Genomic DNA, 70,668 nt, shown 5'->3' on the forward strand with positions numbered 1-70,668 from the left:
ACTAGTCTTTGCTCCTGTTCCTCATTATTGCCTGCTAATGACTTGGTGCGTTGTCAGGGAGCAGCCAGTCTTCCTAGCTTCCCGTAGTTCTCGGGGTTCTCTTCTGAAAATGGGGCTTCCTCTGTATTCAGACCAGCGAGCTGGGCTTAGACGTCATCTGTGAACTAGTATAGATCTGAAACGCACAGAACATACACGCATACTAGTTCTTAAATGCAGCGAAACCTCGAAAAAGAATGATCACAGTGAGTCATTGTTGGCAGCACTTAAACGGTTGTAGAACTCAGATCTTATAGGGGTGCCTGGGCAGCTCCGTCGGTTGAGCATCTGACTTGATTTCGGCGCGTGTCATGATCTCATGGTTCATGGGGTCGAGCCCTGCGTCGGGCTTTGTGCTGAAAGTGTGGAGCCTGCTTGGGATTGTCTTTTTCTCTCTCTCTGCCTCTCTTGTGCTTGTGTGCTCGCTCGCTCTCTCTCTCAAGATGATGTAAATAAACTTAAAAAAAAGAATTCATGTTTTATTTACCCACATGAAAACTCTCAGGATCATATATATATTCCAAGACATGAAATGTTACACAGGAGTAATACAAGAATTTGTAATATCCACAAGGTTTTTTTTTTAATGTTTACTTATTTTTGAGAGAGAGAGAGAGTCCAACCACAAATGGGGGAAGGGCAGAGAGCGGGAGACACAGAATCCAAAGCAGGCTCCAGGTCTAGGCTTCAAGCCATCAGCACAGAGCCCAATGTCGGGCTCGAACTCATGAACTGTGAAATCATGACCTGAGCCAAAGGTGGATGCTCAACCGACAGAGTCACCCAGCTGCCTGTGTAATATCCACAAGGTTGTAAATTTACTTTTCAATACTAAGAAAATGATAGCTGGGAACACACAGGTTTTGTCGTCAAGGTGATTTTGATGAGGATGGTACAAAACGAAATTTCTAGGTTTGATTAATTAACTCTTATTACTCTTAGTTTTAGAGTGTGGATAAGATCGCCCGACTCCTGTCAAATTTGAAATGTGTGATTTATTAGGAAGACATCAATGATTGGTTTTTCGGCACATCACTACCAGGTCTGGTTTTACTCGTCAGTCTTGTTTGTGAATCTGATTCCTAGCATCTGCCTGGGTGTAATCAATCATCTGCGTTTTCATGTGGCCAGGTGAAGGGAAGTAACAGCCCCCCCCAGGTTTCTTAGAGACGAAAGAGCACCCATGGGCACACACATGTAAATCAAAAGTCCAAACGCTTCTGTATCACTGAGCCATCGTAGTGGATTTAGACATTTGAATGAACACGATTTTGTTTTTTAACAGTTTCTAAGAAATAGCCTGTAAATAACTGTAGTTTCAAATAATTTAAAAAAATTTTTATATTTATTATTTGAGAGAAAGAGTGAGACAGAGCATAAGCATGGAGGGTCAGAGAGAGAAGGAGACACAGAATCCGAAGCAGGTTCCAGGCTCCGAGCTGTCAGCACAGAGCCTGATGTGGGGCTCAAACCCATGGAATTGTGAGATCATGACCTGAGCCGAAGTCGGATGCTTAACCGACTGAGCCACCCAGGTGCCCCTGTAGTTTCAAATACTTAAAATGACAAATTCCTCAACAGGTAGCTTCTGGAAGCTAAGGAGCCTTTATAAATTCCTTGTGGATGATTCTACACCTCCGGATACCAGGCTCAATTCAAAATTTCAAATTCTAGGCCCTTTCCTTCTAGGCCACAAGAAACTCTGCCTGGTTTTTTTTTTTAATATCTATTTATTTATTTTTGAGAGAGGGAGCAGGATTCCAAGCAGGCTCCACAACACAGCATGGAGCCCGACTTGGGGCTCGAACTCACAAACCATGAGATTGTGACTTGAGCTGAAACCAAGAGTTAGATGCTTAACCGACTGAGCCCCCCAGGTGCCCCGAGAAGCTCTGCCTCTTGTACGGAAGGAGTTGGGAAGGGATCCTGCAGTGTAGTAAGCACACGTGACCACACTAAGGAAAGAAACCAAGCAGCCACACTACTCGCAGGTGAAAGTTTATACCGGCATCTACAGATAAAGCGATGTGCATTTGCTAGACCCCCCCCCCTTTTTAGCTAGAGCCTCTTTTTTCATATCCAAACTTTCTCTATTTTATTAAGGAATCGTTAACAAATCTAACTATGAACGTTTAAAGAGTGAAATGTGATAATGTGATGTACATGTGCATTGCAGAATGATCACGATGATTTAAAATCCACTTAATGATGATACTTATGTACGATAAATTGCATCCACTTAAGGCATACGGCGTGAGGAGTTTGGGCAGATGCACGAGCCCCTGGGCCCACTGCCACCATCAGGGTGTAGGACACAGCTATCACTCCCCCCTGAGCTTCCTAGTGCCCCATTTGCCACACACCCCTCCGTGTGCTCCGTTGCTCAGGCAACCACTGGTCTGCTTTTGTGTGAGAGCCCCTTGGCAAGCTTACGTCTGCGAGGTGGTGGATCCTTCTCTACCCAGAGACCAGATGTACATCTGAAACACAATTTTCTTCTCATTTAATATAAAATAATATTACAGAGCGATTCCAGGTCTGAGTTCCTAGAATGTTTTCCCGATTGTGTACAAATGAGCACTTGAGAATTTTGCCTGCAAGTCAACGACAGCATGCTTACCAAACAGACTCCTTACGTACTGGGGTCAAAGGGAGATTCCAGCTAAGAGAAAAAGGATTCTGGTGAAACAGAGAAGTGCGTGTTCTCCGGAAGTAGTTACAGCCAGATGTCAAATCCCCCAAGAAGAGGACATATCAAATCATTTGAGATTTCCATCACACTTAACTCATAAAGTAAAAATGAAAAAAAAGTATTTTGCATTCCTACATATTTATGCCTCTAGTATGTGTGTGTGTGTATAATCATTATACAGGAGCAAAACCCTAGTCCTTCTACCTTCCAAAAGATTTGAAACAGGTTTCAGAGGGAATTTCCCACAGGTAGAAGGTGTAGCATCTTTACACACAAGTGCGAAACAAGCTTTTCATATGCAAAATGGTTCTTTCCCATTGATGTGTTGAGTTGGAAGAATAATTCGGAAACTTAAGGGCCATTGTCCTGAGACAGAATGTGTCCCTTCCTCACTTACCCCCCCCCCCATAAAAAGTCCATGTTACGTTTCTCTTACTTGTAGCTGGCTGTCCATTGCAGTCTCTCTGTCTGTCTCCATGTGCCACTTGTGATTGCGACGCTGCCAGCGCTGCCCCGTCTTCCTTTCCCGATTTTCTTCTTCCTTGTCCTTTCTGTCTCCTGATGCTACTGCTCGTAACGCTGCTCTGCCTTCTCACAACGACGCTGCTTTTACCGACCTCTCCAGACTGGGTTGTCCGCAGACCGACCACTTCCAACATATCAGGTGTCATTCTGGAGGCCATTTTTCTTATTTTTTGCTCTGTGGTCCAGTAATTTCTTTAGACTCCTTTCAAAGTTGGAGGCATGCTGGAGGTTTGAGAGTCGTGAACAGGTGGTTTGCAGGTCAGCAAAGTTGGGCTGTGATACAGAAGGTCTGTGAGACCATGAATCATTAAAAACAATGTACATTATAATCCTGTGAAACTCCCTTTTACAAAGCTAAAGCAGTTAGAATTGTCTTGAGGTCAGGTAACTTCCCCCTAGCACGTACTGTAAAGGGGGGAAACCTTGGGCATTTGTTAAAATCTATAAAGTGTACAACACAGAGTGAACCCTGGTGTCAACTGTGGACTTTAGAATAACTTAGGAATATTGGCTCATCTGGAGTAACGAACGTACTACCGTGATCCAAGATGTTAATACAGGAAATCTGGAGGGGGACGTTGACGAGGGACATGGAAAATGTACTCTCTGCTCAGTTTCTCTGCAAACCCAAAACCGCCAAGAAATCTATTTAAAGACCCGTTAGGATTCAGAAACATAAAGAATACATCGGGCACTTTTTACTACCGACTTGCAGATAAAAGTGCAGCGTTGGTGTTTAAGCACTAGCAAAACAGAGAAGGGCTCCTCCTTGAGTGATGTAACTGGTACTGTGGGCCCCTGAAAAGCGAGAGTGCGACCTTCCGAGAGAGTGAGCTTCCGAGAGAGCGGCCCCGCTCTGCTAACCACTGTCTGCTTGCACCATGGTGACTGGACAGGTCTGTGTGAGCATCGGGCTGGGGCTTTCTGTATCTGCCACCATTGGGAGTGGGTGTGCCATCTTTGCGGTGGAGCAGGGCCACAGACTTAGTACGTCGCCTGCCATGTAAGCCAGTGACCCCTTTTTTTTCTGACTCTTGTATTTATGGCGTCCCTAGCAACAGTGGCAATTGGTGAGCTCATGCCAAGTCTTTGTGCCAATATCCAGGTCAGAGTTTGATTGCATGGCTTGTAGTGGCCGTGACCTGTGACCTGTCGCCGACCTCCATGCAGTGGTTCACTGCAGCCAGCTCTTCTGTAAACCTGCGCGAGAGGATTAGGCTTTTTAAGGTCTTAACTGTAATTTGTTTCTGTACATTGAAACTGGGTGATTATTACGAGCCTCTGGAAGTATGTGAGGCTTTCTTGAGCTGGCTGTAAAAATAGAACATTCTAGGGGTGCGTGGCTAGCTCACAGTGGAGCATGCAACACTAGATCTCAGGGTCATGAGTTTGAGCCCCACATTGTGGGTAGAATTTCCTTTAAAAAAAAAAACACCTCAGAACATTTTATGGTAGGTAGTAGTGAGCACAGGTCAGGGCGTGGGTTCTGAGAGGAGCATTGTGACTGAGGGAGACAACAAGAGAAAGACCAAAAGAGGAAAAAACCGATGAGACATCAAGGATGAGAACGTAAGTGAAGGTGATCATCCAAGGAACGGATGCCTTGGGGATCTGGTGGCTCACAGCATGTGTCCCATCAGGTTTGTGATTAGGGCCAGGGTGAAAAACTCCAGAGTTACCTGAAAAAAATACGGATAAAGGGGGAGAGTTGTCCATGGAGCTCACCTATTTCAAATGTAGTTACTTTATGTGTCAAGTAATTTTTATGTATGGGTCTTGTTAGGTGTATTCATCATTACACCGGCTACTGGATAAACTCACACATTTTTTTCTTGATTTCACTACTTAGTTTCACTGATTGACTATACCTGTGGTCCTACCACTGTTAGAAGTGGCAGGTTTTAATGGGGTGGGGGGGGGACAGAAATAACCTCTCCTTTGAGTCGCAATCCACATGGAGGTTTGGGGATTCCGGTTCAGTCGCTAAGATCACAGGGTACCCTCTGCCCGTGGTGAACCGGATGGAGACACAGCCAGGGCAATGCTTGTGGTCACCGTCACCTGATACCGAGTTCTACTGCCGACTCGATTGTACGGCAGTCCCTGCCCGTTGTACAGATGGCAGAAGTAACCATCTGACTGCCTCGTAATGTGTTTGCATCATAGGTATAGACAGGCTTGGTCAGTTTCGAGGCCTTGCAGAGTCTTACCCCTCCCCTTCAAGCTTCTGGAAATAGCTGGAAGGCCTGGGAAGGTGTAGGGGCGATGGCATGCGGTGTAGGTGTGCGCCCACATCCTCTTGGCCCCACCTGCTTACCCAGGTGCTTCTCACAGCCCTTTGGTGCCTCATCCTCTGCTTCCCCTCTGTCTCCTCTCTACCCTGAATTCAGTTACTTGGGAATTTTCCCTTAAGGAACAAAGGAGGATGTCAGCACAACCAAAGCTGGAGGGCTGCTGGTCTAAGCATTCAAACTACGAGAGCAATGTACTTTAGACGTCCCTCTCTGCCAGGTTTTTACTGCTGCACTGGTTTGTTAGGTATAATAATGGCACTCCGGGGACTTTGTAAACATTTACCTTTAAGGCCCCTATAATTTTTCTTTCTGTGTTTGTTCTTGTCCCTATAGCAGATTCCAGCAGAGTGTGGGCTGATGTGAAGGATTTACTTTGGGGCTAATTGATTGGAGTGGAGCTTCCCGGTTGCCCGCACGTAAGGAGACTGTTCTCAGAGTGCTAGACACGGCTTAGAAAGTAGGAGTCAGAGTGCTTCACACATTGCAATCAACAAACGTTTACTGAGTGCTTACTCTATGTGCACAGCACTTTGCTCGGCTTGCTAGATGCCATGGGGAGTTGTTAAAAACAAAAGCGATCTCTTCAAGCCATGAACTTCCATTCTAGTTGGAGAAGCTATTAGAGACGCAGGAAGGGTGCGGTGGAGAGGCTTGAACTGAGGGGGAGGAGGAGAGAGTCGGGCGTCTCAAATCCCAGCCCAAGTTTGCCTATAACCATCTGATCCCTTGGCTAAATCACCTTCTCTCTTGGGGCCTCAGTTTCTAAACAAGGAATCAGACTAGATAATCTCTAAGGCAGTCTGTGGATTGGCTCATAAACAAATATGTGAAAAAGTTGGACAGTAGAGAGCAAGAGTAGAAGAGATCCTAGAAGATGGTACATTGTCTTTGGCTAAATGAAGTGTGCATATGATCGTTACTATTGCACGTAGACGGTACCTATCTCTACCATGTAACTATACTGATTTTAATTCTTGACCGGCGTTTCTCAAAGTGGGGTCCTTGGACCCGCAGCATCAGCATCACTTGGGAGCTTTTTAGAAATGCAGATTCAGGGGTCTGCCTCAGACCTACCAAATCAGAAACCCTGAAGGTGGGGGCTCAATGCTTTGTGTCTCAACAACTCCCACTCGCCCAGGAGACTCTGATGCCCCCTAAACCTTCACAGCTTTGGGCCGTAGGAATTTGGGGCAGTAGTTCCCGAATTCAGTTGTACGCTACATTCATCAGAGGGAATTTGGTGAGAGGGGGGCACCCAGACATCACTAGTGGTTCTGGCTCTGCAGGTGCGCCCAGAATTTGAGAATCACCAGTCTAGGGGAGGGTGGCATGAGCCAAAGCACCTGTTCTTCTCTGGTGGTGACAAAGCCCAGAGGCCAGGAGTCAGCCAAAGCCAGAGTTGGGTATGGGGGAAGGTGAAATGTGGCTCTGATGGGGAAGGCCTTGGATTCCTTGCTAGAAATGTGGTCTGTAGATTGCAGTGGAGGAAGGTTTAGGGGAAAGGGAGCAAGGCATTCAAGGTGGCACATTTGAAACATTCTGAGGGGAGCATGTGTGATGATGTCGTCTAGGTGTGAAGTGATGATGGACCAGAATGGAATCGCAAAAATGAGATCGTAAGGGAGAGAAGGTCTGGAGGCTCTTCCGCAGGACACACGGACAGGGCTTGGTGACGGTTTGTGGGAGTGAGGGCAGTGTTCAGATGTCCTTGGCCCAGTACTTCCTCTCAGACTTCTGAGACAGCCAGCGTGCTGTAGACGCTTCTATCGGACTTGTCACATTCTCCGGATCTGTGCTCATCTTCTGTCCCTCGTTGGCTTTGACTTCGGGAGCGGGTATTCCCCAATGAGTTATGTAAAAACACAGAACTGTAGTCACCCAGAAGGCTACCCACGGTCACCCTGGCAGGGGAAACAAATCCTGTTTCTTAACGAAAGAATGCTTGGAGTTGTGGGAAAGTTGTAAACTTGGCAAGGACTAACTCGAGCCTATCAGTCAATTAAGTGATTTTTTTATTTTAACATTTGTTTTATTTGGGAGCTGTTGTACTAGTCATTGAAAGAACATCAATCTTCATATTTTTAAAAACAAAACAAAAATACCATTGAACATTAGGGCAAAGGACAAGAATTTTAAGGTCTTACCTTTTGACTTTAGCAAATACTTGCCACTCCATTTTTCTTGCTGGATTTTGCCATTTGTTTTGTGTTGTTTCCATTTGTCCCTAGTGCCTGATAATTTTAGTTTCCTCTACTGTGTTATTAATGGCTTTTTTTTAATTCTTAAGTGTTCTTAAAGTTTTATTACATTGTTTTTGTTTTCTATATCATTCTCATAAAGCTCTTTTACCAGCAATTATGCAATGATATGCATGAAAAAATAGCTCTAGTCTTTGTTGTTTTGTTTTTTAACCTCTCATCCCCCTTTCTTCCATCCCTGACCCCCTGCCTCTTCCAACCACCAATCTGTTCTCTGTATCTGTGAGCTTTTTTTTTTTTTTTTTTTTTTAAGATTCTGCATATAAGTGAGACCCTTTGGTATTTGTCTTTCTCTGTCTGACTTATTTCAGTCAGCACAATGCCCTCGAGGGCCATCCATGTCATTGCAAATAGCAAGATCCCATTCTTTTCCATGGCTGAGTACTATTTCACAGCATCTTTATACCATCGCTTCTTTATCCATTCATCAGTCGACAGACACTTAGGTGGTGTCCATGTCTTGGCTGTTGTAAATAATGCAGTGAACATGGGTGTGTGTTGGGGAGGGTGTGCATTTTTATGTGTGCGTGTGTATGTATTTTTTAAGTTACTGTTTTTATTTTCTTTGGATACTTAGAAGTGGGATTATTGGGTCAGATGATAGTTCCACTTTTAATTTTTTGAGGAACCTCCACGCCGTTTTCCATAGCGGTTCCGCCAGTTTACATCCCCACCCATAGTGTGCAAGGGCACCTTTTTTTCCCACATCCTCACCAACCCTGTGTTCGCTTGTCTTTTTCATGATGGCCGTTCTGACTGCTGTGAGGGGAAAGCTCACCGTGGTTTTGATTTGCATTTCCCTGCTGGTTAATGATGTTGAGCATCTTTTCATGTACCTGTTGGCCACCTGTATGTTGTCTTTGGGAAAATGTCTGTTGAGATCTTCTGCCCATCTTTTAATTGGATTGTTTGCTTTTGCCCGTGGAGTGGTAAGAGCCTAAACTTGGTTTGAACTCACGAACTAAGAGATCATGACCTGAGCCAAAACCAAGAGTCAGACACTTAACTGACTGAGCCACCTAGGCGCCCCGCCCCACTCACTTATTTTTGTTTTTGTTGCAAAAATATTCTTAATGTCTTACTACTCCAGTGAAGAAATAAAAATAATATTTTTATTTAATATCCTCCCTTTTATGACCAAAAAAGTCTCTGCATTTGCATCCAGCGATAGCCCATGGACAGAGCTTCTTCGTGTTGATTTGGGGCATGGAGGGGCCACTACTCACCTTTCCCCCTTTTGTTAGTTTACAGGTCATGCTGCATCCAGAGGAAAGCCACCTTTTCTTACCTAGTTTGGAAGCCTACAAGAGCAAATTCAATATTTTGTTGTTGTTGTTGTTATATTTTTATGGTTTTTTTATTATAGTTTATTGTCAAGTTGGCTTCCATCAAATTCAATATTTTAAAGTGTTAACTTGTTTTTCAGCACAAGGTTTAAAAACAGCTCACCACTTGAACTTTGGTAAAACTACCTTTTTAGTGTTCTGGAGGAACTTTAGAAACCTGGGGGGGGCGGATCTAGAGTGATCACAACTTTCAGTGCGTCGTATATGTATCGGATATCTTTTAAAACTATCTTAATCTTCTCTGAAAGTGAATAAGGATAAAACCTTCCTCTTTCCAAATTGTGGAGAACAGTGGTGAGCGCAGCATAATGTGTAAACTGGTTAAATCACTACATTGTGTACCTGAACTAATGTAACAAGTGTGTGTCAACTCAAAAAAATACTAAAAAAAATAAAAATTGAAGATGGAGTTATAGTTGAACTCCCATACAGTGTACTACTACATAGCCATTTAAAAATCAGGCAGTTCTGGGGCATCTGGGGGGCTCAGTCAGTTGAGTGTCTGACTTGATTTTAGCTCAGGTCATGATCTTGCAGTTTGTGGGATCGAGACCCATGTAGGGCTCTGCACCATGTATGGAGCCTGCTTGGTCTTCTCTCTTCCTCAAAACAAATGTTCCTCAGACATTTTAAAAAATGAGGCTGCTCTGTATGTACCAATATTGAATGGTCCCCCAAGTAAATTGATAAGTAGAAGAAAATGTGAAGAATATTATGATTGTACCATACAAAGTAAATATCAGAAACTTCTGTGGAATAAATGATCTTCTAAAGTATGCTTGGTGGTATGCTCTATATTAAATCCTAATACACAGACACATAATTAGACATTATTGTATTTCTGTAATGTAATATCCTTTTGGTTTTTGCTTATTAAGTTAATATATTGTTAAAGATTTGATTATGTTACAGATCTTGATTATGTTGAAATTATTACAAATGAGGCATCTTTGATCTGGGTTTTTTTATGTTTGTTTATTTTTGAGAGAGAGAGAGAATGAAAGAGAGACAGTAGCTGTGTTTGCATGCGAGCCTGGGAGGGACAGAGAGAGAAAGGGGGACAGAGGCTCCGAAGCATATATTGGGTATTATTTCCATCGGATATGTGATCTGCAGATATTTTCTCCCCATTCAGTAGGCTGCCTTTTCATTTTGTTAATGGTTTCCTTTGCCATGCTCCAGAATTTTAGTAGGATGTAGTCTCACTTATTTATTTTTTGTTTTTGTTGCAAATATATTCTTGATGTCTTACTACTCCAGTGAAAACATTTGTCTGAGTAGTGTGACTACTCCATGCTGTCTGTCGGCACAGAGCCTGATGCGGGGCTCAAACTCCCCAACTGTGAGATCATGACCTGAGCCCAAAGTCAGATGCCTAACCGACTGAGCCACCCAGGCGCCCCTCATTTGTGTTTAGTTTCCCCAATAAATTATCTTGCTGAATGAGAGCCAGTTTATCAGTTCTGCTAAAGGTAAGGAGCTGGCGGCTAGCTCATCTGTATTTATTGCATTTATGGTAACATTTAAAATGTGTTTTGAACAATACATATGCCAGTGTTTCTGACTACTGCAGTAGTGTGAGCACTTGAATGAAAATAGGAAAAACGAGACCGTGAATCTGTGGGGCTCATCCATTTTGATTGAGTCAACTGGTCTTTAAGTTTCATTCAAATGGATGCCATCTCTGGATTTTATTTTCCCGCATAATTCCCCCCAATTAATCAGTGACTTGGGATCGTGTAAGCTTGGCTGTCAGTATTGACAGGGTCACCGGTGTCTATGGCCACGATACTATTGACAAACCCGCAGGAGGATGATCGTGTACGTTAAATGTCACTAGAATGTGGCTCCTGGCTGCTTCTGCAGACACACAAAGGTTTGTCTAATTTCACTTATTCTGTCGGTGCGATGAGATTAACATGATTTATTTTAAAGCCCGACTGACCCTACGGTGTTTGGGTTGTAATTTGCTACCATCACATTTTACCCAGTGTGTTTGGCCACTGTTTGGTTTTTCTCCTTTGACGTGTGCACAATCGTCACCATGATTTGTATTATGTCTGGTCCAAGGCCAGGTCCTGTGTGCACAACTCTACCTCCCAACCCCAATTTCGCGTTAAGGGTGACACACCAGCACAGACAGGAAAGTGAAGTGGAGCCACGGGTGCTGTTGTGAAATCTCCCTGTACGTTTATATCGCCCTTGGTGGTCTGGTTCTTGATGGGGGAAGGGTGAACTGTGGAGCCGAACTTGGCAGAGCCCTGAGTCTGACCCTGGGTGTGTGAGCTCGGCCTGCTCAGCCTCTGGGCCTTTCTCTCTTCTGCCCTCTGGAGGCTGTCTGGGGACATGACATGCAAGGATTGCCGATGAAAAGGAGAGCCCCAGGGTCTTGGGGTTGGTTTCCCAAGCCTGTGTGCCCCAGGCCTTCGAAGCCCTGACCTTGTAGAGGTGGGGAGCACACAGGGAAGGCACAAGAGGTACCGACGGGGTCGGGCTGTTGAGGAGGATGCGATTCTGGGTATTTAAGTACAGAACCAACTCCTTCAAGTAGAGTCCAGTGTGGATTGAACCCTATCTCCGGGAAGAAGCAGTTCCAGAAGGGGGAGCAAAGTAAAATCGTATGTTAAGGCTCTCATGTAGCGGACTCAGGTTCAAAGGTTAAGCTGGATTCAATCTAAACAGGTGCATTTGGTGCCAGGGTTTCGTGGCAGCACGTGACCTCCTTATCCAAGTGTGAGAACACTTCTCACCCACACCTGCCACAGTCAGAGTGCTCCCCGAGTCTGTGCCATCTGGCGAGTGCCCGTTGCATGTGGGGTGCTGCGAAGAGCCTTGCCCACCTCACAGCCTCTCTGTGAGGCAGCTCGTCGCATTGTGAGGCGCAGCTGACATAAGGCAGGGCCGGTGTTCGAACCCAGGCAGTGTGAGTCTGGCACCCTTGTTGTGAACAGCTGTGCCATGCTGCATTCTCGCCACGGCTGCGTGTCAGGGTGCGGCACCTTCTAGAAACCATGAGTTCCATGTCAAGGGGTTATGGGGGAAGAGACCAAGTGAAGCCATTTTTTTAGGGCAGGAAGCCCTGCCACCCAGGCAATGACGCTTTAGGTTCTGTAGAACAAATGAGACATAACATGAAGCAAATAATATGTATTCATGTGGCAGAACGTGAAAATTCTCTCATTAAAGACCGCTGGGAAGAGGACTAGAAGGGATTTCTTTGAAGTCCGTCACTTTCACACATCTGCCTTTGAAAGCTAGCTCTTTGCTGCCAGGACAGACTCCCCTTCTCTGGGCTTTTGATCTGCCCGACAAGAACCTGTCCCTGTAGTCACCAGACTGGCCCATTTGGAGTTCAGAAGGGTTGTCTTCAATAGGACCGTTGTCATTAAGATCTCTAAACATATGAACCCATTAGCCTCTTGAGCTAAACTGCTCGGCGATTTTATTTTCCAGGATGTCAACATTTAAAAAAGAAATCTCTAATTCCTGCTTGTTCAACCATCAGCCTGGAAATGGTTGCCTCGAGGCATGAGGAGGACAGTTAGCCTGGTTAGAATCCACGGTTGAGGGGTGCCTGGGTGGCTCAGTCGGTTAAGCGTCCGACTTTGGCTCAGGTTGTGATCTCACCGCTCATGACTTCGAGCCCTGTGTCTGGTTCTGTGCTGACAGCTCAGAGCCTGGAGCCTGCTTCCAACTCTGTGTCTCTCTCTTTTTCTACCTGTCCCCTGCTCATGTTCTGTCTCTTTCTCTCCAAAATAAATGAGCATTAAAAATTTTTTTATAAAATCCATGGCTTAGGTTAGATAGTTCTCAAGAGGGTCCTAATGTGGCAGTCAAGCACTGTTCTGGGCATGGGGCTAGAGTGGTGAACAGAGCAGAAGGGGGGCGCTCCTCACAGGGCGCAGTCTTTTCCTCAGATTTCATTTGCTTGTGTACATTTCACGGCTGATATAAAACCGCTCTTGGTAGGAGTTTCCGGATTTCACACGCCTCCTTTCTCCTTAGCCCCAGCCAGCCCTTTGAATAAGGGGGGGTGGGTAAGGCAGTGAGATACCCCTGGGGAGGTCACAGGGGCACGAGGAGGGCACCATCTGGGAACTGCCCCTGCTTGGGTGATGGGAACAGCACAGGGTACACCTGTTTCCCGGTGATGCTGAGCCCTGCGCGCCACAGGCAGGCAGGGATGGGCCCGCCCGCCAGCCCGCATCCCGACGCTGTGTTGATTGGCGATAACTTCAGTGGTCACACGGCACTTCGTCTCCATGGAAACACCTCTAAATATTCCTCTGGTGACTTGTGCTCTACATTCTGCCTGGATCTGAGCCCTCCTGTGGCAAAATATTCTAAAGATGTTAAAAGAGTGGGGGGGAGAAAGGCCCAACTAATAAATCTATTCTAAACGACTGAGTCATTTGTTTTGATTACCCGGGTGATTGCCAAATGTTCATTTAAAACTGAAATAGGCCATGAGCTCACTGTGCTAACAGTGCTGTGTTTGAGCTAACATAGCCTGAGAGGCCAGGCCCAGCGCCGGTGCAAATGTTATACGATAAACAGGCATCGGGGAAGGATGGGGAAGGTCTTATCTTGACGCTTTAACTTTTAAGGCTTGTAAATATAAAGTAGACTGTTTTCCCGCGAGGCATTTCAAAGGACCTAGGCTTTGGGTTGTTTTTTTCATTTGTTTCATTTGTTTTTTTGTTATAATTTTTTTTCCTGAAAAGGTAATTTTGCGTCTCGCTTCTCATTTTTTCCTACCTTAGGCACACCGAAAGTCGTCTGCTGTGTCCAGCCCAAACTGAATACCTCGCAGCTTTCACACATCCCACGTGAGGTAAGTCTGACTGATGGCCACAAATTCGTACACCGATCTCCAGCATTCCAATTAGAGGTGTTGGGGTTGACATTGTCAAAAAAAAAAAAAAAACCCGGGTATTTGTACAGCAGATTCAACAGAATTCATTTTAGTTGACCCAACAAATCTCCCTGCTTATCCTAAATATCAGCTTTCAGGGGGAATGTCTTTTCAAGGGGAAAAACAACTCTTACGTGCTTTTAATTGGGGGGCATGAGAAGTGAATGTGCCAAGCACAACAGAACTGTTAGAAGGTCTGCCTGAAACTAAAGATGTGCTCATGCCCCAGTGTGAACAGTAGGGAGCAGGAAAGCCACGCCGAGCAGCAGTCCTGGCATCGAGCAAGGGGAGGAGGCGGGGGGGGGGGGGGGGGGGGGGGGGGGGGGGGGGGGGGAGGCTGACCCAATCAGCTGTCAGGGATCTTTGTGCAAGATCTGGGGTCAGAGCTCCAGGGAGGGCTTCCGTTGGGTTATGCCAATGAGGGCCAACACGTCGGTTTCGAATCAGAATCGAGGTTTAGGGCACCGCGCACTGGTGCAGACAGCCAAATCGAACCGCCCTTCTGTTGAACCGACAGGCAGCCTCGGGCTTCATTTAGCCACAGGGCTTATGTACGCTCTGTGACGGTGATTCAGGGTTACTCAGTGCTCTCCCTGAGAGACGGGACATTTCACCTTTGCAGATCTCAAAGTTGGTTCACCCAGGCACAGTGTAAGGGGCCCCGGTCTTGCTGCTGTCTGTGCCCCGCCTGTCACACATTTGCGGGAGGGGAGGTGATGTTTGCCCACTGAAGACCACTCCGGATGGGTGCTTCTAGCCATCAAAAGTTTGCCACGTGTTTGTTTATGCCACACACACACACACACACACACACACACACACACTCCCACACCCACACCCCTGCCTCCTCGATCAGTCTCACATTTTTGATGAGGGTGGTTTATTTCCATGAGGGCAGATGCTCACAGAGGTGGCCAAAGTTGTCTCTCGTATACCTGCTTGCCACCAAAATCTTCACATTTAAAAATATATATATTTATACCTTAAAAAAAACAAAATAAGACAGACTTGGTAAAGCGTTTGATCTGAATTTTGTCAGTTCCCTCAAGGGTGTGGAAGCTGGAAGGTCTTCCCAGAGCCCGGGCTTCAAACTGGCCCAGAGACCAAAGCCTCCGCAGGCTCTCAGGGGCCAGAGATCCACTCGGCCAGCTCGGGGTAAGCCCTGCATGGCTGTCCTCCATCACCTTTACCTAAAGGGGTTGTTTTCAGACCTTTAAAATTTTTTTATATTTATTTATTTATGAGAGAATGAGACACAGAGTGAGTGGGGAAGGGGCAGAGAGAGAAGGAGACACAGAATCTGAAGCAGGCTCCAGGCTCTGAGCCATTAGCACAGAGCCCAATGTGGGTCTTAAACCCACAGACTGCGAGATCATGACCTGAGCCAAAGTCAGATGCTTAACCGACTGAGCCACCCAGGTGCCACAAAGATTTTATTTTTTTAATGATAGAAACCTGTCTTCAAATAAAATCTTAGGGCTTCCCCCCCCTGCACCGGAGCAGAGAGAGAGAGAAGGAGGGGAGGTGCAGAAAGAGAGGGAGACACAGAATCCAAATCAGGCTCCAGGCTCTGAGCTAGCTGTCAGCACAGAGCCTTACGCTGAGCTTGAACCCACGAACCCTGAGATCATGACCTGAGCTGAAACCAGACGCTTAACCGACCAAGTCACCCAGGTACCTGCCCCAAACTTTGTTTTCAAGAACTTGAAATTAATTCCACTAGGCCACGTTTTCGTCACGGAATCGTATGGAACAAAAATGGGTTTTTTTTAAATGTTTATTTATATTTGAGAGAAGGAGAGAGAGAGTGTGATTGGAAGAGGGGCAGAGAGAGAGGGAGACACACACACACACAGAATCAGAAGCAGGCTCCAGGCTGTGAGCTGTCAGCACAGAGCCCAACGCGGGGCTCAAACCCATTAACTGTGAGATCATGACCTGAGTTGAAGTCAGACTCTTAACTGACTGAGCTACCCAGGCGCCCCGGAAGAAAAACTTGAACCCAACACAATTCTTTTTTTACTCTTTTTAAAGTTTTCATTCATTCATTCAAGTAATCTCTACACCTAGCATAGGACTCGAACTTGACCCTGACATCAAGGGTGGCACACTTCTCTGACTGAGCCCGCCAAGAGCCCTGAACCCAACATAATTCTTAGTATACACACGAGCTAAGTACTCTAGGTATTTCTTTCTGTAGGAGTGACAGTGTTGTTAATAATTAAATAGGAATGACAATGTTGTTAAGAATTGAACATGTATTTCACATTGAGGAAATATTTGTATCACTGACATATGGTCACTTTAATTATTGATTTGGCAGTTTTTAATATTCACAAAACAAATTTAAAATGTGGTAGCCATAGTGATTTGGTTTGTGCCATTTATATCGACATGACCTCTCTTCTTGGTGAGCCAGCAAGCGAGCGTGAAAATGAGCACAGATGGCTTACACAAGCTTAAAGAATTTGGAAACTATCGGTCCAGAGCCAAGGTCTCAAACTGGTGGGCTGAATCTGGCACACAGAGGTGTTCTTTTAAAATTTTAAGTGAGTTGCCAGCATTTAAAATTTGAGAGATTTCACATGTTTTTTTTTTTAATCCAGATTTTCAGCTTTTCTTGAAATATCAGAAGATCTGGCAACACTGAGTCTGCATTCCTTTTGGGCAATGCTAGACTGAATAGCCAGATAGCTGCCGTGTCTTCGGCAGGAGTGTGAACTCTGAAATTTGCCAGAGTCTCTACCACTCTCTTCACCTCCTTGATACAGAGGACAAGGGGGCCATTATCTGAATGTTTTCCTCATTTTTTAAGACCTGCTTGGCTCTTGCAGGCAAGTGAGTTTTCAGCCTCAGGTCTAGATGAAATTGAGGCTACACACTTAGAGCGATCCTTTCTCTCAAAATACTAGCTTGTAATTCTCAGGTCTGTGATGTTGGGTGATAACTCATTTTAATATAAGGGCATGCGTTAAAAGGGTTGAGAGCGCCTGGCTGGCTCAGTCAGTAGAGCATCCAACTCTTGATCTTAGGACCATGAGTTCGAGCCCCATATTGGGTGTAGAGATTAAAAAAAAAAAAAAAGAGTTGAGGGTTGAGGAGAGAGATACTTTCCGATGGTGTCTGATTAGGAGAAGGAGCATCAGCAGAGTTTGGGGGATTCCTGTGGTTCCCCCCCTCCATGTTTCCTCAAACTTTCACGTGTGGATTCTAACACAGGAGGTCTGGGCTAGGGCCTGAGATTACACAACTCCAGTAAGCCCCAGATTTTTACCACTGCTGGTCCGAGGACCTCTGTCCCTTGGAGTAGCAAGGGCACTTGACCCTAAAGCAATCCTTCTAAGAAAAATCAGTCACACAGTGATGTTTTGACATACCTTTTTCTTTGGCCTAAGAAAGAAAAGGAGATCGTAGGCTATTTGTGGTTGAATCTTCATAGATAAACCTGAGTTCACTTCTCATTGCAATAGCATGAGTTTAAAAAGTCAATTAAGGGGCGCCTGGGTGGCTCAGTCAGTTGGGCCTCTGACTTCGGCTCAGGTCAGATCTCACGTTCCTGGGTTCGAGCCCCGCGTCAGGCTCTGTGCTGACAGCTAGCTCAGAGCCTGGAGCCTGCTTCTGGTTCTGTGTCTCCTTCTCTCTCTGCCCCTCCCCCTCTCATGCTCTGTCTTTCTCTGTATCAAAGAGAAATAAAAAAACATTTAAAAAAATAAAATAAAAAGTCAATTAAAATTTTTTTACTGTTTATTTTAGAAAGAGCTACAGAGAGCGTGAGTGGAGGAGGTCAGAGAGGGAGGGAGACATAGAATCTGAATCAGGCTCCAGGCTCTGAGCTGTCCACATAGAGCCTGATGTGGGGCTTGAACTCACGAACCGTGAGGTCATGACCTGAGCTGGAATTGGATGCTTAACCGATTGAGCCATCCAGGTGCCCCTAAAAAGTCAGTGATTTTTGAAACAACATAGCCCATGTCAAAGATAAATTTAGTTTTTATTTGAAAGCTTGCTTTAAATTAAGTACTTGTAGTAAAAGACGCTACCTTTGTTAAAGCTCAGGAATCATGAAGTAGGGATGAGAGCTGTTAATTTTGTAATCATGGGAGAATATATTTGTGAGACGCTCGGAAAACTTACGAATGAGGCCGTAGGAAATAGGACACTTATCCCATCCCTGGATGAATGATAACCTGTAAGCTATAAAATGATAGAGGTCATCAGGAAGAGATCAGACTCAAACCCAGACAAATTTCCTGACAGAGCACACCTTCAGTGCTCTCCCCAACCACACAGATATGGGAAGTCTGAGGTGTTGGGTGTGGCATCTAAACTTGATCGTGGTAATGAACTCACAGTGTACACGTATGTAACATCATCACGTTTACCTTCAATGTGTATGATTTTCGTCAGTTAAACCTCAGTAAAGCTGGGGAAAAAAATAATGACAGCATATTGGGAGAGTTGGTGGCAGGTGTGATAACATAATTAATGTCCCTATTCCTTCCAGAGCTCACCTAGATTGTAAGGCCCGGCAAATGGCTGGCCTGTGGCAGGTATCCCATGGCCATTGGCTGAAGGAATTCTCCAGTAGGTGGAAAGGGTAAAAGGCACACATGGTAGATCCCAGGGTGAATAAATGCAGGGCAAAACGTCCAGCCTCCGTGGTATGCAAGGATGAACCACGTCCAGCGGCAAGACGGTATATTTTTCACCAATTAAGTCCACACAACAAAAAACACCTAGTGCTACTGTGGCTCGTTAGGTTGAAACTGCGAAACGCTTCCTACTGGGAGCTCTGTAAATTGGTCTGTAAGCCCTCTGGAGCATTTTGTGGCAATTTGTGGCCAGAGTCACAGATTGATACCCCTACATCCAGTAACCCTGTTCTGGGGACGTGTGCTTGAAGAAACAAATTGTTCTAAGAGAGGGACATAAACGCTGTATGATGAACACTATTCATCACAGTGGTCTTTGTACGGACGAAAAAGAATTTAAATGTTCGTGACCTCAGGAAAGATTCTTGGGTAAGTAATTTAGGATACATCCATGTGGTGGCGTTCCATGAGTTGGTTCAAAATCATAATCTTGATGCTCGCAGACCAGTATGGAAGACTTTGTATCATCCAGCCGTTGTTTACACGCGGTGACGATCGCCTCGTGGTGTGCCCGTGTGCGTGTGGACGCGGGCTAGAGTAACACTTCATTTGAGGTTGTGTTCGTATTAATGTCCTGTTGTTTGCACGTTTTACCAGAAGTCTGTGGCTCGCTTAGAGCTTGAGACTCCTCAGCTTTTGCCTTCGCGACTGCATACCACAAGTTGTTGCTGTCGTCAGTGACCGTGGGTCACGATGAGCACTCCCGCCCGGAGCCTAGACACGGGGCTGTCAAGCGGAAGCTCCCGCCTGCTGGGATGTCACATCACCCTGACCTCCCAGTTTTCTTCCTTTTTTCCTCTCTTTGCCCGTATTTCATCTGTTTTCTGTGGTTGGTGCGGAGGCACCTTGGTATCCCAGGAGATAAAGTCTAACTATTTGTCTCTGAGCTGCTCCCTGCTGTGCGGCCAGGGAGTGACTCTTGATGTCTCAAGGCTCCATGTCCACTTAAGCAGAAGCTTAGTGGAGCCGTAGCACAGAGGCAGTGCCTGTATCCTCTCGTGGTGGCATTTAGCTAAGTGACAAAAGTCCCCTCTAGTGTCCCGAGCCTTTGACTAGCACCCCCTCCCCTCCGGCTGTGCTCCCCGCATCAGATACCCCTATTTCCCTGCTGAAAGTGTACTTTTCTCCTTTAATTAGGTCAGTTACTTCATGTCTGTTTTTCTTTTTTGACATGGTTTCCTCTGGCTTTAGCGCCACATATTTTCCCCATATGTCATTGCCTCTGGAGCTCCGTGTTGCAATCGCTTTTCAAGGGGGAACAGAGAGCGCATTACTGAGGGGGGTAGCGCTTGACTCCTTGCCTGCATGAGCGTTCCTATTTCTTTTGGGCCTCGTTCTGTTTGGTTTTGTAGTCTTCATCGTGAGTTATGTTTGGACTGAAAGATACTTAAACAAAAATAATGGTAAGTCAGAGATATGTCTGGCAAAGGTGTAGAACATTTGTTAAGGTTACTGGTTTATTTATCTCCCCTGTCTCTATGGTGACTAAATCCGGAGCTGGGATTTAATGGACTTAATGTTGACCTCTTGTACATCTAACTTTCCCAGCCTCTGATAGGGAAGGAATTCATTTTCACTGGAGGGAGAGAAACTGCCTGACTTAGAGGAAGGGTCCTAACTGGATTCTTGGGTTGTTTTGGCCGTCTTCTCTGAGAGCTCACAGCACACTTTGGGAAGACAGCAGGGAGGTCTCAGAGACACACACTCGTGCACGACATGACCGACGGCCCAGGAAATAGTTTTCAGTGACATGAAGTATTGTTTAGTTCATGTTCATGAACTGTCTATAAGAACTTTTTATGAGAGCACCATTTGTAAGACTATTAAGTCAGTGGGAACATTGATTGGCATTCCACATTGCTTTTATTTTTAAAAAGTATCTTCTTTGTCCATGATGGGATTATCGTTTGGCATGTACATACATGTTTGAGCCATATTTCATATTTAAGCATGTTCAACTGTGCCGTGGAAGTCCTAATAAAGGTTGGGTTTGACAAGGGTTCTCATGGGAAAAGCCAGACTGTGACACTGTAGTGGAAGGCTAGCATGTCACCTGTACCCAATGGATGTGAAATGAAGACACAGGCTATCTGGCCTCTAACGTACCTCGAGTCACGCCATCTTGGACTTCAGTTGGTTCAAATGACCCTTCAAAGCCTTTTATCCTCTTCCATATGATGCTTCAAGACTTGGAAGGGTACTCCAGTTTCAGGAAGTTTAATGATGTTTCCAAACTTGGAGTCTGAGCTTTACTTTATTTAAGGCTTGTGTATACTGTGTTTGTTTTTCATGGAGAATTTACCTGTTCGCAAGTTCTTTCATCTTCTCTAGGAGCAAACTCATATATGTGAATTCTCTTTAAAACCAAATCAAAGGAGGGGTTCCTGGGTGGCTCAGTTGGTTAAGAGTCCTACTCTTGATTTTGGCTCAGGTCATGATCTTGCAGTTGTGGGATCAAACCCCCGCATTGGGTTCTACACTGGCAGTGCAGAGACTGCTTGGGATTCTCTCTCTCCCTCTCTCTCTGCCCCTCCCTCCTATATTCATTCATTCATGTTCTCTCTCTCTCTCTCTCTCTCAATAAACTCTGAAACCAAAGCAAAGGAGCCCATCAGTGATTGACAAGCATTGCACAAAGGCTGAGGCAAGGGGGGACCAAGGTGCAGTAGCATCTTATTCTCCAATGAAACAATAGGGGTTGTATCTGTTATCAACTTTGGTTCAAGTCAGGTGGGAACTTGTGAATACCTAATGTTTTTATGAAGATTTTGTAATGTCCTAAAACGTGGAAGTCATTTTATGACTTTGTCCATCAACAGCTTCTCTATTAATAGGACAAAGACTTGAGAAGGCAACACAGATGCTCGCCTGTAAAGAGATCCATACTTGGGAGGTGAATGTAGGATAGTCACTAAGTCCTGGGTTTGAAACTTACTAGATTCAGGTCACAGCTTCATACTGAAATGGTGTCCATTTTATCGCGGTCTGTACACTAGGCATAGTTGAGGTCCCAGCTTCTGCAGACATCCATCCATGAAGGCCGCAGCCCTTGACAATGCTTTTGAGAAAGAGTAGCACTCATCCTCCTTATGATCATTGTCACCATCATCCTATCTCTATGTGCTGAAAGCCAAGGGTGGAGAGCTGTGCTAATACTAGTCATGATTTATTTGCTCTTTTTCTTTAATTGTTAATATTTACATTTTGTTTAAACGGCTCTAGGTATCAAATCAATTTAACTAAAAAGGATGAAATCTGCAAAGTGTATTTAGAACAGCAGCCTCATTCTCCTCTCCCATCAGCCAGATCAGCCTCACACTTGGTGCGGCGTCTCTCACAGGGCAGTATCCCTGGAGTGGATGACCAGTCAGTTTCTGTGCCACCTCTCCACCTAAGTAGTTAAGCAGCGGTCCTTAAGTGGTTTGATGAGAATTTATGGTCTTTGCGAGTCTGTCAATGCCTCTTAAACCATGTGATACGTGTCCGTGGTACAACCATCTTTATATGTTCTTCAGGACTATGAATTAGTGATTTACTTAAGACATCCCAAGTGTTTCTTTTCCACAACCATTGGAGATCTTTCTGTGAGTTCCGGTGATGGGTTTGTGCACATGGTGGTCGGTGTGTGTGTAGCACATTCATAATCACTAGTGTCTTTTGCACAGTGCAGTGGTTCAGATGCTTACTAGTTGGAGAAGGTGAGTTCCACTCTTGGCTTGGTGCTCACAGGACACGCTTGAACCTGGAAAGACTACAACGTATCCCATTAGTTTTAGCCCCTCCTTCACATTCCCACCTATACCCTCTGTATCCTGAGTCCTTAGAGACGTGACACACAATCTTGACCCAACTCCTTTGGTCCTCTCCAGGATGTTTTCCGTTTTTATTACTGGGACAGTCGAAGGCACAGAGAGAGTCAAGGATGCAGTTGGGGCTACTGTCTTAAATGGTACAGTAGTTCCCATTATCTCTGCTTTCATGTTCCTGGGTTTTTGTCACCTGCAATCAGCCATGGTCTGGGAGCAGGTGATCCTCCTGGACTAGTGCCCGAAGATCAGAAGCCCCCTAACACTATGTCAGAGCACCTCCGTCATTCACCTCGCATATCTCATCATGTAGGCATTTTACCTGACATCATCGATGCGAGAAGGAAAAGTGCAATACGATAAGATACTGCGAGAGAGAGACCAAGTTCACATAACCTTACAATAGTACATTGTTATACTTGGTCTGTGTTGTTACTAGTTATTGTTGCTCATCTCCACCTGCGCCTAATTTACACATTAAACGTTATCATAGGTATGTGTGTTTAGGAGAAAACATAGTCTCTTGTAGGGTTTGGAACTATCTGTGGCTTCTGGTACCCGCTGGGGGTCTTGGACCAGATGCCCTGTGGACGAGGGGGCACTGCCGCACTCTGCTTTCCCTGGGAGACTGGACCCTGTTTGCGAGCGGGAATACCGATGTTTTCTCTGGTGTCCTCCATATCATTTATTATTTAGTGCTGGAGGCTTTGCAAGCATTTCCTAGAGAAACAGTTAATTGAATGAAAGGCATTTTATGAATTAGAAACCGTATATTGCATTGCTGTGGTGTTACCCAGAACTGTCTCAGGATCTTTCTCCAACTCACTGTTCCTCTAATACCACGATTCCTGATATCACTGGGGCATATTCTTGAACACAACAGTCCCTCCTGCCTCATTGTGACATGGCACCGTTGTTTTGTGGTGTCGTTTTATGCAGTTTTCAAATAGGGAGAAAATGTTGACATTCTACAGTAAATAGTCATATTCCCACCACCCAGGTTCTACAATGAAACATTTCACTGTGCTAGCCAAATCATGCATCATCTAGGCATTAGTCTAGCTTCATTTTTGGATGCATCTCAAAGGAAACCGCCAGCATCCATACACGTCACTCCCAAACACGTGAGCGTACATATCATTACGTGGTTTCGATTCTGACCTTCACAGCGCTGCTTTCAGATTTTTAAGGTTCTGGCGTTTGTTTTGAGGATGCCTAAGAAGAGATGGTTGTTGAATGTGAAATGAGCTCCCTTTTCAGATTCTGGGGTGTTTGGTTTTCTGATTACAGCCAGCATACCAACACATACGCATCACCGTCCCCTGTCCCCAACATTACACGGTCACCCTATTTGTATTGCTGAGACTTGGAAGGCCAGCCAGGAGGACAGAGTTGAGGGTCTTATTTATATGAGGAGAACTGGGGTTGAAGCTAGGAGGGTGAAAGGTCAGAGCTCGGTGTGATAAGGGGCGGGGACAGAGGCTCGGAACCAGGAAGTTACCGGGATGCTTCCCCTCACCCCAAGTCTAGGGAAGGTTTAGTGGCTGTTTATATTACGGGAGGGGTGGGGGTCATAGATCTGACACAACACTAACAGTACAAGTGCAGGGTCTTTCCATTCTTTTTTCCAAGATTTTAATTTTAAGTAATCTCTGCACTCAATGTGGGGCTCAAACTCATGACCCTGAGTTCAAGAGTCACACACTCCACCCACTGAGCCAGCCAGGTGGCCCATGGGTCCTTCCCGTCTAACCCTAGAATTCACAGACATGTTGCAGAGAGGCTTCAGCATTGAATTAGATCCTCCAGAGCGCACTGAACTATTTGAGAAACTGACAAAAACCAACGGACACACTCCACCGTGGTTTGGGGTAAATTTTAACATCCTGGAGAACGAACTCTTACCAACTGACTTGAAAATAAGTAAAGGTTATTCACGTCAACTTAAAATAAAATTTTGGATGACACCTATCTGTCATCCATCAAAGCTGGGGGAAGACTCCTGTTATGGGAATAAAGACACAAGGTCTTCAGTGAGACCATTCCACTAAAGCCACAGTGTTAAGGCCTCGGCCCGAGAAAGCTGACATTACAGTTGGGTTTCCAGTTACCACGCGCACTTAGCCATCTGTTATATTTAGAGTTTTTTTTTTTTTCTGGTACCTTTAGGAATCTGGATACAGATGAGTCTATGCTTTTCCACTCGCAACGGCCGTAAAAGGGGAAAGGTGGTTAAGAGGTTGGAAACTGGCTCTTGTGTTTTCTCTCAGTTCAGGCCATGGGAATGGATTAGGGAACCTTCTAAAAGGTCTCTCTCTTGGCCCACAGCTCAGACTGCTCAACCGATGTCTGAAGATGTATGTGTGCAGTATTGTAGTTCATGATGAGATTTTCGGGGCTGCTTGGATTATGCCCGAGAAGCTTCACAATGGCCTTGGCAGTACTCGCTTTCATTCTGGATCGTACCACATTCTGTGCTCAGTCTTCAAATGCCTTTTGGAAGCCAGCACCTGCTTGTGTGTGGCTTCGGTCATGTTTTAAAATGTTTGCCTATCTATATTTTATTTTCCCCCAACATCTTATGATGAACATTTTTAAGTGGAAATTATTTCATGGGGACACCTGTATACCCATCACCTAGAGTCTGTCATGAAGATATTACTATGTCTGTTTGATCACCAGATCTCCCCGTCACTCTGTCTATCCATAATTCCATGTTATTTTTGGATTCGTTTCAAACTAAATGCAGTAGATTTCACACGTTAAGTAGCTTTATATATTTTACACACTTGGAGTCTGGCTTTTTGAGCACTACACAAATGTGCCCAGATTGGCATAGAGTCCTGTGCAAGATGCAAAATAAATGCTCAGTTTTGCTGGGGAAAAAATTTAGAAGCCTTATTTTAAAAGCAACAGATTTTCCGGAATTCTGGCATAGAGTTGGAAAAGAATACTGGTGTATTTTTAATTCCGAACGTCCTTGTGACTCAGACAATGCTGACCCCCAGTAAAGGGGGGTGGTATCCTTGTAGATTTTGTTTTCATTGTTGAGCCAAATAACTTCCACTTCTCAGAGAGAGGCAGGCTCATCTTTAAAAGTGTTACACACAGCAAGTGGGGGTCAGCATCATCTGACATAGTCATAGGGGAGCCGTTCACTGAGGCCTAAATCCGTCTCAGCTGGATCCAATCCCAAACCCTGGTGTCAAGGTGTTAAGCGCAAGTTGTTTAAAAAAACACCCTCGTTACAATTGGAGCAGCGGGAGTGGGACGGAGATGAAAAGATTGTAGCGTATGGCCTTTGCCCGTGCAGAAGGCACTCTCTGCGTTCCCGCGAAGCTGTGTTGTTGTTCCTTTTATTCTGAATCCCCAACATCATGTCCAAACACTCTCCCTCGGCTCAGGGAGCATATTTCCTTCTGGAAGTCTCCACTGCCACTCTTGAGTTAGCCGGCAGATCCCTTAAAAGCATTGCCAAGCAGCTTCTCCCTCCCCTACCCCAGAGAGGCCCCTCTGTAGCTCCCACCTCAACGCCAGCCACTGTCGCTTGGGTAGAAGTGCATCTCCACCGCGTTCCCCTTCTCCATCCTTCCAGAATGTAACACCGAACACCAAACAGTTAGGGCAGATGACCTTTGGGAAAGGGAGTAGGTGTGGCATGTGGATGAGCTGGGCGGTTAGAATCATTTAAAATGTGTCCACAGAACACGAATAAGACCAAATCAGAGACTACAACAACGTTAGGCATAGGGATGTTGTAGGAACTTTACCAGCCTCCGCAGATAGACATGCTACCCTTTTCAGACTCAGAAAACGTCCTGGGCCCCTTAGAACTATGTGTACTTGGGTTCCAGAAGAGACTGTTGGGCCACAGAGGTCTTGATTCCTCTCTGCCACCGACTTGCTCTTCAATCTTAGCATGTGACTGGCGTGTTATGGACGGTGGTGTGAGTGCCGATAAAATGGCTGATTAACCGCCTGTGGTCTCTCAGAGCCGGTGAAAACTATCTGGTTTTTGTTACAACTCAAGTGCTTGAATTATGCCATCAACATTTAGATTATTACTGCTGATCAGATTTAATTTCTGAAAAGAGTTGTTTTGCGTACAAACGCTTTCCATTCCACAGGCTGTATGTATGGCACCGCCCATAACTAACTAGTTCCATAGGTCCGTTTAGAAGATTCATTGTTTCCCTGCAACACGTGTGTTTAAAACACAGAAATTGATTAGACTGTGTACTTCCCGCTGGCAGGAAGGTGGAGAGTTGTCTAGATTTATGGTTAGGACAGGTGAAAGGACTTGCATTTCTATTCTTAGTTTGACCTCGCCCCCTCTCTTAAGGCAAGACACTTAATCTTTTTAATGTCTCAGTTTATCCCCCCGTAACACCTGTAACCTTCTTTCATGCAAATGGTACCTGGTTTCTATCCGATGGCATTTGAGGGTGTGCTGCAGAACGTGGCGTGGAGGTTCGAATGACCGCGTAGAAACTATCTGAATGTCGAACGAGGATCTTGACAAATTACTAATTACTACATTTAGAAAGTTACAGCTCTGGAGGGAATTGATATTTGATATTGTTGTCCTGTGTGTTCTAAGTTACCATCATAACAGTAGGAAAATAAACCCTGTCTTGGCTATGTTACAAAGGGATTAACTCACTTCTTCAAGTTGTTACTAAATCTCCAGCCCTTCCCACAACAGAAATAAAAAGTGCTCCTTGTTTTCTTGAGTTTTTCCAGGCTAGAAAGTCTTCAAACTACCCTTGGCTTCAGGTTTTCTTCTGTTGGGCATTTTCCAAATTCTTTTTGTGGAGACTGAAGGGTAAACTGTGTGAGTTACTCAAGGCAACTAAAATTGCCCTCTACCAGTGTGCAGAGGAGTAGGCTTTTGATTTGTAGATCAAAGCAAAGAACCAAGATCATGTGGGGCTGGCCTGTCATACACTTGTCCCCAGCTCCTTGCATCCCTGCAGAGAATGAAATAGTAACGAAATACAAGAGGATAAAATAGCTAGACCCCATATGACTCCTCCTAAAGTCTCTATCCTGAAATGTGTGAGCTGACGAGACAGAGAACCCCATCACGGAAGTCGTCCATCTTTTCCCAATGATCTGCTCCTAGATTTTATGGTGCGTGATAAACGGGCACATGTTTTTTGTGACAGTCGTGGGGTGTAAGTCATGCAAAGGCTTGAAAAATGAGGACACGCTACCTGCTTTGGTACAAAGCCTGACATGTATATATTTGTCTCTTCTTTTAGGAATCTTTATTTCGATATTACTGTTCAGTTCGTACAGTACCTGGGCACATGTGCTGTAATGTCATTCCTAAAACAATCCAACATGGAAAGCAGGACAGGTATTAATGTCCCCACTGTATAGATGGGGAAGGAAAATGAACCAGCAGAGCCTGGGATTCTGGCTGGCATTTCCGATCCCATGTCTATTGCTCGTTCCTTGAGTTGCAAAACAACAAAGGCAACCAAACGCTCCTGGTCTTTTTGTTAAATGAAAGCTTAACGTCAATTTAACTTTTATAGTGTTCTCTCTGTTTTTACAAAGTCAAGTCGTAATTGGCTTTGAACTTGCTAAGCTCCTGAATTAATCTCGTCTCTGCTCACTCCCTTGCCATTGTGATCATTTATATAGGCTTCTGCATGGATTTGTGACATTTACACGAGTGGACAGTTTGAAGTGAGTTAAAATTAATTTGGTTTTCTGCTGTTTTGTAACGCCCCTGCTTGGCCACACTGAATTGCCACCACCCTGTGAGTGGAGGAATCTCTGTTCTAACGTCTAACAAAAATAGCTAGTAGGCATACTTCAGTTGATTTGCATATATTACACCAAATTATAGACATCAGCCCCCTTTCCTGAAATCCAGCGTGTAACTTTTGAAGCATCTGCAGTGAAATTGGAGCATGGTGTTGGTGACATTTCTTTTTCTCATTTGTCCTTAGAAGCAGGGAGGTACAATCTAAGTTGGCAAGTCAGTGACAGAACGCAAGCCACCTGGCCTCCGTTAGTTACCTGACCTTGGAAACACCAGTGCCCATTTCAGAAAAGACCAACTTTTGAGACTACAGATAGCCATCTACTCTTCTGCTCAAAAAAAGAAAGACACGGGGCTCCTGGGTGGCTGAGTTGATTGAGTTGACTGTGGCCCAAGTCACGTTCCTGCGCTTCATGGTTTCAAGCCCCACGTTGGGCTCTGTGCTGACAGCTCAGAGACTGGAGTCTGCTTTGGATTCTGTGTCTCCCTCTCCTTCTGCCCCTCCCCTGCTTATACTGTCTCTCTGTCTCCCAAAAAATAAAGACATGTTTTAAAAAATAAATAAAATGAAACAGCAACACTCGCAGGATGAACTGACAACCCTGATACACACAGAGTCGAAAACTCCCTAGCAGGTTTCTGTAACGAAGGAGGATGGTGTTTTGTTTGCCCAGCATGCAGTTTGAAGGTCAGACCTGTGACTCAGGGCCGGGCACTTTGATGGTGGCATGCATCAGGGACCTGCTGCCAGGCTAAAATCATCCAGGAGGGCTTGTGCCAGAGCAGGTCGCTCCATTATAACCCCCAGCGGAGAAGCCATGTTTCACTTTTAAAAATAGATGAAGAGGAGGACAGGGACATAGGAAAATCAAATACCCTAGGTACCTTGTAGCTTTTCAGCCTACGGACTCAGTGAGCACGAAGTGCCTCCTTACTTGGGACGGAGATCGTCCATTGCCGCTAATCTGTCACAGGGCAGTGCTGCGTGGGCCCATGACGACGTCCTTCACATAGGCGTTTTAGTTACTCTCGTGTTTTGGAATTCATCGCGAGACACTGTAGTTTGGTGCAAAGAGCACTAGACTTGGAATCAAAAGCAACTTCCTCTCTGGGTGGCTTATTAACTGAGGGTGGCCTTAGCATAGTTGGCTTGGGATTTCCACACGGCATCTTCTGAGCCCAGACACAACTAATCTGCCCGTTCAGTGAGCTGTGGTGGGTGCACCTGATCCGCCCAAGATCCTTTCATCCCTCTCCCTTTCCTCTCTCCCTTGTCTTGGGGGTCACAACTCTTTCATGGATCTGACTGACCCCTGCTGCGTGCCAGAGGAAGGCAGTCTGATTAAACTAACTTACTGCTTTTACATGGTTTTGAACTTGGCATATTTCTCACAGCCTTTTTGTAATAACAGGCTGGAAACAGATATATGTAAAAATAAGTGACTGATAAAGAAAATTGTGGTATATCAGGGCGCCTGGGTGGCTCAGTTGTTTAAGTGTCAGACTTTGGCTCAGGTCACGATCTCACAGTTTGTGGGTTCAAGCCCTGCGTCGGGCTCTGTACTGACAGCTCGGAGCCTGGAGCCTGCTTCAGATTCTGTGTCTCCCTCTCTCTCTCTGCCCCTGCTTGCTTGTGCTCTGTCTCTCAAAAATAAACATTTAAAAAATTACATTTAAAAAAAGAAAATTGTGGTATATCTATGCAGGTGAATACTATGTACGTTGTAAAAGTGGAGGCTCTTTTGTTGCTAACAGGCAGAGTTCTCTAAAATACACAGGATAGAAAAGGCAAGGTGTAGGAGAGTATGGGTAGTGCATCACCACCGTGTTTTTAAAAAGGGAGAAAGAAAAACTATATACAGCCATGTATTTTTCATAGACCCAGTGTCTCTGGAACCATAAGAAAGAAGACAGTGGGATCACTGGTAACTAATGGAGAAGGGAAGTGGATGTTTTCGGACAGTCAGGAGAGGAAGACTGTTTCCTATATATTCTTTTGTACCTTTAGAAAAATCTTTTTAATATTCGTGTAATGTTTGTTTATTTTTGAGAGTGACAGAAAGAGAGCGAGCGAGTGTGGGGGAGGGGAAGAGAGAGAGAGAGGGAGACACAGAATTGGAAGCAGGCTCCAGGCTCCAGGTTGTCAGCACAGAGCCCGACACAGGGCTCGAACTCATAAACCGTGAGATGTGACCTTAGCCAAAGTTGGCCGCTTAACCGACGGAGCCGCCCAGGTGCCGCAAATTGTGTCTTAATATATAAAATGAAAAAACAACTTGGAGTCATGAACACGGAAATGTTTTCAGCATTACTGTGAACACTGAACACCAGGAATCACCTTCTTACGTCTCTACCGCCTGAGATGTTTCCGTTGGAGAAGACTTTACACAGGCTCACTGACGGTCCCCGAGGCCTTCCTAGCCTCTTAGCACCTCCTTCCACCGACGCGCTAGGGACCTTCTCATTTGATGGGGGGATGTTGTTAACCCGAAAGAAGGAAGCCCAACTGATGGAAAGGATGTTCGGTGTGTACAACCGAAACGCTGTGGTGGAGGCCTTCCCCAGCCGTGGCCCCGGGGGACAAGGCTGTGGCACGTTTGGCCAGAGCATCCGAGAACCGTTTGGACCTGTGTGCCCTTTCTGTCCTTGTAACTGGCCCAGAGAGCCCCCTGCCCCAGCACTACCTCCATCCCTGTTCCCTTTCTTTTCTTTCCCCAGGCTGAGCTGAGTCCCTGGGTTTCAGGAGCCCTTCCTAAAAGGGAGACCAGTGGGATCTAGCTCCTCTTTCAGGACCTCGTCGCTAGCACATCATAGGTGCCGCGACCCTCTGAGCTGTCATCTGGCACGACAGTCAGTGCCGTCGCATCCAGCCTGTCTGTGGGTCAGTCAGGTAACTGTTTGGTCAGTTTTCCCAATTCTGGTGCTTAAACCAGAATTCATCTGGGGGTGGGTGCAAGGCCATGACCGCAGTGTAGCTTTGGTCGTTGGCAGTGGGGTACATGATGCCTCTTTCAGTTGGGCCACTGTGAGACCTGAAGCCTTCCTGTGCTCACTTAAGTGTCCCCACAAGCAGCCTTCCCTCATGTCAGCTGCTGAGCCCTTCCTCTGAGTGGCCTAGAAAGATAGGTCTTTGAGATCCGTGTCCTCAGCTTTCATTCAGAGTTCACTCACGTCAGGGGCACCTGGGTGGCTCAGTCATTTGATCATCTGACTTTGGCTCAGGTCACGATCTTGAGGTTCTCGAGTTCAAGCCCCGCATCTGGCTTGGTGCTGATGCCTCAGAGCCTGGAGCCTGCTTTGGATTCTATGTCTCCCTCTCTTTCTACCCCTCCCCTGCTTGCTCTTGTGCTCCCTTTCTCTCTCTCTCTCTCAAAAATAAACATTAGAAATAGTCACCAAATTATTTGTGTAGTCTCATGCTTAAACCACGTATAAAAACAAATGAACTCCCATGAAACATACAGAAATAACCTACGCTCTGGCCACAGTTAGTGTTTCTGATGCTAGAGGTAGTGTCTTTTTGTTCATAGCCTTCTTGGGCCGACTTGAGGTCAGAGAGGCGATCCGTAGGTGGCCTGCCTCATTGAGAACTTCCATCAAAGCAAGCCTCTATTTGCTGTGTTGGAAAGTCTGATCATCCACTGGGCTCTCTAGGACCTTCCTTGGTAGGAGGGATGTAGGGAAGACTCCTTCCTCACCCCAAGTCTGAGCAGGTGACCTACACCTAGTGGGCCTTTTAGTTTCACTAGAGGATCAAGGGAGCAGCCTCGTCTTTCCATGGTGTCCGTCACCTGTCCCTAAACTGTCTGGGTCCGTGCGAGATGTACAGCTGGGTCTTCTGGGCTGTGGTGCTGCCAGAGGCTGATTCCTCCGAGTCCCTCGGAACTTTCTGATTGTCATCCTAGAGACCCGTCAGGCCCATAACCCTCTCGGTTGGGCTGTTACCTGTTTTTCACATGTGCCCTATGGACTGGTAAATTCGAAAAGAAGATTTTCTTTTGCAGGCATCTGCTGCTTGGGAATCCTCATTTTTAGAGCATAATTGAATAAGTAGCAATATTTCGTGCCCACCAGGCACTAGCCACTGTTCTGCAAGGGCTTAGCACTTTATTTCTCCCAACAAACCTGTCAACCTAGGCACTCCCGTTATCCACATTCTCCAGATGGGCAAACTGAGTCACAGAGATGTTACGTAGGATTCTCTTGCGCACAACCATTAAGTGGTGGAGACCGGATTCAGTGCCACACACTCCGGCTTTGGGCCTGGTGTCCTTCACCACTACACAATTCCCTTGAAACTTTATAAACTGGATCCACCCGTATCAAACTGCGAGCACACTCCTTGTTGCTTGTCTTCGAACAGCGTTAGTAGTTTCGCCAGTAACCTATAAGGTTAAGACTTGACTTTCTCCTACCGGTGCCCCCCAAAACGGTGATGGCCCGCCGCCGGACACCATTTTACCCGAATTCCACCAAATTCAGCAGTGGACTCTCCGTACCTGGGACGGGCTGGTCCCACTTACACGTGGTCCGTGGCTCCGCATGTGATTTCTTCGACCATCACTCTGCTTGCAGACGAACACGAAAGGCTGGGATTTGAGATAAATGCAATGTCCTCTTTCCAAGCGCGTGACCTTTGGTGGCCTCAGCTTCTCGTGTTCTATTTGCCGGACTCCGTGTTCCCGTCACTCTATTCATGTACCCGCCGCCTGGCACAGGGCACGCTGCCTGACTTCCAGAGCTTTGGAACTGCTCGCTCGCGCACTCCTGGAGCGTCAGCTGTTGTAGGGGGGACCCTTTCCCCCCTCTGTCGACCTGGACCTTCCCTCTTGCGCTCTGCGGCAGCTGCTGCTTCCCCACGGCCTCAGCCGAAGGTGATGGTCTCCAGCCTCTCGCTGTAGCAGGGAAGAATCTAGAGTGTTTTACCGTCCCTTAGTCTTGAGGTCTATGACCCAGATACGTGTGCCTGTGACTCATGGTCCCAAGGTTTACACTGCCGTGAGGAAAGAGCCCTTGCTGGAAGCAACTTGATGGGCTTCGAGGGGCCCCAGGGTCCCAGACATTCTGGTTCTAGATCCGGGGCCACTGACAATGGAGTGAAGCACGTCCTGTCCCATTTCTGGGCTTTAGTTTTCCCGTCTGTCAAGTGGAGTGGCTGGGCCACCTGGTGTCTCAGGGCATTTGCAACTCCACGTAACAACAGATGGGAACGCTACAGCAGTCCTTGTGAAGGTGGCACCGCGCACGGCCACCGCCTGTTCTCTGTCCTCAGTGTGCACGGACGGACGAAGCGAGCTCCCCATTGCAGCAGTCACGTCATGGTAGGCCATCGACAAGGTCACACTGGCCTTTCCTCTGGTCTTCCTGTGGCCTCTGCACGGTGTAATGGCCGGCCTCACAGACGGCATATCTGTTCCCTTGGAGAGCCATTCACATTTGCTCTCTCAGACGTGCCTCACTGGGGACCACCACACTCCTGGTGTGCGTGTCACAATCCACGATTGGAATTGTGACACTGCCCAGGCAGACAAATGATGGCCCTCGGAGCAACTTGGCAGGTGAGGACCAAGGGACACTTTTGCCTTAATGTCCCAGCAATCCTCCAGAACCCCAGATCGCTGCCTCTCGGTCAGTCCGCCCTCTCGCCTAACAAGATGGAGACTTCCTGAGTGACCCCCCCAGAACACTGCTTGGTCTCCTTCCTCCTGTGCCCCCACTGCCACTCTGCACCCCGCTCAACACGGGTTTCCGACCTTTGCCCCCCATTCCAGGGCCGAGCCAGGGCACAATAAGGCAGATGACCTGTTAGTAGGTCAGATCCCCGCATCAGGAAGCAGGGCTCACAAGGCGTGAGGAGGATGCCCCTGGTCAAGGCAGGTGACCCCAGTTCACAGCATTAAGAATAAAGAGATGGGAGCTTATTTGATGTCCTGTCCTTTCCTGTTACGGGTATTAATCGGCTGGGTAAATTATAGACCGGGGTCACGGAACGTTTAGCCCTTGAGCATCTATCAGACGCTTGAAATGTCCATAACAGGTGGGCTTGGCAAATGCCAGGACTTAGCATGACTGAAAGGGTGTTGTGAGTCATGGCACATGGCAACATGGAAATAAAACAGATAGATAACAAGTGGATGGTAGAAATAGACTGGAAGAGAATTTTAACACCTAAAATATGACAAAGATTTATCCATACTATCTTCTAGGTTTCCTGTAACATTTATTTGCCTCTGATCGCACAGTCTACATTTTTATTCTAAAACTCTTCCTTTTTATTTATTTTCTCTTTTTTTTTTAAGTTAAGTGCCGCTTCATTTTTTTTTTTTTTAATCTGAGATTACCATGGTGACTTACTTAGAAAATCATTTGTTCAGCATTTTCCACAGTGGTGATTTCTGGTAAGAGGCCCATGAAAATATCTATAGGATTGGCTGGGATCATTCCTACATCTAGGAGGGGGCAGACTTGGGGGACAGGAGGCATTGATGACTATTCCTGTGGTGCCTGACTACCTCAGCCAGTGGAGCATGTGACTCTTGATTTCAGAGTTGGGAGTTCGAGGCCCACGTTGGGTGTTGAGATTACTGAAAAATGAAATCTTTAGTGGCACCTAAGTGGCTCAGTCACTTAAACATCGGGCTTTGGCTCATGTCATGATCTCACAGTTCGTGGGATCAAGCCCCTCATCGGGTTCTGTGCTGACAGCTCAGGCACATGCATGGGCTTCTCTCTCCCTTTCTCTCTGCTTCTCCCCCCCCACTCTCTCCCTCTCTCTCTCAAAATAAATAAACTTTAAAAAAAAAGTTTAAAAAAGTTAAAAAAAATAAAGCTACTCCTAATAATACAGGGACATTTTCAAAAAATCGAATGGCAGAGGCCAAGGCAACATGTTTAAATTCTTAATCTAAGAGTATTACAAGGAACCAGCTAAAGTGAATTGTGAAATGCTGGTTTTCTCTGTAATGAATTAGCATTTTCCAGGTACTTGACTGTTTGCAGGGTCTTCCATTCCGGCGTCTTCCCTCCCCAGAGGCAGGCATTCCCCTTTCTCGGGGCCCCTTTCCTTTGTTCTGCAATTCAGAGGCTCTTTGGGGGGCACCATTTTGAGGGCTCACTCTCCTTTGAGTCTTGCCCGATGAAACGGCCCCCACGTGGTCCTAACTGGGGGGGCTCAGTTAACTCTCCCAACGGGTGTGCCCCAAATTGTGCCATTTAAGCAGTGACTTTGCAAAATGTCATGGGTCAGGAAGAGTACTCTTCCCACCCTACAGATTAACGGGAACATGAGATGGGCCGCCGCACTGGCTGAGAAGTGGCCCGGAGAGCCCAGTGTGGACACCCAGTGCATCATGCCCCATGACTGGGTGCTGTCATCTCATAGCCAGAGTCACTCAGTAAGATTGTTGGCGGGGGGACAAGGAGCCAGGCAGAGTTCTGTTAAGGGGAAAAAACCCGCTGAGTGTATGACTTAGTGGTAGGCATGAGGGGGAGGAGGAGGAAGGTGTAGTGTGATTAAGATGAACTGCTCGTGGGTCCACAGAGACTTCATGGCAGGTGCCATCAGGCTCTTGCCTCTGGCCGTGGCCAGTGGCAGTCATTCTCGGAATGAGTTCGCAACCATTTGGAAATTTATTTGGTGGAAGAAAGCTATGGGAAAGGGAGGAGGGTGACCACAAGTCAGGCAGGGCAGGATGAGGAACCCCCCCAGGCGTGGGCCAACTGGGTCACTGAATCTGCCGTGTTTCACTCGTGGGTGAAGTTTGATCCTCCCGGGGGGCTCCTGAGGTAGAGCGTCCAGGATTGGGTTGCGGCCCCCCAGTGCCCATGGACAGTCCGCGACTCCCCAGGCCCTTGAGGTTTGCCTAATTCTCTCCTGATGTGACAACAATGTCTGGATGTGACAGCAGAAGCTTGTAGCGGGCCAAGTAAAGTGCCGCCTTCCTTGTGTTCCGCATCATCGCCCCGATCATGCAGAAGCCTGATGTCCGAGGGCCTGCTGGCTCCGTCCCCTCCGGTCCTGCCGCACAGTGTCCCTCATGGCACCAGCTACTGCCTGCGCTCATTGTTCGGCCTCATCTGGAGCGGGCAGAACCCAGAACCCTTCCGGGCTCTCTCCCGACCCCAGGCTCCCTTCCGCTGAGAGGCATCCCCCTTACCACCCGGTGGCCCTCCGCACTGTGGCATGCCTTTCCCTCCTGGCATCACGTGCCCCGCTTCCAGATCCCAGGCTCCCGTCCCCCCCACCCCCACCATATGCCACTTTGCTCGTGCTGCGCCTTTGCTCAGAAGGCCCCTCTTACTCACCCTTCAGGGGCCAGATAGGCCACGTGTTGTCAGCTCCGGCAGGTCTTATCTGCGTCCCCTGCCTGGACACCCCCCTGCCTGCAACAAGGCTGGATGCCGCCTTGTATCTGCCGCGGTGACTGTCCTTTGTATATGATGCTGATCCACTTGGAATAAGGGAACTGTATGGTACTCTTTGTGACCAGAAAAATCGCTGGCACCACGTGGTAGGACACGTGCTGTTTGCCTCATAAGTAAAGCATAGCAGGGGCTGGTATCACGCACACGGGGGTCGGGCTGCACAGTAGCGGAAAGGCAGGCATGTAGAGCCTCGGAGGGCCATGCCAGAGGCAGCGAAGGGGTTTTGATGCCTGACACTCGCTGAAAAGTCACCCCGATGCAGTGTAAGAATAGTAGGCCTGCAATGTGGCCTTTGGACAGCAGCAGAGGAATGCTCTAGAAACACCCCAGCAATTATTGAGGACATTATTAAACATCACACTGTTAATGTGTTATGAACTTGGCTCAGACGCTCGTGAATGCCGCAACTGCTGTGGTGTTTGCTCAGCGATCACCAGTGGTTCTGAGCCACCGACCCCAGGCAGGGCAGGGTCACCAGCTCCCCTGGTGAGAGACCATGTCACCCCGTCACCTGGGGCCCTTCCCACTCTCGTTTTCTATAAGTTGCAGTTCTGGGACTTAAGGCTGTGGGCGGTGGGGACACGTGTCAGAGCGGGCAGCAGGCGGGCTTCCTGAGTTTGGGGAGGAACACGGGGCCATACTCTGCCAGGACTTCTCCAGATGCTAACTACTACACTTGCTGGAAGAACACGCCCCCTCGTTCGGGGTTGGAAGCTAGGCTGGCTTCCTGGAGGAAGACTCTACCTCAAGATGCACCTCGCTAAGATCTACTTTTCGGTTCATGACAGCCCATCATCTCCTACAAAACACATTTCTGCCAGGTGACACATTGACCTTTGCTTCAGGGGTGCAGCCGTTTCCCAACCGGCCAGGCTCCCCGCACTGTTAAGTCAGGCCACTGAGACGGGGGCCGGAGCAGGCTGGGGGGGCACATTTCCACCCCCCTTCTTGTCCCAGACCGACTCTTGGACCCAACACATGATAGATTTGCCTGTAACATCCTGGCTTTTGTCGTTCTGTCATTTTCCAGCTAGCTAGAAGTTACAAGTTCAGCTATTGGAAAAACTTCTTCATTAAACATTTGAAGAGCATCAGAATTGTAAAGCTTGGGGGTGGTGGGGTGCCTCGGGGTGGGTTCAACATCTGACTCTGGCTCAGCTCAGGATCTGGCGGTTTGTGAATGTGAGTCCTGCATGGACTCTGATCCTCTGTCCCCCTCTCTCTCTGCCCCTCCCCCTCCCCCCTTCCTCTCTCAAAAATAAACATTTAAAAAGAATTGCAGAACTCATCCGTTCAGAAGCCTTCTGAGTTCCAGGTGGGACTATGTTTTGGGTTTTATACTAGACTTGATGGCCACTTTTTGCTTCGTTTCATTCATTTCTCAACAGACAGTTACCGTGGGGAATAGATCCGGGAAGGGGAGAGATAGGGAGTGTGGTTGCAACTTGAAACGGGGCCAATGAGATGCCAGTTAAAGTGACTTGGAGCGAAGCCTGGAAGGAGGTAGACGGGCAACTGTGAGAGGCTCTGGGGGGTGGGGTGGCGAGTGTGGGGGGCCCAGGCTGGGCGCCTCTGGAGGGCGGGGAGGCCAGCGTGAGGCTGGAGCTCAGGGCGCAAGGGGGGCCAGGGAGAAGGCCAGACGGGGGGCAGGTGTGGGGTCACCGTGTTCCAGCCGTCACAGCCCATTAGGTTGCCCTGTCCGTGTTCATGGTATTTTTACTTTTGTTGTCCCTGACGCCAAAGAGCAGATTTCAGTTGGGGGACAAAACATCCCCCTTGTGTACTTGGGGGGCTGGTGTGTGTGTGTGTCTCATCTGACACAAAGGACGTGTGCGGCCAGAATCGCCCCTTCAGACTTCTGTGGGTCTGTGGTACATACCAGGGAAGACACGGGCGATGCCCCAATGTCTCCATTCCTACTGCCTAACGCCTTTTAATCACTCCGGTTAACCCAAGTCTGTCTCTTACAGTTATCTCTGTCATTAGTGGCACAAAACTGAGTTCCCTGCAGGGCCCAACACAAACTGTTTAGGCATATAAAGTGGATTAATAAGGCTCAGCGTTCAGCTACGCTGGGGCTGAGTCCAAATTTTATTCCGGTACAGGAATGACTTTCTATGTGGCCTCTCTGGCTCTGGAGCTAATTTGGATGCTGAGTAGCTCCACAGGTATTTCTATGTAGTGTTTGGTATTTTTACTGGGTCCTATTCTTCTCCCTTGGATCACCTAAAATGGTTAAGAATTTTCTAGTGGGATTAAGGTTGTGATCTCTGGGGAGGGGTGGGCCATCTGCTCTCGGTTATTTTTGTGTGAGCCACTTCCCCTTAAATGTATGTTCACAAATGAGCCACAGCCTTATCAGCTGAGGTCGGGGAAGACTGGTCTAGGTGCCGCTCCTGAACTTGGTCTCCGAGCCATGGCTTCCCATAGACACTCAGGTAAAGCTTCCTATTCTTTACCTTGTGCCGAGTGCAGTAGTGTTGGGGCAGGATGTGCAGCACCTGACTGAATGCTGGTTTTTGATGAAATGGTTCGAGCCTTGTCTAAGGCAGCAAATCGATAAGCCCGGGCTCGTCCCGGTTCTGCCCCGCTGCTGCCTGCAAGACAAGAGGCAGGTCGAGTGGCTTGCTTTTTGTAAAAATAGAAACTTATTACTATAGTTCACGTGTTTTGGGACCTCTTATAAAATCGTCAAAGATTGGGGGGGATGGCTAGCAATTTTTGTTATTTATAACACACAGATGTTCGTCGTGACTACTTTACATAGAGTTTCAGTGTTTAGGGGTCAGTTGACTATAGAGCTGAAGGGAGAGATACTGAGAGCTGAGAAAGTGCGCGTTGCCTCACCGCCTCTCTGCTCCTCTGAACGCTGTGCTCAGTCTTCCTGAAGACCAGCAGCTGTGATCCTGTCACATCCTTGTCGATGTGACAAGTAGGTCAGTAATTGTTCTCATCAGGCAAAGGGGCAACTTTTCAGAACCTCTAGACCGTCCTTACCGATGAGAGTCGTCTTCTGGTTTTGAAGCCCAGCATGAAGGAAGCCCTTCGGCTGTGGACAGACCCCCGTGGAACGGGCGAAAGGACTGCAGGACGGGGCCGTCTCCCCAGAGAGCCCAGCTCTCTGAGGTCACCCTGCTGCCGCCTGTGCCCCCTCTGAAGCCAGGACTGTCACCGCGGCTCTTTTGCCCTCTGCCTAACGAGCGCCCCACTTTCTTGGAGACAGGTACCCTGGCCCGTCTCTCGGCTTTCAGATTACAGCACGAATTAATTGTGGGTGACCGAAAAAACTATATTTGCAAACTTGGCATTGCCCCTCCGGATTGAAATACTGAGAATACTTTTAGAAAGTCTCCTCAGGTGTTGAAACACGAATTCACTGTAACGGCAGTCCCCACTTTGGTGAATTAATAGGCAGTGTTTTTCTTGTTCCCAAATGCTGAAGAGCTGTTTCCCCACCCCCACCCCCCAGGAGCCATTTTACAAACATGGCGCCGTGTGCCTGGGATTATGGTAATTGGCCAGCACCCACATTCTCAGGGTGTGGGCACCCCACTCCAGTGGGCCTTGAGCACATGTTAACTGGCGGAGTAACTCCCCATTTTACTTGCTAATTAAATGACAGAATAGGAAAATACATTTAAAAGGTGACCTCTTTACAGCACATCCAACCTCCAATTTTAAGTTACACCAAATCCTGACATTATTCTTGCTTATATAAATCTGGAGGCTGTGTAACAGTGTCTAGATGGGACAGATTATTGACACCTTTTAGGTGTTCTCTTTATGTTTATTTATTCTTTAGAGACAGAGAGAGAGTGCAAGCAGGGAAGGGGCAGAGAGAGAGGGAGACACAGAATCCGAAGTAGGCTCCAGGCTCTGACCTGTCAGCACAAAGCCCGACGCAGGGCTCGAACCCACGAACCCTGAGACCATGACCTGAGCCGAAGTCAGACCCTTAACTGACTGAGCCACCCAGGCGCCCCAGATGGTTCTTAAAATCAAGGACTATTGTTTTGTATTGCATTAGATTTTTAGGTCTATGAAAGCAGAGAAGAGAGAAGTCTTCACAAAAAGAAAATCCATGTTGCCCCAAAATGGGCTTGGTATAGATGAATTAGAGGCTCAGATGATTGGATCAGAATCCATTTTTAGTGGCCATCCATATACTGAGAGGACATTTCAAGGACAGGAATTTTTATTTTTCTTACTTAACATTTTCAGTCTACAAAGTTATGTAGACTCCATGCCTTTACCCCTTGGCCTTTCAAGTTGAGGACCGAGCTGCGGGTGGGGGGGGGGGTAGGGAGGTAAAGGCCATTTGCCGTATTCCACAGCCACTAGCTCCCTTCACCAGCCGCTGCCCAGTGGGTTATACATACCCAGCAGTGTCTTCTTGGAGCAAGGGTGCAAAATGAAACGGTGGTGTGAGTGAATAGTCAATCTGGGTTGGCGGCTTAAAATAACAGAACTGGCAGCCAGAAGATTTGGTCAGGGGTGAAGGTTGAATGCCGTGTACTTCTCAGGGCCACCAAACAACCGCCTGTGACTTCACCGCAACGAGGAGCACTGAAAACACACGTCCTGTCGCTGCCAGGTCGGAAGCACTTGTTTTCTGACACAATAGCTGGAAGGTGCTCACGTAACACACACATTAAGAAAAGCTCCGTGCGTGGACTGGCACAGAATCCGGTCCCGGGGAAGTTCAGGGGCCCCAGAAGAGACTGATGAGTTTTTCTCTAGTGAAGGTGCAAATAGCATTGAACCTTTCATGCATGTTCTGTGTTTAAGGGAAAAAACCACTTTCTGATTTTCTATGAAATTCTGTGAAAGACTGCTTTTCAGCCATGACTCATGAGCTCCGTCTCATTGCAGCTGGTTAGGGATTTGCTCCCAAATGTCTGACGACACCCCCAGGTGCGTGAGCATGTCGGCCACACAGGCGCCCTCTTCATCGGCTGAGGCTTCGCCCCATTTGTGGAATGTTCTCAGGAAGGCAATATGCCCTTTCTGCAGAAGCCCATACTTACACGTGGGGTGACTAACGGACTGGTATGTGGCACTTAGCAATGAATAGACCTGAAATCGCCCGAATTTGTTTTCTCCCCCATCTGGGTCGCTGTTGGTTGTTTACACCGCACTGCTCCGGGAGAGCACCACGAAGAATGCGGCTTTGCCTAGATCTTCGCGGTTTCCTGAAATCTCCCTATTTCGAACCCCTTGGGCAGCAGGGGGGAAAGATGGATGTTAGCAAGAAATACTCGGGAGAATACATCCAAAAACACAAGCCCGGTTATCAAACGCAAATGGAATCTTCTCTCGTGAGAGGTTTGTAGTTCTAGAAATGTCACAGTGTCACATTTCTCCTCTGTTGCGTCCACAAGGAAACTGAAAGCCAATGCTTTTTATTGAGATATGGAGGCACCCCTTAGCATGTTGGATGTAGTTCAGGAATTTCCTGAAGGAGAAAGCTTGTTAAGGGAAGATTGGTGTGCCTTTTGAAGCAGGCGTATCAAGAAAGGCTACCATCTTGGAATAAGTATGTAAAAATGTGATCACCCAGTCACATCTCTGACTGCATTTGAACCCGCTGTGTCCATAAAGGACTGTGGGTCAGACATCAGCACCCTAGAGTGGCAAGAGCTGTGCCTTGATTTTTAAAAACAAAATATTTGTTATAAAATGCTTTTGATAAAAGAGGTCTGAGGAGCTTAATGCCTCCCTCCCTCCCCCCACCCCCGGACTCCTAGTGCATTTGCAAACTTCTTCTGTGATAGAGAAACCTCATCCCTGCATCACACCTCCAGGTTAAGATTAGTCAAAGAGCTACCAGATGGCAGATGCGAGGCGACAAAGACAGGCAGGAAGGGAAGGAGCATTGCAAGTCTACGGATCCAGTCTCGCCGGTGATGACCAATGACGTGCCGTTTCCCCGGGGAAACGGATCTGGATATTGGGGAAGGTCACAAGGCTTCATATTTCATATTCTTAGAAATGGGTAAGGGGATTTAAAAAAGTATTCCCTATGAGATAAGCGCCTTAAGTATATGTAATTCAGTCAGATTAGAGAGAGACTCAGAGACCAGGTAAAACGCTCTCTTTGTTTCTCTCCATTCCTTTATATCCAACAAAGGGGGAGAAAGGAAGGCACCCAACTTTTCTCGCCTCAGGAAGTCGAGACGCAGCTGTGGCTTGTTTCGGAACCTGTGTGTGTGTGTGTGTGTGTGTGTGTGTGTGTGTGTGTCAAGCGTTGTCGTTCATAAGCTGTCCTCTTAGACTTGTTACATACTCTGAAGGTGAGTCATCCCAAAATGCCTTCCCCTTGTACACGCTCACATGGTAGACATGGTACGTGTCCTGTCAGCAGGAATATATTCTCCGCCTTCCTCGTAGGCCTGCTAGTGACGGCTGGGAATGTAGTTTTGGACCAAACAATCCTAAACTTAGCAAAACACAAGGTAGGCTAATTCACAGTGCCTGGAGTTGCACTTAATTGGAATTATTGCAAAAAAAAAGAACTAAAGTTCATGGACTTGACATCAGCATTGTTAACATGCTTTAAGGATTTCCAGCCTGTTTGTTTATTAGGCAATAAAGCCAGCGCTCCCAGAAGTGCTTATTTTATCTTGACAAATGTGTTTCCACACAGACGAATATGGCTCGAGTCAACTGTGAAAATCAGTTTTAAGAGGAGATGCCCTTTGAAATCTGTCCGTGTGGGTGCAGACTCTCGGGTGGAAGCGTACGGGGAACGGGGGGGGGGGGGGCAGGGGAACGCATGCTGACCTGGGCTTCCCGACGACAGAAAGGAAAACCAACAATAATGCCTAAAAGCCAGGACCCAAAACCGCTAAGAGGTGGGACACCCCACCGAGGCGCCGTTACCTTGGGGTGACCTAGTGAATTTTCCCTTTGCTTGGCTCACGCCCCTGTCCTCTGGGGACGATAGCATGGCGTGCAGCTGCATGGACATGACTCCATTTCCAACACACTCTGGTACCTTCCGTGTTCATTGGTGAGCCATGCATGATTTCACCAGCTGGCTGCCTAGAAAGTCAGAGCGAGTCGTGTTCTAGAACTATGAAAGTAGCCTGGGAAGACCTTGGCATTGGTAAAATGACAGGTTCTCAAAGTATGTGGTTTTGTAGTGAGAAAGGCTTGGCAGGTAAGTGCTCTCTGGTGCTGCAAACCATCAGGGTTTCTCTTCTCCACAAACCTCGAAGTAAAAACTCACTGTGTTTTCTGGTGTTTCATGTATGAGGCCGACTCCTAGATGGTTAGCTGAAAGCTAGGACTCTGACATACCACAAACTGGGGCTCCCATCCGGGGGGACTCTATACGGGACCTTACGTGTAGAAGTATTTGGAAGCCATTTCCTCTTTGAAAGACATCAACAGAGTGACACGGACGAAAACAGCCCAGAGTTGTATTCTAAATAGGGACTTTGGTGAGCGAGGAGGAGGGATGCCCAAATGTGGTCCAGGAAGATAGTCTGTGAAGGGCCACCCAGCCACGACCACTCGCCGCGCAGGAAGCCGGTGCTCTCTAATCTTACAAATTCTAATTTCCTGCCAAATGGCATTTAGGAGCCACTGATAATTTAATTTCCTGGCATTACGGTTACTGGACATTTGTTTAGTGTCCCTGCTCAGCTCTTAATAAAGTAAATCCTCGTCGGGTACACCACGTCAGTATGGAAACGCTAACGAGACCAGGATTTTAGGGGACAGGTGAAGGGCCAGCCAGAATAGACGAAGGAGGGGGACTCCCAGCGTGCTGTGACTGTAACAGGCACTTTTGTCGGTTTGCACTGACGCCTATGGCAGTTTGAAAGCTCCCTTCCGCACACCGTGCGCAGTTCAAGGAGCTAGTCCTGGGTTTCACTTTGTGTCTCCACCGGGCACTTCCAACCCGGTGTATGTAAGGGAGCGTCCCGATTTTCTTTGGGGCAGAAAGTACCAGTAAGAACTGTTCTCCGGTCTCCATAAGCCTCTGAACTGTGGCACAACAGTCTAGAGCAACTGGCTTTGCCCAAGAACGCCTCCCACTCGCTCGCCTCGGCGCCCGGTTCCCTGCCCTGGAGGTGAGGGGCGTGTCCGAGGGTCCTGCCCAGCACTGGGGGCGGGGGGCGGGGGGCAGAGCCGGCCCCGAACCCCACGCCCCTTCCTCCGGACTGTACACCCGGCTTTGTTGGCAGCCTGGCTTCCGAAACGCGCCCCGTTGTGAGTGAGAGTTCAGCAGCCTTCCAGAATCGGCTCTGAGACGCAGGGTGTGGTTTCCTTAGCTCACTCTCTGCTATTTGGTTGCCCGTGGCAACAGGACCCAAACAACTTGGACATGTGTGTGTATATAAAAACCTGGGCCCGGCCTGCGCACAGTGGGAGTCTGGGGCTGCCTGCGGCGGTGGAGGAGCCACATCTCCCCTCGCTCTGGCTCCTCATCACCCTGCGGCATTTGCGAACCCGGTAACCACGTTTGTGGGGAGCTAGAGAGCCGTGTCTCTGTCCTGCTGTTTCCCACGAGATTACATAACTGCCGGCTACTTAACCCCGGTACGTTTGGGTGGACAGGGGTGGGGGGGTGGGGGATCGGCATATGTTTAAAGACGTTGGGAGCTCCTAGAAACTCCCCTATCTGGTACCTTTCTGGTGGCGTGACGCACCGAGTGCCCCAGCAGCGCTCACACATGCAGCCACAAGCCTGGGGGGGTGGTGGAGGGGGGACTTGGGGCGGCTGTTCCTGCGAAGGCAGTGGGGTCCTTTGCATGCTCAGCTTCCCGCTGTTTTGGTTAAAGCCTGCCCCCCACTGGAGATGGTATTTTAAGGTTGCAAGTGTTAAAACAAGTGTCCTAGGGAGCATCGCTTCATTGCCCATTGGTCCTGACTCCCTTGAACAAAGGGGGGGACTGGATTTGGGCACATCCCTGTGCCAAGTGTTCACAGTTGTAGACATCACGGGTCTTGCTAGCAAAGGCCCCTGTTAGAAGTCCGCTCTGGGGTGGTGGCCTGGGCCCCGAGTCCATGAACAGTGCCAGACATAACTGTTCAGGATCCCTTCGGGGATTTAAAAGTGTTCTGGCGGATCTAAAAGATCAGATGCACACACCTTGCATACTCCTAAGGTCTGCTCACGGGCGCAGTGAGCCGTGGTCCACTGAGTCGAAGTTGGCAGATGGGAGGGAGCGAGACCCCCAGAGGAAGAGCAGGCTGCTGGCAGGGGAGGGCCCGGCTCACCAAGGGTACCACTGCCAAGCAGCCTGCCTCCAGGATGCAGCTTGCATCCCCTCCCGTGAAACACCCTCTATGGTGCTCATCCTAGGAGCCACTGTGCCTTCCTGGAGCCATCCCCCCCCCCCATGTGGCCCACTCACCCGGCCGGCAGGGTGCTCTTTCAAGTCCCCCGGGAGCCCATATCTTCCCGGGTCCCAGTGAACTGTGTGCGGTCTCAGCGCTGGAACTCGGCGTCTGGGCCCTCCATCCTCCCAGGGCTCATTTGCCAGGCCCGTTTTTGCCCCCGCAGGTCCCTCCAGCTATAAGGTGGGCACCATGACTGAGAAGTTCGACTGCCACTACTGCAGGGACAACCTGCAGGGGAAGAAGTACGTGCAGAAGGACGGCCACCACTGCTGCCTCAAGTGCTTCGACAAGTTCTGCGCCAACACCTGCGTGGATTGCCGGAAGCCCATCGGCGCCGACTCCAAGGTAACGCGGCCCCGGCGTGTGGGGGGCTGGGAGGGGCTCCAGCTGTCCCGTGTGGGACTTGCTCATGCTTCACCAACTCCCGGGTGTCCCTCGTGTTACTCACAGGAACGTTAGTCTTGGGGTGGGGGGGACACAGCCTCTGACACCCCCCCCGGCCCCCAGCTTCACTCACAGCAGCCCGCCCCTTCCGCTTGCTCCCCAGGAGGTGCACTATAAGAACCGCTACTGGCATGACACCTGCTTCCGCTGTGCCAAGTGCCTTCACCCCTTGGCCAACGAGACCTTTGTGGCCAAGGACAACAAGATCTTCTGCAACAAGTGCACCACTCGGGAGGACAACCCCAAGTGCAAGGGGTGCTTCAAGCCCATCGTGGCAGGTAGCGCCCCCTCTCCCTCTCCGGCAGCCAGGGAGGAAGCCCCGGGGGCGATGGTGGGTGCTGCCGCGGGCTGCGCTGAGATGTTAGCGTATATATGCACGCATATACATACACGTATATCTGCGTACACATATATGCTCGCACACACGCACACACTCGGCAACTAAAGAACACTGGAGAGAGCGGTCTGTGGCAAGAGAAAGAAGTGAAAAGTATGTAGCGCTTTCTCATTTGGGTAGAGTAAGTGATCAAAGCATGCGACCTCCTCGGTGGAATTCTGGGCCAGCTGTCCCCCTGCCCCCTCCCCCACCCAGCGAGTGTCCAGGTCCCTTCCGCCAAGGCCGGTAAGCTGGGGCGGGGATTCAGGCCCCCCCATCCTGAAACACTACTGCCGCCGGGGTCCCCTTCCCCGATGGAGTCTGGGTCTGACAACCCCATCAGGACAGAGGGGAGAAGCCCCCCCGCCCCTCCCCCCGTGGGTAGCATAGTTGGGAGCACGAGGCAGCCGGAACTGCAGGGCCTACATTACCTCCCCTGTGGAGGGGTGGGGGCCGGGCCGGGCGGCTGTAGCCCCTGCACGGCACTGTCATTGGGGCTACCCACAGCTTCCCCCGCAGGAGATCAGAACGTGGAGTACAAGAAGACCGTGTGGCACAAAGACTGCTTCACCTGCAGCAACTGCAAGCAAGTCATCGGGACTGGAAGCTTCTTCCCCAAAGGGGAGGACTTCTACTGCGTGACCTGCCACGAGACCAAATTCGCCAAGCACTGCGTGAAGTGCAACAAGGTATGCTGTCGAGGGAGTTCGCTTGACTTGTTTCTGGAAGTGTTTGACCGTCTGTAGAGCCCTTGCACACACACTATCCCATTCCATCCTCACGACAGCCCTGCGACGTAGGAATTATTATTCTCGTGCTGCAGACGAGGAGGCCGCGGCCGTGGCAAGCGGCGCCCGGGCCCAGTCAGGTGGTCCATGAGTGCACTCCGGAGGCGGAGGCGCGGCGGCCGGGCCCTAGAGGCCCGCCTCCACCCCCTGGTGGCTGTGTAACCCCCACGCAGGGGCCCGCATCCTCAGAGCCTCGACGTCTTCGTCTGTAACTCGGGGATAATAATTGCACCTGCCTCCCATGGCTGTTGTGGCGATTAAATGAGATACTGTCTACCAAAGCGCCCAGCACAGTGCCTGGCACGTAGTAGGCATTCAACAAAATGGTTGTTGAATCTGAATCCGGTGCTACACTCCCTGGTCTAGGCCATCACATCTGGAGGAATCACTTACCAGGATCAGCCCTGGCATGCCGAGTGCTTTGTGTGTGTTACCTGCTCTAAGAAGCTGGCTGGGCAGCGTTTCACCGCTGTGGAGGACCAGTATTACTGCGTGGATTGCTACAAGAACTTTGTGGCCAAGAAGTGTGCTGGATGCAAGAACCCCATCACTGGTAGGCTAAAGAGTCCTTGCTAAGTCTGCCAGGCTAGGTCTTGCGCATGGTAACCATCTCTCATTTTCCTACGCCGTCGGTCTCATGCACAAAGGCCCCTGAGAATGTCCTCTCTCCCCTGCCGCTGTGGTCCCGAAGGCTCCCCCCTCCCCGCCCCGGATAGCTTGGATTCTCCCCCAGGCCAGCTTAGCCTTTGCAATACAGAACACCTCCTGACCACTGCTGACTAACGATGCTGCTGGAGTTCACGAGCCTGAGACCCACGGCCATGGCCACGGGCAGGCAGGCACTGCGTGCGGTGGGAGCGGCGGTGGGCGCGGGGTGGGGGAGTCTGGCGGGGAATGGAGAGGAATGGTGCGGGGGGGGGTGGGGGGGAGGAGGGGGGAGGAGAAGGGGGTTTGAGCGCGGCGGGAGTGGGGGGTGCTGGCTGGGGCAGGCTGGGGTTAGAGCGCCCCTAGCGGCAGGCTAGCTCAGAGGCGGCTGCGGGCGGCTGTGTTGCGAGCAGAAGCAGTGAATCACTTCATCCCTCCTCGCGCAGCCGCGCTCCACGTGCCCTGGGCCCTTTCCCCGCCACCACTTTTCCCGTGTCCCCGGGGAGCCTTGAAATGTACATTTGAGAAGACTTTTGCCATCCTCAGGGAAAAGGACTGTGTCAAGAGTGAGCCACCCAGTCTCTAAAGCTAGGAAGCCCCCAGTGTGCCGCGGGAAACGCTTGCCTCTCACCCTGTTTCCCAGCGCCAACCTCCGGGGCAGGCATCCGGGTGGAGAGAGGACTTGTCCCTCGTGGGTGGTGGTTCTTTATAGAAAAAATCGAAGCTTAGCAGCTCCTCGAGGCCCGGTAAGTGCACACCCCGCGAACGGCCCAAGTTTGCCTCCTGGTGGCCACTTTGATGCCATGGCCCTGACCTAAATCAAAGACACTGGTTGTGCTGGGAGGTCGGTGCGCGTCACAGGGTGATAGTGGTGGCATGGGAATGTGGGTTCACAACCGAGCTCTGGCATCTCCTCAGGTCCCCGCGAGCCGTAGCAGGGTGGCGGCGGCGCGGGGGACGGTGCGCGGAGGAGGGCGGCCAGGGGCCGGGCAGACGCTGCCCCTGCGTGCGTGTCGGCCCCGCGAACCGGCAAGGCGGCGGCGGTGTGCCTCCTACCGTGCCCACTCAGCGGCCACCTCTGTTTCCTTTTGTCGTTTCCACAGGGTTTGGTAAAGGCTCCAGTGTGGTGGCCTATGAAGGACAATCCTGGCACGACTACTGCTTCCACTGCAAAAAATGCTCCGTGAATCTGGCCAACAAGCGCTTCGTTTTCCACCAGGAGCAAGTGTATTGCCCCGACTGTGCCAAAAAGCTGTAAAGCGACAGGGGCTCCTGTCCCATAAAACGGAACCGAGTCTTGTTCTTGTATCTTTGCTCTCTGCCCTGCACCACCCATAGGGCCAGGGTGGCCTCTCACCTCTCAAGTTGCTGCTTCTGTCTTTGCTCCCATTTTACAGTATCGCTCAGATAAGGGCACCCAGAGATCATTCTAGGATGTAGGGCCCAGTCCCCGTCTCCGTGGCTGCGGTGACGACACGAACACGTAGATAGATTGACTCTTCTGCATGTGTATCATAGAGCGGAAATGTGCTAACCATTTAGCTGCTTAGTGACGTGAGCAAGAAGCGTGACACATAAAGCCCCCACTGAGCTGCGTCTCGCGGCTCAGCCGGGACCCGCCGTGTCCTCGGGACACGCAAGAGTTGCAGCGGCTGCTCCAACTCGGCTGCTCACCCGTTCTGTGAGCAGGACGCGAACTGAACGAAATGCATGGTTGAACTCCCTCCTCGAGCTCTTCCTCCTGTTCTTTTGTGCTTTCAAACGACTAACACGAAATTTCCAGAAAGTTAACATTTGAACTTTGCTGTAATTCTAAACTGACCTTTCTACTCCCCCACCTCCCGTACTAACCTTCAGTTTCCCCGTGTGGCATGGTTTCTGAACGTTCCTGCTCCCGAGCAGGGACCGCGCAAGTGGTTTTGGAAAGTGTAGGCAGACCTGAGAACCGGGGACGCCATCACGGCCAACCCTTCTGGAAGCTTAACGAAACTAACCCAGCTGCCCCTTCTGTTTTTACTTTTTAATACTCTTCTGTTTTAATTAATAGTAACATAGTTTGAGTTTGGAGACTTGCATGTTGATATTTGAGCCCCCTCCAACGTTCCTGCGGGTTTGAAATCCATCCTACCGAAGTAGCCATAACACTCTAGAGCGGGCGCCAGGACTGTCATTGACACAGATAGGACACTTCCCGACAGCGACCAGAGCAGAATCCCTTGTAACGAAGTAGTTGTCTGCTCTTTGTGCGGTAAGGAGGCACGCCAAGTCCCTTCTCTTGTGATTCCTAGGACTCTCCCTCGAGAGCTCAGCTGGACCTCTGGGGGAGTGGCTGCCACCGTCACAGACGCAGCCGGACTTCCTCGCGCTGCTTACCCGCGATGCAGGCTCACCTGACTTACTGTATTCTTATCCACGTTGTTCTCTTACATAGCATAATGAGACAGTATCAAAAGTAAACATGTAATGACAGTGCATATTAACACTCTTGTAGGAGTGGTTAGACAAGCTGATGCCGCATTTCCACATTTTGTCATTAGCTGTTATCCGAAAGTTCCAGTGTATCCTTACAGAAATAAAGCAGCATATAAATCACTTGCCTCATCTTTTAATTCTGCTGGTGGAGTTGCCGTGAGGGGACACCAGTGCTCCCAGACCCTCAGTGACCGTTGTCCTTCAAGCACGTACTCTGTTCCGCATGGAACAGAGGAATTACGAGCAAGTTAAAGCCTGTAGCAGCACTTGCACCCAGTTAAAAACAGCCACACACCCGTGCGCCCCGACCCTAAAAGGAGAATGACAGCTGAAGGGTGTTGGGCTGTTCATAGCCCCCATTTTGTGGGCTGCCCTCTCCATGTGCCCTTGGGCCGGCAGGAGAAACCTGCTCCCCCTTGTGGCCATGGCCAAGCCAGGGAAGAGCGGGGTGCCAGTCTGAGGAGCGTCAGGGCCACAGTAATAAAAGCAAAGGGCAGGACCCCTTTGGAGCTACCCAGACCCTGTTAGCAGGGAATCCAAACTGTCAGCAAGAAACCACAGGCGTTTTTATGAACACGTGATAGTCCCTAGTGTCTGTTCCACTATAGAAATCAGCGGTTAAAGCCACAAAGCAGCATCTGTCTGGTGGTCTGGGGCCCAAGGGAGCAGGGGTGGGGTGGAGAATTGACATGCCACCCCTCTGCCTCCCAAGGGAAGCGGGCTGGGTTACTGAGACTGCAGTGAGGGATGGGGCCAGAGGGGACAAACCTGGGGGGGGGTGGGACTTCACTCAGAATTCCTCCTCAGGGTGAGACCACAACACACTTCCAGTGCCCTCCATGCCAGCGGACAGTGGGCCTTTGGGCACCGGGGCTGCTTGCCCCCCACGCTCCTTCCAGACGGGCCCTCCTCTTCCCCCACCACCCCAGATTCTATGCTTGCCCTCAATCCTGTCGCCGTTTGGACTTCCTATCCCACCCGGCCTGCGAAACTCCAGCCCGCACCAGGGCCAAGCTCTGCTGTAAATAAAAAAGGCACACCACTAACGGCAGCCACCAGCACAAGAACTCCAGCCGCCACTCTGGCCAACTTGGCCTTGCCTTCCTGGGCCAGCACTCACTGCCGCCCTGATACTTAATCCGACACTGGTGCTACTGTCCCCATTTTCCAGATGAGAACCCCCCTCCACTTTCCAGATGAGAGCCATTCAGAGAAGTTAAGAGGTCTACTTGAGGCCACACAGCTATGGAGTGACAAACCTCCAGCCTATCACCTACAACCAGACATTGCCATAGAAATGGTGAGGGCCCTGGGGTAGGAGCAGAGTCTGAGGCTTTACGGTGAAGAGACTGTCAGGTCAGGTCCGCTCAGTATGTCATCTGAAGAGTGACACGTGAAGACTCAGGAGAAAGGAGGGGAGATTCCTAGTTGGCGACTTTAAATCAGAGCCACTTTTCCCCCTCAGAACTAGGGGGATCAGCATATCCAGGACACACCTACTTGAGCTTAACAGGGTGGGTTCTGGAGTGGACTGCCTGGGTTCAAATCCCAGCTGCTCTGTCCTCTTCTGTGCCACTGAGCCCACGGGCAAGTTAACCGAACCTCACTGAGCTTGTTTCCTCACCTGTAAAATGAGGCAGAACTCCCACCTCCCAGGATCCCATGCAGATTACATGGTAATAATACAAATGCTTAATAGGGCGATGGACACCTGGTCAAAGCACTCAGGAAATGTCAGCAGTGATTTTTATCTCCAGCACCAAAGAGATCACCTACTGTACAAGCCACAAGACCCCTCTCGCAGAGCAAGATGGGGTGCTGGCTCTACAATCAGCCCCGAATTTGAGCGTCAGCCCTGCCTCTTCCAAGCTGTACAATCTTGAACAAGCACCAATCTCCATGAATCTGTGTCCTCCTAGGGAAAAGTGAATGCCCACCTTCACAGGGTTTCCGAAAGATGCCTAATAAAGGACCTGGCCATATGCACCTGTACACGTAACTAGTTATTACAAGATTTGGGGACCCCCCTGGATGTACCCAATCCAGGAACCTTGGAACAGGATGGCTGGGGAGGGAGACCAACAGCAGCAAGGTGGCCTCCCTGGGGCCTGCTTCAGTGAGCCAGGCCCACGGGACCTGGGGGCACCCAGCTGGCCTCAGGGGGGACCCCTGACTGAACATGATGGCCAGCCTGCCTCCTGGCTTCTGCTTCTGGGCACTAGTGCCTGCTGCTGTTTCTGCCTCACCTCCTGATCCTTGGGCTCTTGCCCCCAGGAATGATTCCACAGGACAAAAAAGGCAGCACAAAGTCCCATGAAAATGCACGCAAAGTCACACAGCCAGCTCACGGCCACCTCAGCTAAGACTCAGGGCACCAGGCCGGTGTGCCATCCTTCGGAGCACCCCACACTGCACCCCCGTGGTTGCCCGGGGCCGGCGCTGCTTGGAGGCTGTGTGCCTCTGCAAGATGACGCTCGAGTAGGAGACATGCTCATGAGCCAGACCCGCTAGCAGAAGCTGGGGACCCGTCCGTCAGGGGCAGAGACACCAAGTGACTACCCAGAGAGGAAGGGACACTGGAAGCAACCGTGTCCCCCAATACGCTTGGGCACCAGGCCATGCCAGTGGTCCCCAACTTGGAGCTGTGGACAGGGAGCTTGGACCGCCTTTCAGGTTGTGTGCACCCCACTTAACGTCCGGGTTCATGGCTCCTCTGGATGTGCTACGCCATGGAATGGTGAGTGGGGGCGGCTGCCACCGTTCCCATAAGCACCAGACCCCAAAGACTATAAACCAGGACCTTGCCTTCAACAATACAACCTAGCAGAACAGAACATGTTGCAAGACTGGAAACTAAAACACTTACAGGCTGATGAGAATATCCGTTCGAGCCGTGCACAGGGCCTGCGAGGTCACGAGCAGAGCCACCGAGGCGCAGTCACCGCCCCAGCGCGCACCAGGCTGAAAAGCGTCAAGTGCGCTCCTCACGGCAGGCACCTAAGCGATGCCCCTGAAGGGGCTGGGGGAGAGGGATGGGGAGTGCGTGCTTCAAGGGTACAGGTTTTCTGAGACCGAGGCCAACGTTCTAGAACCAGGTACAGGTGGTGGTTGCACAACACGGTGAATGCACTTAAATGCCACCAAACTGGGACCTGTAAACAGTTGGCTGATAAACCCTGGCCTCAGGCAGAAGTCCAAGCCTCCCCCAGGGAGAGTAATGAGCACCGAAATGGGGGCAGAATTTGAAAAGTCACATCTAATGTCCCAGGAGTGACACTCTGCCAAGTCGGCAAGCAGCTGAAGGGGAGCATCAGAGGACCTGCTTACCTTCTATCAAGCTGCCGCGTGCCCATGTTCAAAGCTTGGTTGACATTTAGGGTCACCTTTATGCCATGCAGCAGGGCATTTTTTGTTGTTATAATGAAAAGAAAACTTGCTTTATTCGCAAAGTTTATTTCACAGAGCACACATAAACAGCAGAGTAAGGGCGCATTCCAACATGTGACACATGTGCAGAAAAACGCCAGAAACCCATTTGTTAGGAGGATTGTATCTGCCTCCATTATGAAGGAGCTAGTGTATAAAGTTTTCAAATCGAAGGCACCAAGGTCTAATGTGGAACACCGGTGTAGTACACTGAACAGCAAAGAACTAAGGAATCAGAAAGAATAATTCTCTCCTTTTACTAATCCAAGACTAGAGGCTAGAAAGGAACACGGGCCTGCTTGAAACTTGCACAAAACTCAGCAGCAGTAGGGCAACTACTGTGCATTCAAGTTTTAGCTGATGGTTCAGACACACAGGAAGCTATCCCACTGTGCACGTGTGTGCAAACGTGTATGTGTATACGTGTGCACGTGTGTGGGCCTATCACGGCAACCAAAGAATGGCACTGCTCCTGTGCTCACCTGCAGCCAGCGGCTAGAGAAGAGTAAGCAAGTCTGGCCCCACATGCCCAGGCTGAGTGCAGACTGAAGGCAGGACGGGTGGGCATGAGGAGAAGAGGATGGAACGCCACAGTCAAGTAGGGGAGCACCTGCGCCCCACTGCCCACCGCCACACAGGGCTGCATGCACGATCGAAACCGTTTTTGGAAATACACCCCACCGTGCACTTCAAAAGGTAACACTGATGAGCATGAAAAGTGCTCAGCTGTCCCAAGAGGACACTGCATTCAGGTGATGGCAGAGTTAAAAACATACGGTAACGCTAACACGGGACTTATCACTGTATTTGGCAACCTCCCATTTATTAGAAACAATGCAAGCAAAGCTCTCACGAGCAATCCTGAGTTCCTCACACCTCCCAGTATGTCCTCCACAAGATCGAATGTCAGCTTCCAATTAGTAAAGTAATGTAACTGTTAAACAGAATAAACATAAAATATTTTAAGAGAGAAAATTACTCCTTGACTTAGAAACCCCAGAGTAAGCACTTTACAAAGGCCCCCGTGGCGCGCGCACACACACACCGGCTACAAAACAAGAACAAGACAGTGGAGGTTTCCACAGACAAAACCAAGTCTTTACTCAGATCCGTTAGTGTGGGTGAGAATCCAGATGGTATGTGCGACTTCTGAGACATGTGTTAACGTTGTTAAGATGACTGATGTTTTTCTCTTTCTTTGATGGTCATTTTCTTGGCCATGATCAATTCAGAGGCTGAAAAATTGGAGGAGACGGGCCGAGCAAATGAAGTCCAGAGTGGGTGATGGAGCTTTCTGTGGAACGCACCAGGTTACGGATCTGACCAGGGGGAAAGAGGAAAGACAGATTAGTAGAGAAGATGCTGGTCTCACAGCCACGGCCTCGGCCTCTCGTCGGGGTGGGCCCCGGGACCCTTGGCAACTGCCTCCCCAACCCAAGCTGCTGCCACACCGGTGCCCTTACAATAAATGTTCCCCATGACCCCAACCCACAAATAGGCCCAAGCTGCCTCTCGGTTTCAAAGACAGCTTCTTAAGAACAGAAAAGCAAAGGTCTTTTGCTTTTGGAAATTCAGGGTGAGAGAGAGACTAATTCCAAAGGCCTCCCTAACCCTCTGCCCTAAATGATTACCAGGGTGCTGTAAAGCAGCTCGTGGATTGGGGGCTGAAAAGAATGTATTTTACATATCTGATAGGAAATTCGGGGCATAAAAACTAAAATCAAGTTATTTACCCTCTCAAAACCAACTTTTAAAGTTTTTTTAAGTGTATTTATTTGAGAGAAAAGTGTGAGTGGGGGAGGGGCAGAGAGAAAAGAGCAGCAGAGGAAGAGAGGATCCCGAGCAGGCTCTACACTATGTAGAGCCTGACACGGGGCTCGAACCCACAAACCATGAGATCATGACCTGAGTCCAAGTCCGATGCTTAACTGACTGAGCCACCCAGGCGCCCCACCTCTCAAAACCAACTTAATGGAAGACTCTTTGAGATCAACCTAGTGTTTGGATCCACCACGGTCTTCCCTCTCACCTCCTAAGTTACAGGGTGCCAAGAAGGCCCTGGAAAAGCCAGAAGTAGGAGGGTTCATGGCCAACTGCCTTTCAAACCACATGAAGACAGGATAAGGCCTTACCCAATAGAGGAGGTACACATTTCTTTTTCTTGTCATCTAAAGGCATCTGGGGACTTTGATGGAATGTGATGGAACCTTTTGGGTGGTATTTTCAGCTATCAGGAGGGATACTAGACATGAGTGACTCTGCCTCATTTCTCATGTCAACAATCTTATCACAGATCCACTCCTGTGCCCCTGACTCTTGTTAGGTCCCATGTTGTGGGGTTTCACTTGCCTTTCTGGGTTTTGCTGCTCGGCTGCTTATTCTACTGGATGGTCTAGAAAGAGAGGTTTGGGTTAGAATCCTGACTGTCCCACAACCAAGGCTTTGTCCTGAAAGAAGCTTTATCCTTTAACTAACTTCTAAGAAATGCCTTGGAAGTAACATAACCTTCAGAATCCTGGAAAGGGAAGGCTGGAAGGGACCCTGGGGATCACAGACACAGTGGTTTCCAAACTGTGTCCTACAAAGTCCTAGGGCCCAACAAACACTATGCAGAGCTAAGAGCAGCTGAGCATGCAGGGACCCAGAAGCCCCTCCCCCACTTCGCTGTGGCCCGGGACACAAGCAATGCCACGGAGTGAGTTTCCTAGCTCCAGCACTCGTGCCAGCCTGTCACTGCGCCTCTCAGCCCGTCATGTTCCCACGGGCCCTGGACGTTCATGTCTCTTTAGGCAATCCCCAGGGAGCCTTCCCTTCCCAGAATCTGTTCCCACTCTGCCAACCAAGTTTCTGACCCTCAGTTTCCCCATATGTAAAATGACATCAATACTGAACTCAGAGTCGCAATGAGAATTAAAATAGGCAACATAAGATGCCTGGTACGCAGCAGTCACTCAGTGCCCGCCCTTCCCTGGTTTTATGAGAATATGCTCACCAGGGTGCACAAAAGCACAGCTTAGAGCCAGACGTATTCGGTTTGAATGTGGGCTCTGGCCTTTAAAGGTGGAATGTTGGGCAAATAAGACCTGTAATCTCTCCGTGCCTCAGTTTCCTCGTCTGTAAAAGTGAAGATGATAACCCTTACCTAGCAAGGCTGCTGTGGGGATTACTTTGTTTCTGGAAGTCCTTGACACAGTGCTCAGTGCAAACTAAGAGCTCAGGTAGTAATCTTGTGTATGACTCCCACCAAGTTTATTCTGATAGGCTCACTGAGTGACTCACCTGGTACCCTTCGCCTGAGTCAAAGGCTCTTTCGCACTTTTTTGTCTGAAGGTTTTCATGTCGCCATTAAAAAATGTTTTTGTCTCTCTATGGACTTGGCCAGAAGTGGCATCTAAAAACACCAGCTTGGGAGTGTTCTTCTTCGTGTTTTTAAAATGTGTTTTGAATTTTGTGGATGAATCCATGCCATTTATAAAGGCTTGGAAAAAGAAAGGAAGAAGATTAAAACTGGAGTTTCAACAACGCAGACAACAAGAGGCAAAGGCTGTGATCCCGCTGGGCCGGAGAGCAGCCGGCTGTGTGAAGGCAGCAGGCAGAGCCACGCAGCAGTACTCTGGGCAGGAAACCGCCACCGGCGCACACGTCCACTCTGGCCGCAAAGAACAAGGGGGCCACCTCTCGGGAACTTGCCTCTTTCCTCTGCTGGGCAAGACAGGCCAGCGGGCAGCAGGCTTCTTACCCTCCTCCTGAGTGCCAACGTAGCTAATCCCGCCTTCTCATTTTCGTCTTGGTTCCGGCGCTACCTCTACCTTCAGCTTTCCTCGGTGTCCTAGGCTGGCCCTCCACCTGGCTCTGCTTGTACTGCTCACCATATTCAGCCGGCCAGCTGGGGGCGGGGTCACCGTCTGTTCCTAGGTCTCCCCACAGGCTCTCCTGGGGCCATGTCTCCTGTCTGTATCCCCGGTGCCCAGGATGCCTGACTTGCATGTTCATATCCACTTGTGGGGTAAAATGTGGACAACATGTTTTCTCAAGTTCCTAGCACTGCTGCCATAAAGTGGTTCCTACTCAGAAGGGAATAGGCCCTACGTTTCGAAGAACACTCAGATCATGATAGGGATCGTCTTTTTCTCAGTGAGGTAGAAAGTGGCATCCACCTGCCATCAGGCACGGATGCCGTGTGAGGCCCTGAGGTGTAAAATGCTCATAATCGTCACGTTCGGTAAAGTACTACCACCTACGATGTAGCGACACAGCCTGCAGAACTGGCATGGGCGTGGCTGGAGCAGCCTTTATCGAGTTTCCTGTGTGGCAGGTCCTCTTCTCGGCTCTACGTGGCATAGCCCATTGCACTCTTGTGCTACACTAGGAGAATGTTAGCTTCCCCTTTTTCAGGTAGGAAAACTGAGTACAGAGAGGTTCAGTAAGTTGCCCAAAGCCACACAGCTCAGAAGCAGAGGAGCCCCTGGGATGCACCCAGGCAGTCTAACCCCTAACTGGTGACTAACAGAACTCAAAAGGCAAGCAAACCTGACGGGTGCGAGTCATCGAAGGAATCGCTCTCAGTCTCGGTGTCTTCATCATCCGCTTCGTCTGTGTGGTCGCTGCATGTTTCTGCAGCCTACGATGAGAAAAGGAGTCACGATCACATCGAATATTCTCGCATCCTGACATGGTTATTTCAAAGAAAACAGATTCCATGCTGGACTGACTGCTGCCTAATTTAAATTAAAAGGTTAAAAATCTAAACTCTTTTGCCCCAAAGACTACAGGGGGAGGGAGCCAAGGAGCAACACTTTGGGCTGGCCTGCGGCCTCTGTGGGCTCAAAGTTCTGACAAAGCCAAGGGAGAGACGATTGATAAATAGCTTTAAAAAGTTCTTGGCTGCTGCTGGAGCCAGTGGGCTAAATGACCTTTCAGATGGTGACTCCCTGCACTTTTCAGAAACGACATTTCTATTCTGAATTTTCAGGGTATGGATAACCATGCTGGGGAACTATAAACAGCCATGGGATGCCTCACAAGACAGACGCTAGGGTATGGAGATAGACCCCAAAAAGCACTTACCATAAAAGGGGAAAAATGCTTAATCTGAGCTAAAATGGACTTCTGTTCACCAGAAGGCATCCTGAGGGTATGAGGCCAACTACAGCAATGCCTACACATTGCCAGGGCTCATACCCAGAGCAGGTAACAAACTCCTATGCGTCCGCCAAACAGAAACATGGGTGAGGGACTGGATAAGGCAGTTCACCAAAGCAGGTCTTCAAATGGCCAAAAAGCAGATGAAAAGGCACTCGACTCCATTAATCCATCAAGAAAATATTAATAGATTCGACAGTGTGCAAATTAAGACCTATCCAGGAGAAGACAGCATTAAGACAAGCCATAAATAAACTGGGAGAAGATAGATGCAGTCCATATAAGCAAGAAAGTAGTGGCATCCACAACATTTTAAGAACGACAAGTAGGTGAGAAAAAGACAAATCAACCCAAAACTTTCGGGCAAAGACCAGAATAAGCATCTCACACAAGAAAAAACATGACAGCTAACTAAAGATAGGAGAAGATGCTCAACCTCTTTAGTATTTCATCAGAGACATGCGAGTGTGATACTTTAATTACCACCAGACTGGCAAGAATGAGAAAGTCGGCAAGAAGGTGAAGCGACAGGAATTCTTAGGCACCGCAGGCAGGAACGCATAGACTACCTGTGAGGTACTGGGATGTGTCCTTCTTGTCCGCTGCATAATCTCTTCAATCCGCTATTTAGAGAAAAGTAAAAATTCAAACACGGAAACAGATGAAAACAGCAGTCCTAAAGAAGCTGATTGCTTCCGTTTCCCACAAGTGGACAGTATCGATGACTGCTCCCAAGCCACAGGCTCGGCGAACAGCACACCCCAACGGCAGCTGCCAAAATACTTCTCCCGACCCCGGTTTCGGTCGCTCCAGAAAACGTGCTGAGCGGTAGTGGCTGTCCTAGCTATCCTGACACACAGATCCAATGGCTTCTCACTCCGAAGTTTGTAGACTTGGACATCTATTACTTAAACTAAGCACGTACTACTGCAAACCAGTGAGGACTTTTTAGGGCACTTTCGTCTGAAGAGACCACGACTGAAAGCAGGTATTAAAGAAAAGACTGCACCCCACTGATGTGACACTATCAGAAGTCTCTTGCTGGAAAGAGCGCACACACAGGAGGCAAACAGCCCCCTGGTGCGCACTTCCTTCCCTGAAGGTGAGGGGAGCGGCAGCTCGCCGGCCTCCTCAGGGCGACCTCCACCTCCCACCGGAGAGGCCTCGCCGCCTGGGCTGGGGCCTTCTCTGCTCCCAGATGAGCCAACTGAGTTGCATGAAGGGAGGCCCTACCACACGAACAGCCTGCGTGTTGGCCGTACAGAGAAGCCCACGCCCTCCTGCTTCCCTTGCTCAAGCTGCTGCCATTTCCAGCCCAGTTTAGAAGAAACTAACTTCTACTAACCCCTCCCAGTGACTGGAGCAATTCTGTTCAAATGAGCTTCGTTTCCAGAGCTCGGCGAATATGGAAGTGTCACCGTACTGGGCACCAGTGGTCCGTGATGGAGAGGTATGGTAAGAGGAGACCCTTCCATGCAGGAGGGGTGAGATTTTTGGATAAGAGAGTTCTAGTGGGATAACCACCAGAGGCTAGCATACCACCGATTTGTGATTTTGTAGAACACATTTTGATATCACGTGCCCAACATTTTTTCAGAAAGAACCAAACCCCCCAAGCAGAAAGAGTACCTTTTTTCTCTCTAGCCTCTCTTGCAAATTCTGTAACATAATTCTCTCCTGCTCCTTCTTCCATTTGTCAGCCTCCATCTCAGCTTTTAGTTTGGTGTCCCCCTTCTAGAAAATTTGTATAAAAATACCATTTTGATCTCAATGAGTGATAACCGAGAACATCAGCTGAAAAAGTTAAACAGTAAAATGTTACCTGGCACAAAAGAATGTAGCCTTTTGACTGACGGTGCCCATATACCCAACATTCGTGAATTATCAGTTCTCAAAGCATTAGCTAAAATGCACAAAACGAGGCTATTATCTTGAGGATGTAAAGGCCGTGTCAGTCCCCTCCAGGACCTTGGGGGTATCATTACAGTGACCACCAGGCCGCTGCAGCTATCCGTTAGGACAGCCACACGAGCTGGAAGTCTTACAGCTTTCAAAGGCACCGACAGGACCCTGAGAGGTAGCTTCTGGAGGAATGCGGATGCATACAACCATTTCTGCAACATCTACCTGATTTTACTAAGTGATACACTAAAAATGGAATATAAAGTAGGCTATGTTAATAATTCAAACTGAGTACAGTCTGAACTCACTTGTGGATTTATTTACCTGGTGACTTGAATTCGCGTGGGTGAGACATTCTTACTGGAAAATTAGAGGACTTTATTCTTTTCTGATTTTTTGTTAAAGTTTTGTGAGAGAGCATCCCCTCGAGTAGAGGAGGGTCAGAGAGACAGGGAGAGAGAGAATACCCAGCAGGCTCCACGCTGTCAGTGTAGAGCCCCACACAAGATTCGATCCCATGAACTGTGAGATCAGGACCTGAGCTGAAATCAAGAGTTGCACACTTAACCCACTGAGCTACCCAGGTACCCCATGGAGGACTTTAAACTTCTAGAGGCATTGGTAAAATTTATGGTCTCTGTTGGAAGTGCATCTGGAGTGCAGCTGGCAGTGTTGCCACAAAATGCAGGGTTAGAGAAACTCACATAGGACGTCGAATCTGTGAGCAATTTGATTTCCTGAAACCAAGCTGCAATGTTGTTTATGTAGACAAAATAAAAAAACTACTAATCTATACTTCGCTGCTTTCGGCTTCTGTTTCACTTGGAAACTATTCTAGGATTTTGCCAAGGGTGGCCGAGAAGGAGCGCAGCAGCCCTGGGTAACAGCTAGACTACAATGGAAAACTGCAGCCAGAAAGGCCTGCATCTGGTGCCTCTCCTTTCTTGGAGAGAGTCTGCCTTGGGTTTCAACTGAATTTTAGAATCTGGTCAGGCCCTGATAAAGTAGAGATACAGCAAACCTGTAATAGCAGTTTCTGGTCTTCTGGATCTGGACACTTTTTCTTCTTGATTTCTTTCTGTCCATCTTCAAGTTTTAAGAACTCTTCTCCTTGGATTTCAACTCCTTTGTCTGCCATTTCTGCCAGTTTCCTGATGACACAATATTTAAACAACGCTTAGTATTTGTCTCGGTCTTTACCACAGAGAGGTCGCAGTAGCACGTTTTTCAGTCACCTCTGTGCCCAAAGTGGGGCTTGAACTCCTGACCTTGAAATTAAGAGTCACACGCTGCACTGACTGAGCCAGCCAGGTGACCCTGTACCCTGCATTTTCATAGTGAAACTAGTTGTGTATAGCAACACAACTTACATTTTTACACCAGATTCGATACATTTTCTGTTACTGCACAAAATTTGCTCAATTTCACCCTTTTTGAATGTGGGGAACTAGCTCTTGGGAGTAGAAAGATTTCTATCAATTAATGAGCTACTCTGCATTTTAAAGAGAGAGAAAATGGACACTCCTTAACTATTTTCGACAGGAGACCCTCCCAAAGGCCTTATTTACACATGTGCAATTTAAAGGAGGGTCTGGTAGTGCCCAGGGGAAGCCCCGCCTGCAATGACAGGTATGCAGGGCTTTTAAAATGTTATTTTTTTTTGTTTTTCTTTTTTTTTTTGAAATTTTATTTTATTTTTTACTTTATAAAGTTTCATATTTTTTAACATATGCAATTATTTTCCATCATTTACAATACAGTAGTTACAATGACACTCCAAACAGAAAAGCAAAGTAAAAAATCAAAACACCAACTTCTGTTTCATGTAAAATTAGCTCTGTTTACACGAAGCAGTGAACAACTTTCTTCTAGTTAACAGTTTTTGCTTTTCACAACATCCCCTTCTCATTTCTTCCAAACTCACTTAAAGTACACTGAAAGCATGTGAGGGCATTTTCAAATACTTACTACTTAAAAAGAACTCAGGACTATAGTTATTCTTTGCAGGCAGTAGACAGAGGTTTCTATCCCAGGGCCCTAAGTCAAGTGCACTTCAAGAGTGAGGGCTGGGGCCCCTGGGTGGCTCAGTCAGTTGAACATCTGACTCTTTCTTTTGGCTCAGGTCATGATCCCAGGGTCATGGGATCTTAAGCTCAGCGTGAAGCCTGCTTAAGCTTCTCTGTCTGTCTCTCTCTCTCTGTTGCCCTCCCTCTCCCCTTCTCCCCTCTTGTGCTCTAAGACTGAGGGCAAAGAAACCTTGAGATGGAATCAGAATGAACACAATCATACATGAAGCTTGCTGCCCACAGGAGAGCCTTCCAGCAACAACAGGGGAGATTCAGGTTGTCACAAAGGTCACTGGAAAGCACCCCTAGCAAACAAAACATGTAGAAGTGTGCTTTCCAGGTTTACACATTCTAAAGTTAGAAAAGACTTTTGAAACAAAGGGGTGGACACCAGTGAATGACAACAGGAATGGTCTGGCGTGATCACTCAGGTGCTCCTGCTGAGATACGGGACCCCAACACAAGTCCTGGGCTCCTTAAGCATCGTTACCGAGCAACTTAAGGACACATGATGCACGGATACTGAGGACAACTATACCCCATCTGTCTACACACCAGTGGCCTCCCTGCTGCAGAGCATCCCACATTTGTTCGGGAGGCAAGGAGTCACTTCTGATTCACAGTAAAGAAAAAGTCAGTTACTTGTTGATTAGTTACAATACATCTAACCTGAGGGTACATTCTGACTCTCAAAATCTGGGCCCCAGCCATGACTGATCGTACAGAAAAAGTGGGTTTGTGCCGACCTTTCCTCTGTCTCCTTTTGTTGTCTTTCTTGGTTTTCTCTCTGTTCACGAGCAAGGCGCCGTTTCTCTGCCAAAATTTTTGTTGCTTCCTCAGCATTCAGATTCCCTGGTGCACATTTACTGCCAGACTCTAGTTGAAATCCACATGTAAAACAGTTAGCTTAGGGAATTTCACCCCTCTAAGCCCAATAGAGAGGGGCAAGACAAGCAACAACATTAAAAACCCAAACAATATGTACATGGTCCAAACTTTATCAATAACAAGCAATCTATGAATGATTACAGAACAGATTGTGTTCAAAACCCCAATCCCGTGCCCAAAAACAGAAGCTAGCAGTCTGTTCCTTTTTAACGTCTACTTGCTCCAAAATGAAATAATGTACTCCCACTTTGGTTTAGCTGTTTTGAGAACTGACTAAAATGATCCTAGGGAAAAAAAGATTAAGATACACTAAACACAGAGGAAGGCAAACTTAGGCTTGGCCTATATGAAGTATACAAATACTTGACTAAACAAGAACATGTCCAGCACACGTTTTGAAATTTATGCATAATTTTCACTAAGTAATTACTGTTTAAATGAACACTGGTCATAGTATATTATTTGATTGGTCATAAAGTGGCTAACTATATAACCAAAGAAACCAAGACTGTCAGTAAAATAAAGTGACCACATGGAGGCATGCTGTAATAGTTCAGTCCATGTGATGACTATTTAAAATAAATCACATAATGGGGCATGCCTGGGTGGCTCAGTCAGTGAAGCATCTGATTCCTGATTTCGGCTCAGGCCAAGATCTCATGGTTCGTGAGTTCAAGCCCCACACTGGGCTCCGTGCTGATGGTATGGAGCCTGCTTGGGATTCTCTCACTTTCCTTTTCTTTCCCTCCCACATGCTCTCTCGCTCTCTCAAAATAAACAAACCTTAAAAATAAATAAATAAATAACATGAAGATGAGGATCTTAAGACAGCAGGAATGAATAATTCGCAATAAAATTATTATTCCTATCACAAAGAAATCACTGAAATTCCTTCAAAAAGCAAAATTTACTAGTGTACTTAAAATGAAGTAATGCCAAAAAAACAAATAAAATAAAATAAAATAAAATAAAATAAAGTAACGTCTATGGATGTTAAGAACATGTCACAGGCAAAATGCCACTATGAGATGTTTAAGAACCCACATTCTGCTCAGATGCGTCATGGTCTATGTATGGAAACGGACCTGCAGCTCCCAATGGAAACCCACTCAGCCACAAATGGCCAGATGTGCTCTCTCCAAAGATGGTCAATACCTGTGGGCTATTCACAGAGCATCCACTATCAGAGCTGGAGATCACCCCAGAGATCACCTAGAGCAATGCACTCATCCAATCAGTACTTTTAACATTAATTCCAAAAGTGGACTTTCCAGAACAACAAAGGCGTGGGGGTAAGAAGCTCTGGCAAGGAAAAGTACGCAGTGTGCCAATGACTAGTTACATTCTCTTCATCAAAAGAAAGCTTACTCCCTAAAGTTCTCAGAATTGGGGACTAAAACAAAGGTGACCATTCCTCAGCTACCTTAAGGGTTTCTGTGTTGCCAAAATAAACTTCTCAGTGAAGGAACTTACCTTCACTGACCATCTGCTTTTGGCTCACAGCTTCAGAGCTGCTAGTGGTTTTTGAAACTGCTTCTCTTTTCTTTCCAAGAGTATCCAATACATTTTGTGCAAGCAGGTTACGCTGAACAGGAATTCCTTTCTGACAAAGAGAAGGCTGTGACTGCTTTGTCAGGCTGGGTGAAGGTGATGGGGGGCGATTCTTCTGCATCTGCCTGCAGGGAAAAAGTAATCATTAATGGGGGAAGTCAGACACAGTTTTCTAGCAGATATGTGCACAAACTAAACACATTCGTTTACAATGTGCCATTTCATAAAATAACAATTTCTTGATACTAGGAGATATTTTCTGAGAGGTTAAGTCTATTTTTGAAGACTTTTCTCTATTTACATTATGATGCATACTACCATTATTTCCCTTATGAAACACGTTTGGATGTGACATCTGTCCTGGTAAAATACCTATCAGGAACAGCTGTAATTAAGCTACTTACCTAACACTGACGGGAGAGGGTGGGCGCCTCCCACTTATAGGAGAAGATTGCCATTTATAACACGGTATGTGTGATGATGGGCGCTTCTTGGTACCAGAGTTGGAGACCTGTTTGTCCATTTCTGGTTTCTGAACAGAACAATACAATCAGATTAAGAAATGCACATTTACATTTTGCAGCTGGCTTTCCTTTTTAAGACTAACATACCCTGAATATAATACAATTTTAGCTCCTTAAATTCATTTTTTTCAAGCATGAGAATTAGACAGATATGTTCTTCTTGGACTAACAATTCAGATTACAAATTTCAATAAGTTCACAGAAATAATTTTAAAAAATCTTTCCCTTTAAAACCTGATTCTATTTCTAAATCCTAATTAAAGGTTTGAATATTTCTTCTTGAACTTTTCTTCAGTTTAGAAACAGTTCCTATGACAGTTATACTTACTCCATTCTGCAATATTCCAGCTTTGAGGGAAAATTGATATGACTATCAGAATTTTAAATCATTAAAGTGACCTATCCTATTTAATTTTATTGCAGAATAGTATCTAAGAACTTGCTTATGTTGTGAAACTCGATCTATCACGACCTACACAACTAAATATAAAGATTTTAACAGAAGGGCCTGGGTGGTTCAGTCAGTTAAGCATCCGGCTTCGGCTCAGGTCATGATCTCACGGTTCGTGGGTTTGAGCACGGTTTGTGCTGACAGCTCAGAGCCTGAAGCCTGCTTCAGATTCTGTGTCTTCCTCTCTCTCTGACCCTCCCCTGCTCGTACTGTCTCTCTCAAAAATAAAAAAAATAAAAAGGTTTTAACAGAAAACCTGTCAATAAAAGGCATGTGATAAACCAGTGGAGAGTCACTTTCACCTTGGACGATGTCTGCATGCTCACCTCCACGCTCACCTCCAGGGATGCCTCGGCAGGCACTGCAGCGCTCTCTCTGGGAAGCGCTTCCACACTAGCCTCGGGGGACACCGCCGTACTGGCCTTGGGAGAGGCCTGCTCACTGGCTTCGGATGACACCTGCATGCTCACATCAGAGGAGACATCCGTGCTCATCTCGAGAGATGAATCCATGCTCACCTCAGGGGATGGGTCCACACTCCCTTCGAGAGACGTGTCCAGACTCACTTCTGGTGATGATTCCACGCTCTCAGGGAGTGCTTCCACACCTGCTTGAAGTGATGCGCCCACGTTCCCTTCAGGGGACCCTTCCATGCTTGCCTGGGGTGTTGCTTCATTAACCTCAGGGGCTGTCTCCACGTTCGCGTTGGGGTCCACTTCCACACTTATGTTGGAGGCCACTTCCACACTCGCAGTCGCCTTGGGGGACCCTTCCACCTCCGTGTTGGGGGGCCCTTCCACCTCCGCCTTGGGGACAGCTTCACCCTCTGCCTTGGGGACTGCTCCCACTTTCTCCCGGGGAGGCACAGCCATTGCTGACTTGCGAAGCAGTATGGTGTTCTTCAATTCGTCACTGCTGTGACAACGCAAGGGCGTGGTGACATACCGTAGGACAGGAGCATGACTGCCTGTGGGTGAATGAGGACAGAATGAAACTCCATACACTTAGCAACCTGACAAGACAGAAGCACGCCACGTTAACAGTACGAGAACAGAAAGAGAGAAAACCAACCTTGTTCATTAGGAAATTACAGGGATTATGCCCAACACAGAAGCGTTTAGTGAAATGTATCACAGACACAGGACAGAGCATGACAAAGTTGGTACTTCAGAAGTGCCACCATCAAGAGGCACTGTGAAAGTAATCGTTTGCTACAGATGAAGAGGATGCTTCTCCCAAGTTGGTGTTTGCAATAAGCGATTTATCTTTTTTAAGTTTATTTGAGAGCAAGAGCAGGAATGAGAGCATGTGCATGAGCAGGGGAGGGCCAGAGAGAGAGAATCCCAAGCAGGCTCCATGCTGTTCGTGTGGAGCCAGACACAGAGCTGGAACCCATGAGCTGTGAGATCACGACCTGAGCCAAAATCAAGAGTCAGACACTTAATGGACTGAGCCACCCAGGCACCCTGCCATTTCTCATTTAATCATACTACAGTTGAGTGATCTTCATGAAACACTACAAGACATTCAACACTTGTTAGAAGTAATCTAAAACAAATGAACCAGGGCCAGGGATCTTACCATTACAAGGGATTATGTAAGAAATTCCATATATGGCTATTTTGGAATATAGTATAGAAAATAGCATTTTCTTTTTTTTAAATTTTTTAAAATGTTTTATGTATTTTTGATACAGAGAGAGACAGAGCATGAGAGGGTGAGAGGGGGAAGGATAGAGAGTGAGAGAGGGAGACACAGAACCGGAAGCAGGCTCCAGGCTCTGAGCCAGCTTTCAGCACAGAGCCTGATGCGGGGCTTGAACCCATGAATGTGAGATCTGACCTTAGCCAAAGTCGGAGGCTTAACCGACTGAGCCACCCAGGCGCCCCCAAAAATAGCATTTTCTCACCCATAACAAGAAATCCTAATAACACATTAATCAGAATGGGCTGGATTTTCAAGGTCTCTTCCAGCTTTCACAATCTAAATATTTTCTGCCTAATAAATGGATAAAAATGGTAATACCTGGTACCAGCAAAAAAGGTGGGAAGTGATAATACAAATGTTTGGAACAAGGCAGCCCCACACTGTTGGTGAGGGTGTGGATTTATCTATGCCCCTGGTAGGGGGGACTGGGGCAATAATGTATCAAAGCCAATACAAAGTACATACTCTTTGTTGCCACAATTTCACTTCTATGTCTATCCTTATGAAAAAATCAAGATATGAAAATGTACACAATAAGGGTTACTTACTATAGCATTATTGATGATATTGAAACAATTAGAACTATATCCAAATATTCAACAGGAAACTTAGAAAATACTAAGATAGTTATTCAGAGTATTAATATATAATTTCTGGACATAGAAAAGGATATATATTGAGACTGAACAAAAGTGGATTATAATCCCATTTTGTGAAGAAAATATATAAACAAATATTCAGTCATCAGTGGGTTATTCGGATAATAGCAAATTATATTTAAAACTATCTCTAGGGGCACCTGGGTGGCTCAGTCAGTTAAGCATCCGACTTTGGCTCAGGTCATGATCTCATGGTTCATGGGTTCGAGCCCCACATCAGGTCTGTTTCAGATTCTGTGTCTCCCTCTCTCTCTGCCCCTCACTTGCTCACACTCTCTCTGTCTCAAAAATAAACAAACATTTAAAAAAATTTTAATAAAAATATTATCTTCATGCTAAATATTGCTTGTATAATAGTAAATATTGTTTAAAGTGTTTTTTTCCAGTTTTATTTACTTTAAGACAGAGAGAGTGTGAGCAAGTGAGGGGCAGAGAGAAGGAAAGACAGAGAATCCCAAGTGGGACTCAAACTTACAAACCGTGAGATCATGACCTGAGCTGAAATCAAGAGTCAGGTGCTTTAACCAACTGAGCTCCCCAGGCACCCCGAAAAGTAAATGTTTTTTAAAAAGCATTTGGTGGTAGCTTTCTTAAGACTTGGTAAATCTGTCACTTCCTTTTAAAATCTGGGTGGTAAACTTTAATGATCTCATCAAATATTCAAAATAGAACAAATTACCAAAGACTGACTACTGATAAATTTTAAAAAATGTGACTAAATTAAATGTTTTTAGTCCCTCATTTTGGTGGCAAAAGTTTTTTATTTACAGATCTATATGTACCTAAACAGTCACATTATTTAACACTGACAGTACTACAGAAAATAAATGTAATAACTAGACTTTTATTAGCGATAGAAATTAAGATAAGATATTGCATTTTTGATGGAAGTAAAATATTAAAAATAAAAGCAATATAAGAAAGATCTTATAATGGACCAGGGGGAGACTGGCAGAAAATAATCTGACATCATATGATGAGGCATAAAGAAAGTCAGGAATTAGAACCAAAAGAAGTAAAGCTGCACTAGCAGAAAATCTGTGACAGCATTCAGATTTATTTTACTAATCATATGAATATCAACAGAAGAAAAAAAACAAAGGTTCTGGGGTAAATTATGGAAAAAAAGATGGGGAGAGAAAAAGAGAGCAAGAATGATAGGAACAGCGCATTTTACCCCCCACAGGCATGTCAAACATTCTATGTGACCTGCAAGTGAAAAAATCCACACAAGCCTGAAGATTGGTCTTACTTTACTAATAATCTTTATGTCCTTAATTAAAAGCTACAGAGCAGATCAATGTTATTCTTCCATATTTTAGGAAAAAAATGGGTAGAGTAGGAAACTTTCTCCCTTGATATTGTAAGTTTCCAGATACTTTTAACATCCAGTACTTTTTACAGTACTGTGACACATTTAAGCACAAGTCAAGAAACCCATAGAGCTTTTAAAAACTTAGGGGTGCCTGGCTGGCTCCGTTGGTAGAGCATGTGACCCTTGATCTCAGGGTTATAAGTTTGAGCCCCATATGGCGGGTGTAAAGAT

General features: G+C 47.8%; 2 protein-coding genes across 12 annotated transcripts in view; one reads left to right on the forward strand and one right to left on the reverse strand.

The window, feature by feature from the left end:
* The first annotated feature begins 13,917 nt into the window (after positions 1–13,917).
* On the forward strand, positions 13,918–50,926 carry FHL1 (four and a half LIM domains 1). Of its 4 annotated transcripts, none has more exons than XM_029930651.1 (7): positions 13,918–13,988; positions 46,245–46,426; positions 46,629–46,803; positions 47,421–47,590; positions 48,056–48,242; positions 48,881–49,080; positions 49,438–50,926. In XM_029930651.1, exons 2-7 carry the CDS (start codon positions 46,271–46,273, stop codon positions 49,519–49,521), a joined length of 972 nt encoding a protein of 323 aa, XP_029786511.1. In that variant the 5' UTR covers positions 13,918–13,988; positions 46,245–46,270; the 3' UTR covers positions 49,522–50,926. The 4 variants fall into 4 exon arrangements, with proteins under 4 accessions (XP_029786511.1, XP_029786509.1, XP_029786510.1 ...); XM_029930649.1 differs by lacking the exon at positions 13,918–13,988 and adding an exon at positions 39,059–39,165; XM_029930653.1 differs by lacking the exon at positions 13,918–13,988 and adding an exon at positions 45,134–45,277.
* A 3,317-nt stretch (positions 50,927–54,243) lies between these two features.
* Positions 54,244–70,668, reverse strand: part of MAP7D3 (MAP7 domain containing 3) — a 33,743-nt gene continuing 17,318 nt past the window's right edge. For 2 of the 8 annotated variants that reach the window (XM_029930314.1, XM_029930309.1), the window contains 11 exons: positions 67,083–67,723; positions 66,186–66,313; positions 65,704–65,906; positions 64,089–64,218; positions 62,298–62,427; positions 61,004–61,108; positions 59,944–59,997; positions 58,763–58,853; positions 57,512–57,710; positions 56,582–56,624; positions 54,244–55,551 (listed from right to left, as the gene is read on the reverse strand). In XM_029930314.1, the coding sequence (XP_029786174.1) occupies positions 55,456–55,551; positions 56,582–56,624; positions 57,512–57,710; positions 58,763–58,853; positions 59,944–59,997; positions 61,004–61,108; positions 62,298–62,427; positions 64,089–64,218; positions 65,704–65,906; positions 66,186–66,313; positions 67,083–67,723 (1,820 nt within the window). In that variant the 3' untranslated portion in view covers positions 54,244–55,455. Of the gene's footprint in view, positions 55,552–56,581; positions 56,625–57,511; positions 57,711–58,762; positions 58,854–59,943; positions 60,000–61,003; positions 61,109–62,297; positions 62,428–64,088; positions 64,219–65,703; positions 65,907–66,185; positions 66,314–67,082; positions 67,724–70,668 lie in introns of those variants that run through there. The other 6 variants (XM_029930310.1, XM_029930306.1, XM_029930307.1 and 3 more) reach the window with 6 other exon arrangements.

The sequence above is a fragment of the Suricata suricatta genome, chromosome X (genome assembly GCF_006229205.1).
Source record: "Suricata suricatta isolate VVHF042 chromosome X, meerkat_22Aug2017_6uvM2_HiC, whole genome shotgun sequence".
In the NCBI taxonomy this organism is placed as follows: domain Eukaryota; kingdom Metazoa; phylum Chordata; class Mammalia; order Carnivora; family Herpestidae; genus Suricata; species Suricata suricatta.

Bases quoted from the DNA above. Each gene is read 5' to 3' on its own strand.
- FHL1 (XM_029930649.1), top strand. From the start codon at position 39,060: ATGTTCACAAATGAGCCACAGCCTTATCAGCTGAGGTCGGGGAAGACT. The intron at 39,166-46,244 runs GTAAAGCTTCCT...TTGCCCCCGCAG, and splicing joins GGCTTCCCATAGACACTCAG to GTCCCTCCAGCTATAAGGTG. The intron at 48,243-48,880 runs GTAGGCTAAAGA...TGCCATCCTCAG, and splicing joins ATGCAAGAACCCCATCACTG to GGAAAAGGACTGTGTCAAGA.